At 39.4% G+C, this 71809-nt stretch overlaps 4 protein-coding genes across 5 annotated transcripts in view; 1 reads left to right on the forward strand and 3 right to left on the reverse strand.

Moving 5' to 3' along the window:
* Positions 1 to 10274: 10274 nt before the first annotated feature.
* Positions 10275 to 14753, reverse strand: KRT10 (keratin 10). Of its 2 annotated transcripts, none has more exons than XM_009190570.4 (8): positions 14130 to 14753; positions 13223 to 13305; positions 12702 to 12858; positions 12454 to 12615; positions 12240 to 12365; positions 11710 to 11927; positions 10954 to 11328; positions 10275 to 10642 (listed from the first exon to the last, which is right to left on the reverse strand). In XM_009190570.4, exons 1-8 carry the CDS (start codon positions 14724 to 14726, stop codon positions 10636 to 10638), a joined length of 1725 nt encoding a protein of 574 aa, XP_009188834.1. In that variant the 5' UTR covers positions 14727 to 14753; the 3' UTR covers positions 10275 to 10635. The 2 variants fall into 2 exon arrangements, with proteins under 2 accessions (XP_009188834.1, XP_009188833.1); XM_009190569.4 differs by having other exon boundaries at positions 10934 to 11328.
* Positions 14754 to 25139: 10386 nt separating this feature from the next.
* On the forward strand, positions 25140 to 27361 carry LOC103878843 (transmembrane protein 99 (putative)). The gene is given in 4 exon segments (XM_009190628.2): positions 25140 to 25209; positions 26515 to 26721; positions 26724 to 27117; positions 27119 to 27361. Coding segments are annotated over 4 exon segments (840 nt in total). The 3' UTR covers positions 27288 to 27361.
* A 25339-nt stretch (positions 27362 to 52700) lies between these two features.
* Positions 52701 to 58766, reverse strand: KRT12 (keratin 12). The gene is made up of 8 exons (XM_003912999.5): positions 58005 to 58766; positions 57543 to 57625; positions 56216 to 56372; positions 55089 to 55250; positions 54871 to 54996; positions 54509 to 54729; positions 53964 to 54034; positions 52701 to 53170 (listed from the first exon to the last, which is right to left on the reverse strand). Exons 1-8 carry the CDS (start codon positions 58572 to 58574, stop codon positions 53073 to 53075), a joined length of 1488 nt encoding a protein of 495 aa, XP_003913048.1. The 5' UTR covers positions 58575 to 58766; the 3' UTR covers positions 52701 to 53072.
* An 8554-nt stretch (positions 58767 to 67320) lies between these two features.
* KRT20 (keratin 20) overlaps positions 67321 to 71809 on the reverse strand; it is a 9524-nt gene continuing 5035 nt past the window's right edge. The window contains exons 4-8 of the mRNA XM_003913005.5: positions 71724 to 71809; positions 71430 to 71555; positions 69763 to 69983; positions 69012 to 69049; positions 67321 to 68091 (exon numbers count right to left, since the gene is read on the reverse strand). The exon at positions 71724 to 71809 is cut by the window's right edge and continues 76 nt beyond it. Of these exons, the coding sequence (XP_003913054.1) occupies positions 67994 to 68091; positions 69012 to 69049; positions 69763 to 69983; positions 71430 to 71555; positions 71724 to 71809 (569 nt within the window). The 3' untranslated portion in view covers positions 67321 to 67993. The remainder of the gene's footprint in view (positions 68092 to 69011; positions 69050 to 69762; positions 69984 to 71429; positions 71556 to 71723) is intronic.

Here is a 71809-nt window from a genome sequence, read left to right on the forward strand (position 1 = left end):
AAAGTGAAAAACCTGTTTATAATTACCTGAATCTGGAAACAAATTCTAATTTATGTAAAAACAAAAAGTTTTTTTTTTTTGCAAAGTTGTAACTGAATTTTTCAGGAACGTTATTGCTTTATAAATCAAGGAAGATTGTACTTGAGCTTATTTTGCCCAGAATTTGGTCAAGAGTTGTTTAAAAAATCCTGTCACCAACAACATTGCTACTCATTGTATTTAAGTCAGTGATGTGCCCATGTTTTATCAGTCTCTTCATTTGTACCTTTTTGCATTCACATTGATTTTGCATATAGATGCAATCATTTGACTACTTCATTACATCTTCTGGTACAATCATACTCGAACATTTCCATATTGAAATGCAAATAATTTTATTACAAGTAACTTTCCTTCCATTTTTCTTTTATATCTATCGTTAACCTTTCTACACATGATAGATTATAATCATAGATCATATAACCTTCCCATGCACAGTTTATTTTTCTTTTCTTTTCTTTTCTTCTTTTTGAGATGAGTCTTGCTCTTGTCGCCCAGGCTGGAGTGCAGTGGTGGGCTCTTGGCTCACTGAAACCTCCAACTCCCAGGTTCAAGCAATTCTCCTGCCTCAGCCTCCTGAGTAGCTGGGATTACAGACGTGTGCCACCACATCTGGCTAATTTTTGTATTTTTAGTGGCAACGGGGTTTCACCATGTTGGCCAGGCTGGTCTTGAACTCGTGACCTCGTGATCCACCCGCCTCAGCTTTCCAAAGTGCTAGGATTACAGGCATGAGCCACCATGCCAGGCCAGTTTCTATATTTTTTATATATATATATATGAAACACAGAAATGATAAGTATGTGTTTTATACATGTGATATTTATGTTTATATATGTTAATATATGTTTTATACATGTGATATAGTACCCACCCCTGCTCCTCCTCCATATACTAGGATAAACTGTGTGTTGGAAGGATATATTACTTATGAATTTCATTTCTCAATAGTAAAGGGGGTGAATTAAAATATTTGCTTTAAAAAAAGAATGTAAGTCAGAACTACTGGCAAAATATAGGAAGGAGCAGGGCTGAGCACTACAGAGCACTGGTCTCCAAGTATGTACTTTTAGGAGATGCAGGCAACCCATTGGGTGGGAGGAAGAGGTTGTCAGAACTTCTATTGAAGTTTTTATATTAGAAAGTAAGAATTAAACTAAACTCTTTCATATTTAATATAAGAATGACACTGGGATTCTGATTTTATCTTTACATCAATCTCTCTTCTCAATCAGCTCAAAAGATATTCTGAGAAAAGAATGGTCACTCCACAATGTAGAGAAGTGGATAGTGACATCTTCATTTGCTTGCAATGCACTGCGACCTTGCAGTTTATGTCCCTTGTATTTCAGGATTGTATTTGCTGCTTTTGATGGAGCGAATCTCCCCTCCCCACCAAAACAGATAAGTGCAAAGAAACGGCAACTGGAAGATAACAGAATCATGAAAGCATGATTGAAGAACAAAAAAGTGGGAGAGCTGATACTTCCACTTCTGTTAAGAGTTCTTTGTCAGCCACATTATTGGGTAATATACAATACAATCATCATCATAATGGTGGTATTATATTCCACAAGAAATCAGCTGATAAAATTTGGAGTTCTCAAAAAAATTATTTAAAGTAAGGATTTGGGTCTACAATCTTTGTGCTAAGTACATGTTGTGCATTGAGCTATCTGATAATATATATATATACACACACACACACATATTTTATATAATTTTAAAATAAATATGGACATCTTGGGGGTGCATACTCAAGTGTTTTTACTGTAATAAGAAATGTCTAGTAATCACTGCTATAGAGGAAGGAGCTGTAGGCTTGAAATCAGAAATCCCAGATATAAGACCTAGCTCTGCCACCTGCTATCCATGAGACCTTGGGGAAATCATTACATATTTCTGGACCCTGCATATGTCCCAGGGTTGTTCTGAAGATGATTTCTACATAGAGGTGTAAGTATATTGAGAATTGCAAAGATCTGTGCACATACACAGTGTCACACTGTTCTTCCGTATTACTTCTTGACATACTTTGGTATGTCCTTACCACATAACACAGTATCCCGCACATGGAGATAATTATAATTCTAAATAGTATTTATGAACAATAGAGTCTTAATACTGTTTAAATGGCTTTCCATAATTAGAACAGAGTGGAAATTACATTGTGCTTATTTCATTTTTCCCCTCTTAACACAGTTTCCACAAATAAGTACTGTAAAGCATGGTATTCCTGCCGAGATGTGATATCGTAGTCTTTGTCCCCATTTTTGCAGAAGGTAATCAGCCCTACTGACAGGGCAGATGAAAAAACAGTGAAATAATAGAAAGTTTAATTTGAAAGTGTATGTAGATTACCTGTAGACATTTTGGAAGGCATAGGTTGCTAGAGATCATCTGAATTGTACAGGGAGGACTATTGCATTGTCAAGCTCCCATGGCAACCTGGGCTTACTTCTGTGTAGTGCTTTCTACCATGTCTGTGTAGTGGTACATCTATTTCTACTTCTGAGTTCTTTGAAGGCAAGGATTGTGTTTCGTTCATTATTTTGAATCCCTGTTGCCTGGCACAGAGCTTGACACTGCTGAGTGAATGATCAACCAATACATATTTTAATGCATACTGTGAACCAAGGTCTATGATAGGTGTTGGGTTGATTTATATGAATTCCAGTTATTTTTTAAAGGCAGAAAATGATACGTGGGTTTGGGGAGATGTCGGTGAAAGGGAATGGGTGATGGGCAGTAGCGAGATTGTTACTCATTCTTTTTCCAAAGAGAAAGTGGCAGATGGACTTTTGACTGGAGAAAAATCTTGACAGGGAGATCACCATGGAGTATAGAAGGGTGAGGATACACCTAAATGAGAGGAGACATTGCTGTGAGTTTCTACATTTCTTTTGGCTTGGCATCAAGTAGTGATTACATACCAACTCCTTTTATCTCTCTCCACCATAAGCAATCCAGTTGTCCAAACATTACTCATTCACATTCCCAAACCAACTACCAAAACAACATTCCAGGAGAAGCAGGAGTTTTAAAGGTTGTGCGTTATGACACCTCTATCTTTTCTTTCTAATAACAGGCTGCACAAATATAAACATGTGTGATTACAGGCAGGCTATGGTTCAACTTTAATTAATCCCTTGGTTCTATAGATTAAGAATATGATTCATAAAATTTGTTCATTAAAAAATCCATTATAAGGAAATTATTTACCTGTGCTTTTTTTTTTTTTTTTGCCATAAAGAAATTTTCATGCTCTTTAGTACTCAGAGTACAAGCTTTATTTTCTTGGAGCTGAAAATACGGCAGAAACTGACCACACTAGAAAAATAAAAAGCTAAATGTTCAATTGCTGTTTTTAATTTTCATTTTTTTTTAAGTCAGGTTTTTTGAGGTTTAATGTGCATACAGTAAACTTTGCCCTTTTTTGGTGTATAGTTCTATTAATTTTGACAAACAAATTCAGTTGTACAATGGCCACCATAAACAAGATAGAGAATATGAGAATACTTCCACCATTCCAAAAAATTCTCTTATGCCTCTTTGTGGTAAACACACTCCCTTTGCCCTCTGACAATCTCTGATCTGTTTTTAGCCCTCCAGTTTGACTTTTTCTTGAATGTGGTATCAATGAGCTATAGCATGTAGCCTTCTGAGTCTAGCGTCTTTCACTTAGCATAGTGCTTTTGAATTTCAAGATGTAATGTGGTCTGTTTCTTTTGTAGCATTTCATATATGGGTGTACCATATATTTTTCCATTCACTAGTTTATGGGCATCTGGGCTATTTTCAGATCTCATGATTATGAATAAAGCTGCTCTAAATTTTCCTCGTAGGTCTTTATGTAGATATTTTTGTTTTTCTTGGATAAATGTCTATGAGTGAGATTGCTAGATTGTATATTAAGTCTATGTTTAACATGATGAGAAACTGCCAAACTATAATTTTGCATTCCCACTAGCAATCTATGAGGTTCCAGTTGCTCAGAATCCCTACTTGCACTTGGTATTGTCCATCAGAAAAATTTCTTTGAGTCATTCTAATAGTTGTATAGTGGTACGTTTAGAATGTGTATTTCCCTAATGACTAATGATGTCGAGCATCTTCTTTGTGTGCTTATTTGCCATTTGTATCTCTTGTTTGATAAAGTATCAGTTCAAATCTTTTGTCCATTTTTAAATTGGTTTGTGGTTTTTTTTTTCTTGTTATTGAGTTGTAGTTTTTTATGTTTATATTCTATATGGCAGTCCTTTATAAGATTCGTATTTTGTGAATTTTTCTCCCAGTTTCTGGCTTTTTAAAATTGTTTTGATGGTGACTTTCAATAGATGACACAAACAAATGGAAAAAACATCCTGTGCTCATGGATTGGGTGAATAATGAGATTGGGTCAATATTGTTAAACTGACCATACGCCCACAGTGATCTACAGGTTCAATGCTATTCCTATCAAATCACCAATGTAATTTTTCACAGAATTAGAAGAAACTATTCCAACATTCATATGGAACCAATGAAGATCATGAATAGCCAAAGTAATCCTAAGCAAAAAGAACACAGTGAGATACAAATGGGCTATATAATGGTCAAAATACATGAACAGATGTTTCACCAAAGAGAGATACAGATGGTAAATAGCCACATGAAAAGCTATTCAGGCCAGACGCAGTGGCTCACGCCTGTAATCCCAAGACTTTGGGAGGCTGAAGCGGGTGGATCACCTGAGGTCAGGAGTTCGAGACCAGCCTGGCCAACATGGTGAGATCCCATCTCTACTAAAAATACAAAAATTAGCTGGGCATGGTGGTGCGTGCCTGTAATCCCAGCTACTCAGGAGGCTGAGGCAGGAAAATCGCTTGAACTTGGGAGGCAGAGATTGCGGTGAGCCGAGATCGTGCCACTGCACTCCAGCCTGGGTGACAGAGCAAGACTCTGTCTCAAAAAAAGAAAAAATAAAAAAACGAAAAGCTATTCAACATCATTTTCCATTAGGGAAATGCAAATTAAAACTTTAGTGAGCTATAACTACATACCTATTAGAAAAATACTGATAATGCCAAATACTGGTGAGGATGCAGAAAAAATGGCTCTCTCATTTATTGCTGGTGGCAATATAAAGTGGTACAGCTTCTCTGGACAACAGTTTGGCAGTTTCTTACAAAACTGAACATGCACCTACCATATGACCTAGCAATTATGTGCTCGGACATATATCCCAGAGAAATGAAAACGTATGTTCACACAAAAACGTGTACATAGATGTTCAGTCTCAAAAGGTTACCTACTGTGTGATTACACTTACATAGCATTCTCTAAATGGTAAAACTATAGAGATGGAGATTAGTAGTTGCCAGGGGCCAGGAACTGGGAAGGGAGTGTTGAAATATACATGTGAATACAAAAAGGTAACATTAAGGAGTTCTTTTGTGCTTATGGAATGGTTCTGTATCTTGATTTGGGTGGTGGTTACAAAAATTGTAACCATACATGGGGTACAATTGCATAGACACACACGCACACATGCAGTCAGGAAAAACAAAAACTGAGCAAGCTCTGTAGTTAAACAGTGATGTACCAATGCCAATTTTTAAATTTTAGATATTATACCCTAGCCTATAGAAGATGTCTCTATTTGGGGAAGGTGAGTCAAGAGTACACTGGACTCTACTATTTTTGCAATTTCCAATGAGTCTATAATTATTTCAACATTTAAAAATGTGATTACACATTTTTTCTGCTTTTCTTTTACTACTTATATGGATGTTTAAAACATTCATTTGGATTATTTCTGGTATGTATGTTATGGGTTTAATAGTTTATCATTTAGTGAATAAACCTTACTTTCTTAGTGTTTTAGATTCTTCCTTTATCATATACTAATGTCCATTTATATATAATCATTTCCTACACTCTTAGTTCCAGTGATGAATTAAATTGTGCTTCAGTTTCTTCATCTGTAAAATTTACATAATAGTAGTATATATGTCATAGAGTTCATTCCTTCAAAAACTCTATTTTTGGTACCTAACCTGTGTTAGTCACTGTTCTAGTGCCTCAGGATACATGAATGGACAAAGTAGACGAAGATCAATCGTTGTCTTTCTGGAGTGTACTGTCAAGCAGGGGAAAAGGATGACTAATAATAAATACATTGTATAGTAAGTTGGAAACAGTGCTGTGAAAAAAAGAAAAAGTGGAAAACCTAGGCAATACCATTCAGGACACAGGCGTGGGCAAAGACTTCATGACTAAAACATCAAAAGCAATGGCAACAAAAGCCAAAATAGACAAACGGGTTCTAATTAAACTAAAGAGCTTCTGCACAGCAAAAGAAACTTTCTTCAGAGTGAACAGGCAACCTACAGAATGGGAGAAAATTTTTGCAATCGACCCATCTGACAAAGGGCTAATATCCAGAATCTACAAAGAACTTAAACAAATTTACAAGAAAAAAACAACCCCATCAAAAAGTGGGTAAAGGATATGAACAGACACTTCTCAAAAGAAGATGTTTATGCAACCAACAGACATGAAAAAATGCTCATCATCACTAGTCATCAGAGAAATGCAAATTGAAACCACAATGAGACACCATCTCACACCAGTTAGAATGGCGATCATTAAAAAGTCAGGAAACAACAAATGCTGGAGAGGACGTGGAGAAATAGGAACACTTTGACATTGTTGGTGGGAGTGTAAATTAGTTAAACCATTGTGGAAGACAGGGTGGCAATTCTTCAAGGATCTAGAACGAGAAATACCATTTGACCCAGCGATCCCATTACTGGGTATATACCCAAAGGATTATAAATCATGCTACTACAAAGACACATGCACACGTATGTTTATTGCAACACTATTCACAATAGCAAGTCTTGGAACCAACCCAAATGTCCATCAATGATAGACTGGATTAAGAAACTGTGGCACATGTACACCATGCAATACTATGCGCCATAAAAATGGATGAGTTCATTCCTTTTCAGGGACATGATGAAGCTGGAAAGCATCATTCTCAGCAAAGTATCACAAGGACAGAAAACCACAGACCACATGTTCTCACTCATAGGTGGGAGTTGAACACTGAGAACACATGGACACAGGGCGGGGAACATCACACACTGGGGCCTGTCATGGGGTGGGAGGCTGGGAGAGGGATATAATTAGGGGAAATACCTAATGTAAATGATGAGTTGATGGGTGCAGCAAACCAACATGGCACATGTATAACTACGTAACAAACCTGCATGTTCTGCACATGTACCCTAGAACTTAAAGTATAATAATAATAATAATAATAAAAAGTGGAGCAGATAGGGGAGTTGGGAGATTGGGAGGTAAAATTTTAAGCAGAAAATCCGGGTAGGTCTCAAAGAGAAGGTGACAACTGTGCAAAGGCTTGAAGGAGGAAGGAAGACCATCTTGTTGAAGAATATTAACCAAGGTAACATCAAAAGAGAAATGGAGAGACATCAAAGAACTTTGATCAAATATAATTAGACTTACAATTTGATTGAATATAATTAGACTTACATTTTAAAAGGATAACTATGGTTCTGTGTTGAAAATAAACTGTAGGGTAGTAGCTGAACTTAAATGAGCTCATATAAATATTACATGTACTGCGTCTACCTACCTATCTTTATCTATCTATCTATCTATCTATCTATCTATCTATCTATCTATCTATCCATCCATCCACCCACCCACTTACCCACCTACCTATCTATCCATCCATCATTAAATTACTCAGAACAATGCCTGGTGTGATTTAAAGGCTATTACTATCATCATTATTTTCACTGTCAAGCTTAGTGTAACCACAACTACCTTATATAAGGCAGCTATCTTTATTGTATAGATAAGTAAACAGACTCAGAAGGGTTGAAGTAACTTGTCCAAAAGTTACATAATTTGTAAATGCCAGTGCCAGGATAGGAAGTCCAGGGATCATTGTGTTTCAGATGCATGCTCATAACCATGAATAAGCTCTTTCCCTAATTCCCATTCTCAAGATGCAATATAGATGAGAAATATTAGATGCACTCTATTTCATTAACCTTAATCGAGCTACTTCCCTGATAAAGATGACCCTAACAAAGCTATTTCTTCCCTCCCAAGTAAAATATCAAGCCATCATGGGCACCAAGGTTAGGGTACAAAGCTTTTAGGCCTTTAGTATCATGAGAGAACATCTTTGGAGAAACAAGCTTTTATTGTGTAGTATTTTTCCACATAGGTGCCAAATTGGCTCTGCCAATCTAATTGGGCACTACTCTGCTTAAATAGCAGGATTCTGTAATGACTTTAGGATCTGTAAGAATGCATACAGAATTTTTTGATTAATGGGTACATGCAAATTTATTTGGTAAAAATAGTGCCCTGTGCTATTTAATAATTTAAAAAAAGAATTCTGTAATTTTTTTACTATAAATACCAATGTGCTTATTGTCAAGTTGCTTGTTTAGACAGATTATCTTTATTAAATCATAGTGTTGGGCACTGTAGCATGTGCCTATAACCCCAGCTACTCAGAGACTGAGGTGGTAGGATTGCTTGAGCCCAGTTCAAGACCAGCATGGGCAACACAGTGAGACTTTGTCTCAATTTAAAAAAAAAAAAAAGCAAACAAACAAAAAACAAACCATAGTTGTCCAAGTCCTGTCAAGAAAGCAGCTGTTTATCGGAGATAAAGTACTTACTTTATCAGAGAGAATATAAATAATTGTTTAAGGAGGTATTGCAAGATTGAAATGGTAAGAAGACAGGATCACGATGTATGCAGACTTTTCAGGAATGAAAGTTTGGGTCACCATCCAACCACATAGAGGACTCTGACTGCTAAGATTGTGGCTTGGGGGAGGAGGGCAGAATGGGTAGAAGAGACAAACTTAATAGCAAGCACAGCTATCTCATAGTACCATATGTGTACTTGCCTCGTATCAGTGGTATTGAATATAAAAAATCTATTTCTTCAGAATAAGAATGGTAATCTCACATTATAAATAAAATAGGTCCCAGGGATTTGGTTAACCTTATAATACATATTTTAAAAGATGGTGTTTTCTGAACAGCAGGCAGTACAGCACTATTTACACAGTAAGAGTTCAGAGTCCTTACACAGCAACGTAAGGACTTCAGTGTTTCAGGGCTTTACGCAACGTGGCTTGTTGGGACAATAGTGGACCTGAGAAGACAGGCCCCCAAGAAGGTTGGCTGGTACAAATATCCAGAGGCATGTGAGCATTTAGACATTTAGAGGCATGGGAACTAAAATGGAGAGCCTCTGGGCTGTGCTAATATTTGGTGCTAAGTAGGTTATGAAGCCTTGACTATAGGGAAATCCATCCCAGTGAAACAAGGCTCCTGCCATCAATTTGGGTCACAGATGGTAGTGTCTATACAGTGGAGTGCCAACAAATGGCAAGCGGATCAGGGCTCAGATCTGGAGGTCAAATCAAGGATACTGAGGAAAGCTGCTACTTGGTGGACATGAGTAATCCCAGAACTCACCAGAGGACACAACGTAGTCTAAGGGACATGCCAGCTCATTCACTTCATAGGATCCTCAGTAGAGTACTAAGTAATGTTGGTTGGGTTCTTGTTGGCTGAGGAATGTGATTGGACTGACTATGAAAGTACAAGGTCTTTAGTCCTGATCACTGGGCACAGTTGGGGAAGACAAAGACCTAGTGGTATCCTTTTGGTTACACTGGCATCACTACTTCCTGATAGTGTTTCTCATGTTCATCTGACATCAAATAATTCTGCTGGGGGTGATATGATTTTACTTGGCTGGTATCAGAAGGTATGTCAAGCTATATAACAATTGGGAAGAAGTAATATAGTAACTGGAAGAAAGAACAGGCAAATGTGAGAAGTCAGGTAGTTAGAAAATATAAAATTTCCAATTACTGTTATTTTGGGGGTTTTATTTGAGATATTCCAGAATTTCCAGGATTGAAATAATTTAAAGCCAGAGAGCTAGCAGTCTTCCCCATATTGTGTATCTTAAAGAGTAATATTGGGATTTACAGACTTTTTTACTTAGTGAATTTACTGACGGTGGTCTGAACACACATGATTAAAAAACTCAGAAAAGGCATGGCAATAGTTCTGTCTTCCGCATTTCTGGATACATCAACCTTCAACTGCTATGGTTTACTAATCTTTAATTTTAAAGAATATTATGTACTTAAGTAAAGATAAATTCTGACAAATTGGGATAGTTTGCATCAGTAAGAAAGTTTATTGAAACTCGTTAGTAAATGAGAACAGAAAGTTGTTTTTCTTTCCATTAACACTTTCTGGTAAAGTGAAAAGAAGAAAATACAGAAACCACAAAACACCTTGTAGACACCTTATTTTCAGGGAGTGAACCTGTTTCCATAGACCATTAGGACAGAAGTGTCTTCTTGGAGACTTTGTTTCCGGTGCATCTGAATATAATGGTCTGTGTGAAGGGAGGACTTTCCTCTTGATGCAGCTCAATAGTAGTGTTTCTTGGTTTCTGATTCAACCATAGATGAAAGGACTCTACCGTCGGGTGCCACCTCTTCAATAATTGTCTTGATTACCCTGGTTTTGTTAGTATCTGAGTGAATGATGAAAAAAAAAATTACACAGTCTGTAGGGATCCTTAGCAATTAACAAGCAAATACTGTAAAAAGAAGGAAATTTCAACTGTACATTGCTAAGTCCAAAAAAAAAAAAATGCTTAAGGTATAACATTTTGATCATGCCATTTTTCACAGTTGGTGTTAAGAGTAGTTGGTGAACAAATGCAAAGGGAACCGTCTCTAAGATTTTTAATTTTTTAAAACAACTCTATAGAGCTTAAAGCGCAAAAAAACCATTACAGGAAGTTAAAACTAATTCTGATTACCCCAGCTAGTTTCTGCTGACCTTGGTCCCTTAGATGAAGACTCGCCCACGGACCCAGAAGAGGAGGACTTGTGGCCTCCGCCGGAGCTGCCGCCGCCGAAGCCGCCGCCCGAGCTGCCGCCGCCACCGGAACTGCCTCCGTGGCCGCCGCCGGAACTTCCTCCGTGGCCGCCGCCGGAGCTTCCGCCCCCGTAGCCGCCGCTGGAGCTCCCACCCCCGTAGCCGCCGCCGGAGCTTCCGCCGCCGGAGCTTCCGCCTCCGTAGCCGCCGCCGGAACTACCACTGTGGCCGCCGCCGTAACCGCCGCCGGAGCTTCCTCCTCCGTAACCGCCGCCGGAGCTTCCTCCTCCGTAGCCGCCGCCGTAACTTCCGCCGCCGCGTCCACCGCCTCCGGAACTAAACGGGGTGAGGTCACATTCGGTTATCTCTAACGTTGGAAAACGGTGGGTAGCTTTCCAGTTGCCGTTAATTTAGAAAATAAGCAAAACATGTCTTGAGAAAATAAAACCCTGCCAGGTATATATTTTAAAACCCTGCCAGGTGTGTATTTTAAAACCCATCCTTTGAAAACACTTTTGTGTACACAGAACTCTTAAGAATCATCTTGGGCCATATTCGTGAGAAAGTGAGATTGCGGTTGCGTACTCCTTTTTCTGTACCCTACCCCCTCTCTTCCCTTCCTCTTACTCTCTGGCATCTTCTTGGGGTTTAGATAAGCCTTGCTATCTGGAATATTGAATAAAAGAAACTGCGATAACTTTTCATTTTAAAATGTACCTTCCCTCTCCTTCTAGCAGACTGCGGTAGGTTTGAATTTCATTCTCCAGTCGGATCTTAATATCCAGGAGTTGCTGGTATTCAGTATTCTGGCACTCGGTTTCAGCTCGAATCTGTTGCAGCTGTTCTTCCAGAGCGGAGATCTGGGCCTGAATCTGTGAGAGCTGCACACAGTAGCGACCTTCTGTTTCTGCCAAGGAGGCTTCCAGGGATTGTTTCTGAAACGAATATTTTTGTGGCTTAGCGACTTACTTGTTCAATTGAGTATAGTGACACTTACTTAATTGTTTAGTAAAGCCTTATATAGAAGAATAAGAAAATGAACAGAATTTGTTTTATGTTTAATGGCACCATTTCAGTTTCAGCACTTCTAGACCAATGCCAGTAGTACTTTTCCTCCTTTAACATAGAGCTTTACTTTTTCTCTTTCTTACCTCCAACTCTGCATTTTTCTGTTGCATTGCATATTCTTAGGTGAGCATGAAACTTTGTATGATAAAATTGAAGTCATTTCGTGAGAGTTAACATACCAGGGCCAGTTGGGACTGTAGTTCTATCTCCAGAGCTTGTACAGTACGTCTCAATTCAGTAATCTCGGATTTATGGCTGGACATCTGTTCAATGTTACTATCAATTTCTGTAGTCAGTTCCTTGCTCTAGAGTATTAAAAACAGGGAAAAAGATGAGGAAATTCTGAAATGATAAAACCACCATGAGTTTCACTATAAAGGAAGATTAATTTACCTTTTCGTTGAACCAGGCTTCAGCATCTTTGCGGTTTTGTTCAGCAAGTTGTTCGTATTGGCTTCTCATGTTATTCAGAAGTTGAGTCAGATCAACACCTGGGGCAGCATTCATTTCCACATTCACATCACCAGTGGACACATTTCGAAGGTCTTTCATTTCCTGTTTGAGGAACAGAAAGATTTAATGGCTACACGAGGACCATAATGAACTCTCTTTGGCTGGGAAAAGTGTAACTTTTGTGTCACCTCCTCGTGGTTCTTCTTCAAATAGGCCAGCTCTTCAGTCAGGCTCTCAATCTGCATCTCCAGGTCAGCCTTGGTCAGGGTCAGCTCATCCAGCACCCTACGCAGTCCATTGATGTCAGCCTCCACGCTCTGGCGCAGAGCTACCTCATTCTCATACCTGAAACAAACATGATATCAATACTGGATATAACTTATATAGGGGAGATGTATCTGGGCAGAGACTGTTAAAAAGCAAATACATAGTTGATCTCATGTCATGGCAGTATTTGTCATGTACAGTTCACTTAGGAGTAATAGTGGTTTAATGGAAAAAAGCTTAACAGTTACTTTAAAATGCATTTTCTTCCTTTAATATTGCCAAAAATGTAATACCGACATGGAAAATTTCTCAGATAACTCCAATACTTTTTTTTTTGGGTGAATTCAGGAAAATGTAAATGCTATTGTGGGCATCCCAAGTCAGGTTAAAAACGACTGATGTATTCGTTGTGATAGTATTATACAACAATCGCTTAACTTACTTCAGCCTGAAGTCGTCAGCTGCCAGCCTGGCATTGTCTATCTGAAGCAGGATATTGGCGTTATCAGTTGTTAGGTTGAGGATCTGGAGGGAGAGGCACGGTTACTTAAGAAAAGGTCAGATGCAGATACGGCTTTTGTAGTGGCGTAGATGAACTCTGCACATTTATGTTGTTCTCTTACAAAATCTTTTATTTTAAATATGAGATATTGCAGGCTTACCCATATACTTAGCTTTGAATTATTTGTTCTCTTGGAATTTCTCCAATCTTGTATTTCTGTACACAAATTATTCCTTTCTGAAAACTAACTGGAATTATATAGATGTATTCCTGCAAGTGTGCCCTCCTCTTTTAGACTATGTGATTTCCATGTATTTCAGCCATGCTTTGGCTGACTCACACCTGCATTTGTTTAACTCATGATAAATACTAATAAGTATGCTCTGAACTGGTACACAATGGGTACAATTCAGAAATTCCTTAGAGGCAAGCAGTATCCCACTTTCATACTAGAAAATTCATTTTTCTCACCATGTTGGTACTGAATATGACTTGTTATCAGTCTGAATAACATTTTGTTCTGATTCATTTCATGATTTCTTTTTCAGTTTCTACATTTGTAAATGACTTAGCATATTTTAACTGTGGACTCATTGTATGCTCATTAAAACCTCAAAAGTTCTTAGTAATCTGCCATCCTCTTAAGACAAGCAGCACACATGCTGGATGAAGAATGCCACGACTATACTTTCGCAGATGTTTATCTTTGATGAGACTGGGTTATTTTTGAAGCAAGAAAGTAACATAGGTAAACATAGTAAACAGCCACATTGTGCTTAATTTCAGATTCATCTGTCTGGATTTCATGGACAAGATACTTAAAGCTGGATTTAAAAATACCTCTTACCTGATTTTTAAGGTCATCAATGGTTTTGTAGTATTTGCTGTAGTCACGAGGCTGCCCCTGGTGTGAGTTGCCATGCTTTTCATACCACTCCTTGATTTTGCCTTCCAGCTCATAGTTTGATTCTTCCAGAGCCCGAACTTTGTCCAAGTAGGAAGCCAGGCGGTCATTCAGATTCTGCATGGTTACTTTTTCATTTCCAGAGAGAAGGCCACCATCTCCTCCAAATCCACCACCAAAGCCTCCTCCAAAGCCACCTCCACCAAAGCTGCCCCCACCGAAGCTGCCACCTCCAAAGCTACCCCCTCCAAAGCTGCCTCCATAACCCCCACCAAAGCTGCTACTTCCATAGCTTCCACCAAAGCTACCTCCACCAAAACCTCCTAATCCTCCATAGCCACCTGATGAGCCCCCAAAGCAGCCCCCACCAGAGCTCCCACGGCTAAAAGAGCCACCACTAAACCCCCCTGAGCTAAATCCTCCACCAAGGGAGCCTTTGCTGCTCGAAATTCTTAGGGATGATCCTCCTCCTCCTCCTCCTCCACCTCCTCCACTGCGGGAGGAAGAGTAGTGCTTGCTTGAGCTGTATCGAACAGACATGGTGATGCTGTTTAGCCCAGGGAGTGCCTGCTACCAAGGACAGTGACAAACCTTTATGTATATACTGATAGGGTGTGTCCACATGTGTTAGAGTTTGCTTACTTGCATGGTTTTCTTTTTGCCTACTTAGCATCTTTGGCTTATGATTGCATAAATTATCTTCAGTAATAACCAATCCCAATATGTACAATTTTGAATTTGCCCTAAGAATAAACAGGAGGTTTGCTATGTTGAAATTGAAAATGGGTGGAGTTCAGATGAGCATGTTTTATTATGCTTTTCACCTGTTGAAGGACATTGAGCAACTGTTAAGATCCATTTTTCTCAGCACTAATTCAGGTTGCATAGAATGTTTGCAAAGTTTGGGGAAAAAAAGAGTTTCAGCTACAAAATTATAGTTAAAATAAGATTTTTCAAATTCATGTTTTAAACAGTTTTAATTGGAACAACAAATAGCATAAAGTCTGGCAGAATCATGCTCTAATAAGGTTCTTGTAGACAACTGTAGGGAATCAAAAAGAAAAAAATTCTAAAAATTTAACTAGCATCAATAGTTGCCATATATAAAACATTAAAACCATAAAAACCACAATTTAGGAGATTGTGTTTGTAGGGGATCTTTTAATTTATTTGGCAAATGAGAGTATATTGATATTTTGCCTAGGAAAGTGGAAGTAATGATTTTAGAATTTTCTAATTAATGATGACATTATTTTTAACATTAAAAAATCTGAAATCATGAAGTTATGCTGGATTATTTTGCCTTTTAAATTCATCATAGTTAAGGTTTCTATGAAGACCATAATAATGCAGAAAATCTGCATTATTTTCTTAGCATGAAATATGAAGAACTAACTTGTAGTACTTTACACTAAGTTCTGATTGAATAAAAGGAAAATTTGGATATGTTATGATTGCAAGTAAAAATTTGCTTGCAGAAATGTAAATCCGTATTAGAGAATGGTACTTGCACCAAATATTATGAACTAGATTGTGCACATGTGTTCCCAAGCTAGGTTCAGTGTCTCCACAAAAACAACACACTTTCTTGGATATACTGTGTACAGAATTTGGTATAACAGTTTGGTGAAGTAAATTGGGATTTTGGTGCATTGTGTAAGATTATATCTCCTCATAGGCTATGACATTGCTGTTGTTTGGATGTATATATTCATACATATTTTACAATTACATAGTGCTGTTTGTGATACTATGATTTAAAAATTTCTAGAACAAGCTGTTGAGATAGGAATGGTGGTTATTATTATTTCTTTTCTTTCTTTCTTTCTTTCTTTTTTTTTTTTTGAGACAGAGTCTTGCTGTGTCGCCCAGGCTGGAGTGCAGTGGCACAATCACAGCTCACTGCAAGCTCTGCCTCCCAGGTTCATGCCATTCTCCTGCCTCAGCCCTCTCGAGTAGCTGGGGCTACAGGTGCCCTCCACCAGGCCTGGCTAATTTTTTGTATTTTTAGTAGAGACAGGGTTTCACCGTGTTAGCCAGGATGGTCTCGATCTCCTGACCTTGTGATCCGCCTGCCTTCGCCTCCCAAAGTGCTGGGATTGTAGGCATAGTTATTATTATTTCTAATTTATAGAAGAGGAAGTTGAAGTTGAGAGGTTGTGATTTTTCCACAAGACATGGAACATGTAGTTAAACTGCAGTTAGAAGCTTGGTCTTTTAACTTCTTGGTTCTTTCCTACTTTACCAATGTGTATGTATATTATCTGCTTCGGTGGATTTGGTCTAATGGAACTGAATGACTCTAATTCTCACCATAAACTTCTCCAAATGGGGAAAAAGAGCAAAACAAAAAGAACTTAGAATCATGAAAATATTGAAAGGGTAGTGAGTTGGCACACACTCTGCCTTTAGTAATTGTTTTTTCAAATTAAGTTTATAGCTGCACATTTTGGTTTATGAAAGCTACAGAAATAGTTTCTGCAGGGAAGGGGAACGTGGTTGGGAGCATTAATCAAATGTTATTGTTAAAGTGGAGGTTACTACCCAGCAAATCGCAACTCTTCCAACTTGTTAGCACATGCAAGTGGGGCAGTAGTTAAAAGAAAAACTGAAACCCAACCATGGGAATTGATTCTTGATGAAGATAACCTACAGTTAAAGAAGGCTATGATAAATCAGGATAGAAAAAGAAAAAAAGATTCCAATAACTTCAGAGAGGATGTTGAAACCTCGATATTAATGAAACCTTTTTGGAAAGAAGCATTTTAATTAAAGAGAGATTTTGATTGATTTTACCTATAATTAGCACAAGTTTTGGATCTTAGAATTACCAATTTTGTTTTAGTATTAGCCTATAATGTCTCCCTCCAGTGGAAAATATAAAAATTCCATCTCCTTTCAGTTAATTAACAAGTGGTATGAAGAGATCTCTATTACAATCATATTAAACCAAAGAATATGTGAAAGGGAGTCTTTGCATAAAAGTACATGAGAACAAATACAGGTATGGAGGGCCTTCTAATACTATAACATTTAATTTAAGCTACCTTTACTGTTATTACCAAAGATTACTTATTAACTTGTATACTGTAGACATTGATTTGTCTTTATTCACGCTGTCATTTGTTGAAATTAGCCGTTGGCATGAGTAAAATTAAGAGATGCCACATAATAATTTTACAGCTAAATTGGATGAACATTTATGATTCTAGTCTTGGCACCATTTACACTTGATTGCTATAATCCACTGTAACTGTGTTTTCATTGTGCTCAATTTTTATTGTGTCTCTATGTAAAGCACATTGGTAGGTATTTAGAAGAAAAGTGAATGAGATACAGCTCCCATCCTTAAGGATCTCGCCATAGTTATAGTCTAATTGAGAAGACATGACATATACCATCAGCTTCAGCACTGTATGCTATGTAAATGGAAAATGATGGTGGGGCTTGGATGTGTAGGGGGAAGGAGTTAACGTTTCCTGAACATCTGCTATGATCTAGATGGTTTACTTTTCTTTAATCCTCCCCTAGATCCTCTAAGATAGGTATTATTACCTCATCTAATAGCTAAAAATCTAAACCTTAAAACGTTTTAGAAATTTGCCAGATTATGTATTTGTTTATTTATATATCAGCAGTGTCTCTGTGATGACACACAGCCTGGTTTTGAATCAAGAGATACAGTTACAAAAGTGCTAGTTTTCATAACACCAGACTGGCACTCTTAAGACCAATGAGCAAGGGGTCATGTTGGAATGGGGCCATCTGACAGAGTTTCATGGTGCAGTTGAAATTTAAGCTGAATCTTGTAAGGATGAGTAGGACTTTTCATGTGTGCAACAGCAGAGAGAAGACTGTTCTGGGAAGTCGGGACTGTGAAAATGCCAAGCAGGTGAAGACAGTGAGTGACCAGTTTGGCTGGAGTAGATCATCCATATATATTAATTTATTCATTCCTTCAGCAGGTTTTATTGAGCACCTGCAATATGGCTTGGGGAATGCATAGGTGACCAAGATACAGTTCCTGCCCTTCAAGGAGTTTACAGTCTACTTGGAGAGGCAAACAAACATACCCATGAATCAGAGATTATAATATAGGGCAATCTGGGCTACATTTGAGCAATGTTCAGGGTTCGGAGGAATTGCAGAGAGAGATTCTAACAGTCTGGTGAATGTGGTTTTTTTGGTTGTGTGTGTGTGTGTGTGTGTATGTGTGGTGTGAGTGCACGATGAAAGAATAGTGAAGTAAAGTTTGGGATTGAAGATGAGTTTTGGTTTAAGACGTGAATTTGAGGTAATACCAGGGTATTCATGTAAACATGTCTTTAAGCAGTTATGGGACTGCAGTTAGGGAGAGTGTTCAGAATAGCAGACTTTGGGGTTGGTTAGGATCCCTAAGGGAAGGAGTTTAGAGAGAAATGTACAGAAGGTCTAATTCTGAACTTTTGGAATCACTTTAGGGGCTGGGAAGAAGAAGTAGAGCTAGAGAATAATCCTGAAAAGAAGGACATCTAGGACCAGGCAAAGGGGGAAAGAGGATCATTGAAGCCAAGGGAGAAGAGAACGTGGGTGAGGTGGTCACCTGAGAGGTCAGTGAAAAGGTGGATTGAGGAAAGCAGTTTGGAACCATTGGCATCCTTCCAGAGGACAGTTTTAATTGAGTAGTGGTGGGGCAATTCATGGTGCATACCCAATATTGGAATTGATGACTTTGCTTATGGTATTTTGTTTTCATGTTGTCCAGTTTATCAATTTCTTTAATTGCTTCTGAACTTATTGAGTCGTGGTTATGACGGGTATAGGTGCTATTCACATGGGGTTAATTTGGCTGGAGCTCTGAAAGCATATTTTGGATTCAAATTTGTTATCAGTTTGACTTGTCTCACTGTTAGGATTTGGATCCTTTTTATTTCTTCTTTATTTTGCTTCAAGTAAAATCCTGTTTTGAAGTTTCTAGCTGAAAATTCTATTTGCAAGTTTCCTTTTCTGATTGAGATATAATACATATAATTGAGATATAATACATAGTTTAGGTAGTTGCAGAAGGACAAATCTGGTAATGCAGGTTATATCTCAAGATGGTAAGGTTGATCTAAATATTTAGAGTTTTCTGTTGTTTATCACAAAGTTTAAGAGTCAGGCATTTTCTTTTTGACTGTTCTGTGACTGTGCAAATTGTTTAATATGCTTTTGTGATTACTACCCACAGAGTCGAAACAGTGGAAAATTGTATCATTATTTGATAGATTTGGTACCGTCTTCTCAGATAGCTAATTGTCGGACAACTAAGATATCAATTGATAAAGTTCATGTCTTCTCATTAGTAAACTTCTAAAATTCAGAGATCCTAAATCTACAGACATTCCTATGTCAATTTTTCTGAAACTTCTGGGACTCTACTGTGATGGAAGCCACAAAAATACGGAAACTGCTTGAAGGCTGTTGAGGGTAGTGTAGCAGACTGAGTGGGTGGGCTCTGGCGTCATACTGCTGGGGTTACAATCCAGGCTTCACCATTTATTGTGAGGTTTCATCTCAATGTCCTCTCTAAAGTAGAGATTATAATTTTTCTTACTTTATGGAGTTGTAGCAGGAGTCAAATGAGTTATTAAATATAAAGCATTTAGAACAATGATTTGCATGCATAGAATAAGCACTTAATGAATATATTTTTGTTGCTATTACTGTTTTGTGATCTCTGTTTCCCATAGGTTAACCCACTGTCCAACGCACAGGATGCCTTCAAAATAGGAATGAATGAAGGGATAGGGTGAGAGGTTGGAAAATGGCTTGTGAGGGAGGAGAAAATGGCTGGAGAGGAAAGTAGGGTGGGGAAAAGGTGTTCAGTTTGATAACTTTTGCGACAAACCATGCCATCTGTTTTTCTTTGAGTGACACTTCCTTTCACTTTAAACTTCATTTCTTTATCTCCTACATCCACCAAGGCACTAATTTTGTCACCTTCTCTTTGTCATGGCTGATGTACTCGTTTCTTTCTGTGTAGCCCCACTGTAACTGCCCTAATCTGGGCTTTCACCACTTCTCTCGAAGATTACTTCACCAGCTTCTGAAGTGGTTTTCTTGACTCAGCACTGTCAATTAAGATCTGTTCACTGCGGCAAGATTGATGTTCTCGAAACAGTATTGTCATCACTTCATCAACATACTCAGATCTCTTGTGGACGGATTAAGTCTTCTCCATAACCTTGCCCTACTCTGTCTGTCCAACCTCATGCTCCCTGCGGTGAGTCAGGGTGGGGAGTGGAAGGAGTGCTGCATTTTCTTCATAAAGTAATTATGTGGCCCTGGGCAAGACACTCAGCTTTCTGTGTCTCAGTTTACTACCCTATAAAATATGGATAGTAATATTAAATATTAAAATATGGATTATAGTCCATGATTCAGTGAAAAAATGTGTGTTAGCATCTCCTTTAAAAATCCTTTAATTACTTAATCCTTAAGCAGGCCTTTCTTACTCTTGGCTAATATACTATGCTTTGTTTCATTTTAAGGCCTGTGTTTGTTGCTCTTGGCGTAGAATGCCCATCTTCAACTTTGCTGTTTATTGAAGTTATTCTACCTCAACTCCAAACTCTGACTTAAATGCCATCTCCTTCACGAGACTTCTCACCGTTAGTCTCTGGTTCATGGCTGTCTCTTTCTTCTCATTTCCTATGTTGAACAACTTGGTGTTTTATAATTTGTTATACTATTCTGGCCTCTTTCTTAGTGTTCCCAATGCGATACAACGTTTAAGTTCCTTTAGAGAAGGGAGGGTGCCTCTGCTCTTGCTGCACCCAGTACTCATTGTTCTCTGAATGTTTTCGTATTGCTTCAGTGCCTTTCCCCACTTTCTTTGCCTTTATTTTTTTTCTCGAAACTCTTGGCCTGTATGTTTTGGCAATAGTGCAAGTTAAAAATTTAAATAAAGGCTGGTTGAAGACAACTAATTTAATTTTGCTTTAAAGGAAATTATGATACTTTTTGATGTAAGAATGTGTAAGAATGATAAGAAAACCAAGATTCTGCATAGGAATTTTAAAATACCTTAAAGTATATAAAGATGTATTCCTTAGAATGGAAATACACTGAATATATTAAGAAAACATTTTAGCCCTCACTCTTTCCTCTTCATTAAAGGTCACTATTTTTTTGTCTTGGATCTGTTGAGATTATCTTGTTACTAGTAACCTGCTAAAATATATCTGTAGTTTTATTCTAAAATTTGAATTTTTTTTCATACATCACATCAAATAAAAAGCTTCTGCACAGCAAAGGAAACAGTCAACAAAGTAAAGAGACAACCCACAGAATGAGAGAAAATATTTGCAAACTATCCATCTGACAGAGGATTAATAACCAGAATACATAAGGAGCTCAAATAACTCAATAGGAAAAAAAAAATCTAATAATCTGATTAAAAAATGGGCAGAAGAACTGAATAGACATTCAGATCTCAAAAGAAGACATACAGGCTAGGCATGGTGGCTCACACCTCTAATCCCAGCACTTAGGGAGACTAGGGCGGGAGGACTGCTTGAGCCTAGGAATTCAAGACAAGCCTTGGTAACATAGGGAGACCCCATCTCTACAAAAAATAAAAATAAATTAGCTGGGTATGGTGGCATGTGTCTGTAGTCCCAGCTACTTGGGAGACGGAGGTGAGCCATGTTCATGCCATTGCACTCTGGCCTGGGCAACAGAGTGACCTCAAAAAAAAAAAAAAAAAAAAAAATACAATGGCAAACAGGTATATAGAAAGGGGCTCAACATCATTGATCATCAGAGAAATGACTCAAAACTGTGCAATGAGAATGTAATTCTCATTGCAGTTGAATGTAATAATGTAAATTATTACAGTCACACTAATTTGTTGTATATCTCATCCCACTTAAAATGGCTTTTATCCAAAAGAAAGGCAATAATGAATGCTAGTGAGGATATGGAGAAAAGGGAACCCCCTAGTACACTTTTCTTGAGAATGTAAATTAGTACAGCCACTATGGAGAACAGTATGGAGGTTCCTCAAAAAGCTAAAAATAGAACTGTATGATCTAGCAGTCCCACTGCTAGATATATACCCAAAATCATGGAAATCAGTATATCAATGAGACATCTGTACTCTCATTTTTTTTTGCAATACTACTCACAATAGCCAAGATTTGGAAACAACCTAAGTGTCCATCAACAGACGGATTGATAAAGAAAATGTGGTACATATACTTAATGGAGTACTATTCAGCCATAAAAAAGAATGAGATCCTGTTATTGCAACAACTTGACTGGACCTGGAGGACAGTATGTTAAGTGAGATAAACCAGGCATAGAAAGATAAACTTCTCATTTGTGGGAGCTAAAAATGAGAACAATTGAACTCATAGAGGTAGAGAGTAGAATAATGGTTACTGGAGGCTGGGAAGTGGGGATGGTTAATGGGTACAAAAATATAATTAGATAGAACAAATATAATCTAGTATTTGATAGCACAATAGGGTGATTATAGTCACAATAATTTATTGTACATTTTAAATGAAAAGAATATTATTGGAATGTTTGTAACAAATAAATGATAAATGCTTGAGGTGATAGGTACCCCTTTTATCTGGGTGTGATTATGCATTGTTGCCTGTATTGAAATCTCTCTTGTTCCCCCTGAATAATACAGTTACCATGGATCTATACAAAGGTAAAAATTTTGAAATTTTTTATATTAGGAGAATTGACAATTCTAGTTGGGTTTCTGGCTAGCTAGCCTAAGAGTATGTTGTAATTTAAGGATTAACTATAACACAGCTTAGCTTTTAAATTTCATTAGTATGTCATAAATTTCTTTTCAGGTAAATTAATTTCATTTTGTAAAAGACAATTGCTCACTATGAGTTAGCTGCGTTAGGAGGAGAATTAATTAATATAGAACATAAAATAGAAACATAATATCCCTTTTAGTTTTCATAAAAAATAGTGAAGCCGAAAGTACCAAACAAGCAATTCTCTACAGACTCCAATTTTAAAATATTGAAACTGAACATTGTCCAAAATTCAGTGGCTGTTTTCTCCCCCTCATAAATCTAAGAAAATTCCTTTAGGTCCAGTTGTGGTTGCTTATCCAATTGGTCATTTCAAGGATGGCTGGATATGAGAGAAAATAACATTATAATTGGGTATAACTTCATAATTTTTACTTAGAGAGTCTGGACAGATCATAATTTTTACTTAGTCTGAACAGAGAAAGTTTTGGATTAGAAATGGTACATACAGAGGTTAACATTTACAGTGAAAGCAGTAATCCCCCATTCTAGTGGTTTTAAGTGAGTATATGTAATGTGCTTAAATTTGAAGGAAAAAGTCTTAGGGAGTCAAATTAATTTCCTAATTTTAAAGGTTTTTAAAAAGTACTTGACCTTATGGACTCAGACTACTAGTCTTTCATAATAAATGGACCTCTGTCTTTGAATCACTTTTTTTTTTTGGTAAGGGAGTTGTAAGAATGGTAGAGGAATAGATTTAAATAATTATTTAAATGTAACACACAATAGTAACAGAGAAAATGTACCGTAACCATTCTATGGCTTCTTTCACAAGGCTGACGATTGATAATGCCCAAAGAACTTTTGATGTCTTGTGTTAAACTTATTAAACAAATATGCAAATAGCATTTGCAAAGTCAGTCCTAAGATAGAGTTGATAGAGCTTGTTGAGACTTTTTTATGTTCCAAGGCCTGTCCTAAACTTTACTTGCATTTTTGTCTCATCAAATCCTATTGGCAACTTTATGAGGGAAATTTTATTTTATTTTATTTATTTTTTTTGAGACGGCGTTTCGTTTTGTTGCCCAGGCTGGAGTGCAGTGACGCAATCTCGGCTCACCACAACCTCAGCCACCCAGGTTCAAGGGATTCTCCTGCCTCAGCCTCCTGAGTAGCTAAGATTACAGGCATGCGCCACCATGCCCTGCTAATTTTGTATTTTTAGTAGAGACAAGGTTTCTTCATGTTGGTCAGGCTGGTCTCAAACTCCTGACCTGAGGTGATCCACCCGCCTCAGCCTCCCAAAGTGCTGGGATTATAGACGTGAGCCCCCATGCCTGGCCAGAAATTTTATTTTAACTAAAATTAGTTGGCCAGGCGCAGTGGCTCACGCCTGTAGTTCCGTCACTTGGGGAAGCCAAGGCAGGAGGATTCGCATGAGTCCAGGAGTTTGAGACCAGCCTGGGCAACATGGCGAAACCCCGTCTCTACAAAACGCACATACACACACACAAAGCCTGGTGTGATGGCACGTACCTGTGGGTCCAGCTACTCAAGAGGGTGAGGTGGAAGGATCGCCTGAGCCCGAAAGGTCAAAGTTGTAGTGAGCTGTGATTGCACCACTGCACTCCAGCCTGCGTGACACAGCGAGACCCTTTTCCCCACAAACCCCCTCGAAAAAGAAAAGAAATTAGTTAAAATTTAGCATGCCCAAAACTATTCAATAAAGGGACTTTGGTGGGGTTTGAACACAGACCTATCTTCAGAGCTTTTTAAAAACACAATGATTAACTGTTTTTTCTTTTTTTAAACACACTGTTGCTGGCTTAAACAATGAGTAACTTCTAAAACTCTTTTGAAATGAGCTAAAATTGTATTTTTCGGTCATGTGACTTGGAAAATTAACAAGAACATAAGGGATTTTAGTTTCTTTTTCAGACTAGACAAGCCTTCCTTATCATTCCTTTTGTGATGAAAAAATAGACTAATTTGAAAAGAAAAAGAACTAATGAGGCAAGATGTCCTGCCCTGGAAGAGATCAGACTTGTAGGCCTGCTCTGCACTAACTTCTTGAGGGTCCGTCTGGCATGGGTTTATGGAGATTCCTAACTCTTTGGCAGACCAGTCATTAAAAATAACAAATCACAGCAGTTAGCCACCATGCATAATTGAAACATTAATGCTTTTATAATGCTGGCTTTTTCAGATGGCGCTAACACCCATTATGGAGATTAACCACTTTTCATCAGGTTTTTTAAGTCTTGAGGAATACAACGGTGAACGCAAGGTGTGTATCTGAATTAATTTAGTAGTAAACTGTGACATGGAGGGGTTCTGTGCTTTGAAAGTTTCCAACTTATATACATTCAAAAACTATTAAACTTTTTGCTGTCTCTCCAAATATTTTCCATATTGTTAATTTTGATTGAAATGTGGAGCTAGTTAGAATTTTCTAGTCTAAAGCTTAGATATAAATGAGTGCATATTTGCAGAGCTATAAGATGTTGCATTTTTTTTTTTCTTCTTGGCATCTGGAATATAAATGCTAAATTTGGTCTAGTTAGAATTTCCTACTTCCCTCCCTCCCCTGCTTACTTCCTTCCGTCTCAAAACTCTTCAGGGATGAAGACTCCACAAGCTATATTGGGGTAACATATTGTAACAGTGGTTACTTTCAGTTTCTGTCAAACTAGATTAAAAAGAAGTATCACATGTTCTCACTCATATGTGGGAGCTAAAAAAGTTGATCTCATTGAGATAAAGAGTAGTATAATGGTTACCAGAGAGGCTAGGAGGACAGTAGGGAGGTGGGTGAGAGAGAGCAGGGGATAAAAAGGGGTTGGTTGATGGGGTACAAAATTACAATTAGATGGAATAAGATCTAGTGTTCAGTAGCACAATAGAGTGACTATAGTTAACAGAAATTCACTGTATATTCTGAATAAGTAGCGTGAAATTAGAATGTTCCTAACACAAAGAAATAAGTGTTTGAGGTAATGAATATCCCCATTATCCTGATTTGATCATTACACATTGTATGCTTATATCAAAATATCACATGTACCCGATATCCATAAAATTTAAAAAAAAATAAAAGAGGAAAGGAATGGAAAATAAAAGTAAAGACGACTCATCAAAAATTGCAATGTAGAAGAATAGTGCAGGATGCTGTAAACTAGTACCACATAGAACTTAATCTGTAATTTTAAAGAAACCATGTAAGTATATTTACTCCTGGTATTGTGTCTTTCTCTCTTATCCAAATTTACTGTTCTTCTATAGTTTAAAATTAAAGAATTGCTTTTAAATTTTACAGGGCAAACATTGTACTGTGGAGATACAAAATGTTTTGAGACATCTGTGACCAGACATGTCACGTGTGAATATACTGTTGAATTTCAAAGCAACACGTTGTAACTTTTTTTGTTTTTTCCTGTTACAACAGATTCATTTTATTTTCATCACCACGGGGCGTACCCTGTTGTTGAGTTCTCTGGGTCAGACCTCTACAGACTTCTCAGATGGATCCTAGGTCTCTGGGCTTGCCGTGAAATTACTCGCTGCTCAGGGAGAGAGTTGAGATGGTGGCATCCTCCCCCTCTGTTGCTCCGGCTGTGTCCCCTAACTCTGTTGCTCCGGCTGTGTCCCTCACTCTGTTGCTCTGGCTGCAGCTCATTCTGTTGGAGCTCCTCATTCAGCTGGTCACTGTGGTCAGAGGGTGTTGGCCTGCTGCCTTCCTCAAGTCTTTTTAAAGCCACGTATTTTTGTGGAGCATTTTTCTTCCTGGCTCTCCTCAAGTTGTTTTCCTTTCTTCGCCGTCTTGGGAGTCTTCTTCGTGCTTCCGGACATCGGTTGAGAGAAGGACTTCTTCTTCCTTGTCTTGTTGGTGTTGGCTGGTGGTTGCTCTTCAACAACTGTACCGGAGGCTCTCAGTTTTCTCTTCATCTTCAACAAGTCAATCTATCTCAAGGATCTCACGTTGCAGCATTCTTACCAGAGGCCACTGGGCCTGGAGTTCCAGTTCCAGTGTCTGGAGAGTCCACCTCAGCTCAGCAATCTCATGCTGGTTGGCAGTTGTCAGCAGAAGCCGAGGCCTGCCCATCAGTTCTTTACTCTGAGGTGTTAGAGTGGAATAAAAATATAAATACTTATACTAGTTTTCATGGTTTCTGCTTAATATTGGGTATTGTTTTGTTTTGTTTTGGTGGTGATAGGCTTACCTTACATTAAACCAGGCCTTAGCCTTTCTGTGGCTTTGTTGTGGCAAAGCCTCATATTACTCTCTTGTCTGGTTCAGCAGGACAGTCAGGTCCACACCTGGGGCCGTTTGTTTTCTATGTTTACCTCAACATAAGGTGCCTTATCATTGTCACCCTTCATCTCCTGATCCAAAATAAAATAAAATGCCACAGGTTACTTGATCTTGCATCTGGAATATGATTATTTAAAGAAATTAAAAATTTAAAACTGAAAATGTAGAGTTTAGAAATCTTTTTTAAGGTTTCAAAGAAATTTCTAGGAGACAACAAAATAGTGTTACTAGATTTAGCAAATAAAATACAGAATGCCAATTAAATTTGAATTTCAAATAAACATTGAATACTTTTTTTAGTATAACTATATTCCATGCAATATTTGGGACGTATCTGTTATATTATTCATTGTTTACCTGAAATTATAATTTAAACTGAGAGTTCTGTGTTTTTATCTGGCAACCCTATTATGAACATATTTGGGATCAATATAAAGGAATAATTTTTTAATTTTTACAAAATATTTTAATACAAGTAATTTATTTGATTTTCACTGTCATCGTGAGAGGTAAGTTTTGCCTTACAGTCTATGTTACTTTACCTGTGTTTTATGAAAAGAATGTCTCTTACAATGATAGCCGCCACCACCGTATCTTGGCAGGTATTGACATACTGAAACTTTAAATCCATTTTGTGTAGTTCCCTCCTCTTCATGATTGTTTCTGAGGTAATTCAGCTCCTCCATCTGGCTTTCCATGTGCAACTCTAGGTTAGTCTTGTTCAAAGTCAACTCATCCAAGACACTTTGCAGGCCGTTGCTATCAGCCTCAACACACTGATAAAGGACAGCTTTACTCTGGTATCTGAACAGAGCCCAATTAGAAGAATCAATACAGCTTAGATGGAGGTCTCCTCATCCAGTGGTAATAAGATGTCCCACATAGTGGAGCTTAAAGAGCACAGCACTGGGGTGTGAAGACATGGGTTCAAATTGCACCTCTGCCATGTTCAGCGATCACCTTGGGCAAATTAATTCTCTGAACCTGTGTCTTCTCATCATTAAAATGGGAATTTATTTTTATTTTTATTTATTTATTTATTTTTTTTGAGACCGAGTCTCGCTGTGTTACTCAGGCTGGAGTACAGTGGCGTGATCTTGGCTCACCATAATCTCCGCTTCCCAGGTTCAAGCGATCCTCCCGCCTCAGCCTCCCAAGTAGCTGGGATTACAAGTGTGCATCACCATGCCTGGCTAATTTTTGTATTTTTAGTAGAGACGGTGTTTTACCATGTTGGCCAGGCTGGTCTCGAACTCCTGACCTCAAGTGACCCACCTGCCTCAGCCTCCCAAAAAGTGCTGGGATTACAGGCATGAGCCACCGCGCCCGGCTAAAATGGGAATATTATGAGAATTGAGTTAATGTACAAAAGTGCTTAGCACAGCATCAGTGTTCAGTATATGGTAAGAATAACATTATTAAAGCTATGAAAGAGTGAAAATCTCCCCTCTGCTCTTTGACTAGGAAAGGAAGCAAGCTCCTTTTCATGTACAGGGGAATGCACCTTTGTTTTACAAGGACTGTGTCTCCCCAGTTAAAAAAAAAATTCAAGTACAGTAGGGGGGACCTCCTGCAGTTCTATAAAAACCAGTCTCTGACCTATGGATTGGAGAGTCATACACCATATGTGAGATATCAAATCTCTAGCCTGGGAGTTTTCGCATTGCTAGCCTATGACCACTATTGTAATTTAAACATAGATTGTTTTATGTTGAGATGTTTAATAATATGAAATAATGATACTGTAAGTTTTGTAGTAACTGTTTAAAGTGGTGAATCGGGGAGTTGGTTTTTTTTTTTTTTTAAATCAGTTCTTTACATGGTTTCTGAACTTACTTAAGCTTGAAGTCATCCACAGTGAGCCTAGCATTGTGGATCTAATGCGGAATGTTGGCATTTTCCAAAGTAACATTTGTTACCTTCAAGGGAGGAAAAGGAAACATATAATTCAACAAAATATGTTGGGTGCCTTTAGGTCCAGATTATATGCTTCACGGATTTCAACAATTATAAGTTTGTCAATCATAATTATATTTGTACTAGTCATGGCGGCTCATGCCTGTAGTCCCAGCACTTTGAGAAGCTGAGGCTGGAGGATCACTTGAGTCCAGGAGTTTGAGATCAGCTTAAACAATATAGTGAGACCCCATCTCTACAGAAAAGAAATTTAGCTGGGAATGGTGGCACATGTCTGTAGTCCCTCCTTGGAAGGCTGACATGGGAAGATTGTTCAAGCCTGGGAGGGTGAGGCTGCTATGATCGTGCCACTATGCTCCAGCCAGGGCAACAGAGCAAGACCCTGTCTCAAAAAATTATATTTGTATAAATATAAATTAGATAAACAGTAAATTTAAATTTTTCTGGGACTATTACAGAACTTTTCAGCTAAATACATTGTTTTAGAGCTTCTGAAATACAGAAGAATGTTTTTCAAATGAATGTTGAGCCATTTCATATTAATTTTTATGCACATTAGACATTTTTCTCGACATTAGATGCATCAGATACAATATATGTTGGCCAGGAGAAAGGGTTGTATTTTCTACATTTAAGACAACTGAGTTTTAAGGTACTTGATAGTGTTGTAATATTTGCTGTAGTCTCGAGGTTGACCATCAATTTTTTCCCCCAAATTCCCATGCCTTCTTTTTATTTTGAGTGCAAGGTCAGCACTGGCATTTTCCAGGCAATGTAACTTGTCAAGGTAGTAGGCCTGGCATTTGTTTACATTCTGTGTTGTTTTCCTCTCATTACTTGAAAGAAGGCCACCACCATCAGAGTCACCAGAATTTCACAGGGCCCTATTTGGTCCAGCACTCAGGCTACTCCACCCTGTGCCAGGACCCAGCCTACCCTCAACACCATAAAAGCCACCAGAAGGCCCACTACCGTGGCCCTCTGTGCTCTCTTGAGCCCCCTACAATAACACAGGTTCCCCCTGAGACTTAACAGACTCACAACCACTTTCAGTGCTGCCGTGCTGCCACAACCCAGAGGAACAAGCCACTGTGTGGAGGTGTAGCAGAGATCTAAGGTTAAAGTGTAGCCCCAAAGTTGGTGAATTATGGGGACCATTATGGAGCCTATATCCATCCACCTATCTATCTATCTATATCTATCTATCTATCTATCTATCTTATCTATCTATCTATCTATCTATCTATCTATCTATCTATCTATCTATCATCTATCTATCATCTATCATCTGTGTAAAGTTACATCATCTTTAATGAATTTTTTTAAAGTATAGGTTTTTTTTTTTTGGTTAACAATGTCTTCACCTCTTATTTTAGTGATCGATGAGCCATACACGCTCAAGTGCTATCTCAGGGTGTTGGGTGCATCCAGGAAAACTGTGTGTGAGCAGGAAAAAACAGAGAAGACCATCATTTCATGACTTCATCTTTTGAACAATGTTGAGTGATGATTTTTTAAAACACTGCAGGCATTCCTCTAACACACAGTCTTTCTTTCTGACCCTATAGTCTTAACATTCTCATGCTCTTGCTCAGTTTGTGTCTGTTTTCCCATGAAACCTTCCAGGCTTGCTACAGGGCCCTTTCCGAGGAGTCTAAGTTGAGTAGTGCATGCTGCTCTAGAGTTAAATAGGTCTTTGAGTTCTAGTCTACTGTTTCTCAGCTTGGATAAAGTTACTTATCTTCTCTGAATTTCAGTTTTTTCATCTGTACAAATTACAAAAGAATTTGGAGGATTAATGAGAAACAGTTAATAGCATTTGGCACATACCAGGCTCTCAATGAATGCTTGTTCTCTCCCTTCTCTTCTCTCCCTAGTCCCCACTCTAGCTCACAGCAGTATAATCCTAATTATACCACACATTCATTCAAGAAATATTTATTGAATGCCCAGTATGTACCAGGGAGTGTTATGGGACTTCCTGGTTTTATACAGTTGTGATACATGCGTCTTAATCAAAATCCCTCCTAAGCTCAGTGTCTGCGCATTGATTCTGGATATCCATGCATACCCTAAACTGGACAGAGTTGCCTTTACACAAAATTAAGAAGTTGGCAAAGTTTGCCATTTGTGTCTAGACCCACTTTCCTTTATCTTCTCTAGGTTGAAATCTCTCTCTGCACTTCATCTGAGGCCATTGGCTTTCTTGTGCTTTAACTCACTTTTTCTGTGTAGGGAAAAGACATGATATTATTCATTTACACTAGTAGAAACAGTATTATTTTCTCTATGTCATTCAGGAACCTAGGCATTTGAATTTTGAACTTTTCCTTTAATTATGAAATGAAAGATTGTTTCTTGTGATAGCAATTTCAGTTCTTGGTGAGGAGGAGAGAATTTATTTTGGGCAGAAATCTGCTGAAATTGCACTTTGCCCGCCTAAAAGACCGGCCTTAAGCAAAAGTGTGATTTTGTCTTTTTAGAATACATGTGGGGGAGTAGACTGAAGAGAAGGCACGCATTTCCTCCTCACTGTATACACAGATTATCTTCCGTCTCCTGTGCCCACATCTGAGTTCTGTTCCTGGAGTTCCTTCTGAATTTCAGGAAGTTACCTCTTCTTCGGACTTCCTTCTATGACTTACTCCTTTCGTATCTCCCAGTCTATCCTAAGGATCCAAAATGTCTGCAAGTGGAAGCTCTGTGCCACCCCACTCCCTTTGCCATGATCTCCATCTCTTCCACTGCACCCTGTCCCCACTGCAAGGAGATTGTTCTGTCTTTCCAGGTCAGCCTCCTATGGCCCTAAGGGCCCATGATTTTGTTACATTTAGGTGTACAGGATGGAGAGGACGACAGTTACACATGATTAAGGAATCCCTCAGAGGATGAGGGGAGAAGAGCATGGAAAGATAAAGATAGAGGAGTCTTAGTTTTCATCAGGGTTTCAAGAGGAGATACTAATTATTGGGAAGGTAGATTCAGGACAGTTTTCCTTTTAGCGTTAGTGCGTATGTTTCTATAGCAGAGAGGAAGATGAGAATTAAACTTGCAAGTATCAGGAAAATCTGCCAACAAGAACACTAATATAGTTACTTGAGAACTAAAATAAAATGAGGAAAGAGAAACTAGAAATTGTCCGCATACATGTAGTAGCAATAATCTAATTCTACATACATGTATTGAGTGCTGACCCTACAAAGCTGTTTGCCCTTCCATATCCTCTCTCCACCTTTCTCCATTCTGCTCTCTGCACCATGAATATAACCTTGCCCTCTGGCTTTCATTATGTTTGCCCAGTAGCGACTCCAGTGGAGGGCGGGAGGAGAATGAGTTGGGGGATTTATTCCTTTGGCCACCTCTACAGCTTGGTTGGATCCTTTCATTGAACACCACAGCTCCTGTTGACATGGCCCTTTCTGTGACTTTCCCTTCCTAAATTACCTTCCTTTGTTCTTTAGGCATGGGGGTGACACTAGCTACCCCTGATGGTTTCCCTACGCCATACCCACACCTTTGTAAATAGTCCCTTTTTTTTTTCTTTTTTTTTGAGTTAGAGTCTCACTCTGTCACCTCCGCCTCCCAAGTTAAGCGATTCTCCTGCCTCAGCCTCCTGAGTAGCTGGGACTACAGGCGCCCGCCACCGCACCAGGCTAATTGTTGTAATTTTAGTAGAGTTGGGGTTTTACCCTATTGGGAAGGCTGATCTGGAACTCCTGACCTTGTGATCCACCCACCTCGGCCTCCCAAAGTGCTGGGATTACAAGCGTGAGCCACCACGCCCAGCCTGTAAATAGTCCTTTTCTTAAATTTGCCTTGACTTATCCTAATTTGAGTGTGCCAGTTGTTTCCTGTGTAGACCCTACTGTGTGATAGGAATTGTATAGAGTCTTTACTCTCAAGGAGGTTGATAGGAAAAGGAATAATTGCAACACCATGCAATAAGGGTTAATACTTGCTTATCAAAGTGTAAGATCCTTGAGGGTAGACCACACATTATTCACATTTCTTTCTTGAGACTTAGCGTAGTGCCAGGTACAGAGCAGGTGCCTACCAATGTGGAAAGGTAGAGGTATGTATACGGGGTGGGGACAAATGGAGGATGGAGTTGAGAAGCTGTTCCAGGAAGGCTCAGGTGGCTTCACAGCTTAACTAATTATGTTGGTCAGAAACAGACTGGTTGCACTAAACAAGGAGAGAATTTACTAGAAGGATATCATTGGTTTCTAGAATCAATGGAAGGTAGGAATATAGGAATTGGAGGACAAGGAGAAGCTGGGGTGCTTTGGAGGGCTAGTTTACACAAACCACAGCAAAAGGCAAACAATTGATATGATCTTCAGTGTATGTTCCACACATTGGTCTCTTGTTCAAATTTCATTGTCCCGATTGGCTAAGTCTAAGTGGTGGGATGGGCTACTATCTCCTCGTACTGCACACACTAGTACTGCACGCCGCCTTTCAGGGGCCTCTTCTGAGGAGACAGCAGCTACATTCTACTTCATATGGTTTTTATTACTTTGAAATGCTAACATGTTCATGACCTTAGGGAAATGATTTAACACAGATATATGTGTATTTTAATAGTTTAGGTGAAAAGAATTGATTTCTGAGACAACTCTTGATAATCTTTTTTTTCTTTCAGGATCAAGTAATGTTAATTTCATGCCCTATATATTGCATCTTTTGCTGATACCAAACCTTTAATGGTTTAAAATGTGGATCTAGGCCAGGCACAGTTGCTCACGCCTGTAATCCCAGCACCTGGGGAGGCTGAGGCAGGTGTATCACTTGAGGTCAGGAGTTCGAGACCAGCTTGGCCAACATGGCGAAACCTCATCTCTACTAAAAATACAAAAAATTAGCTGGGCGTGATGGCAGGCGCCTGTAAACCCAGCTACTTGGGAGGCTGAGGCAAAAGAATTGCTTGAACCCGGGAGGTGGAGGTTGCAGTGAGCCAAGATTGTGCCATTGAACTTCAGCCTGGGCGACAGAGCAAGATTCTGTCTCAAAAAAACAAAACAAAACAAAACAAAAAAGGGCCTATAGAATCTTCACATTTTAGAGCTGGAAAGGATTGTGGAGATAATCTCCGATTTCCTCATTCTAAAGAAGAGTAAATGAAATTTTAAAATGGTGGGTGTGACTTGTCTAAGACCACATCTTAACCAAGGAGTGGTATTCTTTCTGTTTAATGTAGTCCTTCTGATTATGTTGGTGTTCAGGCTGTGTCAGAGGTAGAGTGAGGCCAGTAGAGTACGTGGACCCTCAAGTCAGCCTGGCAGTTGCCTTTTGGCCTAATGGAGGTCAGAAACATGTTGATGCTCTCAGAACAGATTTTCCCCTGAAGCTCCCTCCTTTCCTTATCCCTCCTAGGAAAGGATATGGAGATTTCTGTCATAGGAAGAGAAAAAGTGGCTGGAAAAGGACATCATCACCTTCTTTCTGTACCCATAATACTCTGTATGTGCCTTTATTATTCTACTTATCTCATTTGTCTTGGGGAAGTTTCGCAAATCACATGCAACGTAACACTCCCACCCAGAGATTAAGAATTCATTCCCTCCCCTGCCAAGCACCACTGCAAATAAATTGTTACTATTGGGAATATTTTGTGTCCTTGAGCTGCTTTAGAAAAAAAAAATTGAGAACCCTTGATAAGCAATTTGGAGCTTCAGATTGCTTTTGAGTGGGGCAGTCACTCAAGAAAAGCATTGCTTCGGGAAGATTAGCCTGTTGGAAGTATTCTAATTGGTTTGGGAGAGACGGAGCAAGGGAACCAGTTAGGAGAATGTTAGTGTCTAGATATCTCATCATGGACACAGAAAAAATAAGCCAATTGAAAGAGTAATAATTATTATTTGATTATTGATTGGATATTGAGGTGGTCAAGACCTAGAAAGTGGCAGAATAGGAAAGCCAGGAGAAAGAGTGGTTTAGAAGTGCAGATACTGAATCAGAAATGATGGTTGTACATTCTCATGGTCAGCCTTTTGCTTCAATTTCTTTAACATGTATTGGTGCAGGCTTCACAGAGCAGAAGACACTCCTGGATGCATATTGTTAGCTGTTCAGAAACTTTCTGGGCTTTCTTCCAATCCTTCTCTCTGTTCTCTGCTGCCTGTTCACTGCTGCAGGTAAGGTAGGAGGAAAGAGAATATCTCAGGTGGGATCCGGTGATAAAATAAGAGGAGATCTAATTATCTGTGACAGCCTTATCTATTGGAACTCCAGAAACCAGCTCACTTCTCTCCTGCTTGTCTCCTCATTAGATAAAAGGGAAGATTATGGGGGCAGTGGGTGGGAAGAGTAGTTAAGTTACAGGAGTTAACAGAGTTAAGTAACCATGATGATGAACTCTTTCCCTGAAGAGCCAGGCCTGTGTGCCAAGGTGGGGCCGCTTTTGCTCAGGGTGAGAGGGTGTTTCCCCCGTCTCTGGGGAGAAGTAGAGGAACCAGTACCTGCTGAGGTTTCCATCATTGCAGATGCATCTTTGTTTTGCTGCCCTCTTCCGCTCTGCCGCACCACTCTGCCACCCCGTGCCAGCTATCCTATGTTCTGAAGTTGCTGCCTGGTACCCCAAAGCCACATTCCAGTTTAGTTTGTCCTCCTTTGACTTGCTCCATTTGTCTGTTTTCTCCTCTTTCTCTACTGAGACTTCTCAGCCTCGCGTGGGAATAAGTATTAGGAGGATAACCATCTGGTGAGTCTAATTCAGTCTAAGGTGTGACTGACTGACTGACTGCCAAAGGTGGGTAGGGTTGGAGAGGCATTCACTGAAGCTATTTACATGTTTTTAAAAAAAACACCTTTGGGAGGCCAAGGTGGGCGGATCACGAGGTCAAGAGATGGAGACCATCCTGGCCAACATGGTGAAACCCCATCTCTACTAAAAACACAAAACTTAGCCGGGCGTGGTGGCGGGTGCCTGTAGTCCCAGCTACTCAGGAGGCTGAGGCAGGAGAATCACTTGAACCCAGGAGGCGGAGGTTGCAGTGAGTTGAGATCGTGCCATTGCACTCCAACCTGGCAACAGAGTAAGAATCTGTCTCAAACACACACACACACACACACACACACACACGCCCGCAAGAACAAAGCAAAAACAAAAAACACCTTTTATCTAAGTGGAATTTCAGGCACTGTGGTGGTAAAAATTTTGAAGAAAAGATTTTTCTGTATTCTTCCAATTAATACAACTTGACTGTAAAATTAAGTGTAGCAAGAAAGGCACTTTGTTGTTTCTAGTCCTCTTTTCCTCGCCTTCTAGAGGGAAGGGACAGTATCTTGGCTGCAATTGTCCCGCTTTTTATACAGTTCACTGAATGTATATTATATGCCATATATTTTACTGGGGTTCTAAGGATGCAAGGATAAGTAAGATGTGGTCTTTACCTTTAAGGAAGTCGTATCTTTTGGGTCAAAGGGTAGGAGACAAGGCACAAATAATTACAAAATAGGATGAAGAGTTTGAAAATACAGATTTATCTTTTTTTTTTTTTTTTGAGTCGGAGTCTCTCTCTGTCGCCCAGGCCGGAGTGCAGTGGCCGGATCTCAGCTCACTGCAAGCTCCGCCTCCTGGATCTACGCCATTCTCCTGCCTCAGCCTCCCGAGTAGCTGGGACTACAGGCACCCGCCACCTTGCCCGGCTAGTTTTTTGTATTTTTTTTGGTAGAGACGGGGTTTCACCGTGTTAGCCAGGCTGGTCTCGATCTCCTGACCTCATGATCCGCCTGTCTCGGCCTCCCAAAGTGCTGGGATTACAGGCTTGAGCCACCGCGCCCGGCTGAAAATACAGATTTATCTAAAGTATATGAAGCACTAGGAAAGAGAAACAGGTTTCTGAAGGACTTAATGAGATGTCTTTTGAATGATATCTTAAAGAATGACTTAGAATTCATTGTATGGGGAAAAAAAAAAAAATCTAGGCTGAGGGACCAGCACGTATAAAGGAGACATAAACACACACGACACAGGAGGCTGAGGCAGTCTTGCACTGCTGTAGCACACACAGTGAGTATAAAAGAAAAAAGAATGGTGTGGAACTAAGCAAGGGTGGAGTGAAGACAAGATGGTTGGGTGCAGAACATACTGGGAAACAGAAGCAAGTAGAATTTTGCAGCTCTTTAGAGGTATTTCAGAAATGTTTCTTCTGGGAAATAAAGAAAAAGAGGGCCAGGCACGGTGGCTCATGCCTGTAATCCCAGCACTTTGGGAGGCCTAGGTGGGCGGATCACTTGGGGTCGGGAGTTCAAGACCAGCTTAGCCAACATGGAGAAACCCTGTCTCTCGTAAAAATACAAAATTAGCCAGGTGTGGTGGCACATGCCTGTAATCCCAGCTACTTGGGAGGCTGAGGCAGGAGAATCGCTTGGACCCGGGAGGTGGAGGTTGCAGTGAGCCAAGATCGTGCCATTGCACTCCAGCCTGGGCGATAAGAACAAAACTCCATCTCAGGAAAAAAAAAAAAAAGAAAGAAAGAAAGAAAGAAAAAGAAAAAAAAAAGAAAGGAGAGAGAAAAGAGAACACTCAGGTTGCCAATAAGCCAGATAGCACAGCTAGGTACCTGGAAGGAGGCAGAAATCAGAAATAAGAGTGGTCCAAGACACAGTGCAAGAGCTCACATCAGTAATATAGGAAACCATCTGTTGGATGAGCCATTAAACTGTATAATCGGGAACTTATCATAAAGAATAGGCAGGTGGTATTATTCAAAATGACTGAAAAAATTCTACATTTTAGAAGCGTCATTGTGGCGAATGTGCAGGGAAGTGAGTGCTCAGGAAAATGGCCTTGGACAGCTGGAAAGATACGTGCTTCATTGCCAGCAAACTGGCATTCTAATGTACGCATCAGCATTGTGTGAATACAGTCGCCGTAAGTCTGTCATCAAGTGTCAGGTTACCTCTGGGCATGGCGAAGTCTAGTTTCTGGACCTGCAGGGCTATGAGGAACAGATTCTGGACTGTGGTAAGTTTTTTGAAGTAATTCAAAGTTATATCAAATTTACATTTAAAAAAAAAAACCCTTTTGATAATCTGTCTAGTCTTGTGGGCAGCTTTTCATTTGCTTCATGGTATATTCCTGTACCCTCCATGAGTGGTGTTAGGAAAAATGTCAGTAAGTATTACTTTTGACAGTTAGTTGGTAAAATAATTTACTCACTGTATTTGCTCAAGAGCTGATGATTACAAATAGAAAAATAGTTTTAGGAAATGTGGAGCTTAGAGAGAACAAACACAAGTCATTCTTGCTGCCACTCTCCTGTACTCATGTCAGACATTACTAATTGATAACACATCTTCCTGCTGAACCTAGACTGGCTGGAGAATTATTCTTAATAAAATTAATCCACGAAGCCCACAACCAATTGCCTGAATTGACCCATATGACAAAACTGTGCCTTCCTTCCTCCTCCCCTCCCCTCCCCTCCCCTCCCCTCCCCTCTCCTCTCCTCTCCTCTCCTTCTTGACAGAGTCTTGCTCTGTTGTCCAGGCTGGAGGGCAATGGTGTGATCTCTCGGCTCACTGCAACCTCCGCCTCCCGGGTTCAAGTGTTTCTCCTGCCTCAGCCTCCCGAGTAGCTGGGATTACAGGCATCTGCCACAATGCCCAGCTAATTTTTGTATTTTTAGTAGAGACGGGGTTTCACCATGTTGGCCAGGCTGGTCTCAGTCTCTTGACCTCATTATCTGCCTGCCTCGGCCTCCCAAAGTGCTGGAATTACAGGTGTGAGCCACCGTGCCTGGCCCCGAAACTCTGCCCTTTCTAGTGTAAATGAGTTGCTAGGAATTCTGGTCATCCAAATTACAGAATTCAGTTGGAAAGAACCTAAATTCTGGTCATCCAAATTACAGAATTCAGTTGGAAAGAACCTAAAGGATGATTTATCTTTTGAGTTTAATGTCATGGGGGAAGCTAAATATGCTCTTTGGCCAAAAGTCTCTGGATATTCTGACAGAAATAATACCAGACTGGATAAATAGACAAATTATCAGGATAGAATTATCTAGACCACTAATGCATTCACTGTTATGGCTTTAACCAGAACAGAATTTGCAAAGGACAGTAGAGGTCATTACCAGGCTTCACCTTCCAGCGTTGCCTATTACAGGGTGTATGGTAAATTGCTTAATCTCTTTTAATCTTCATGTGAGAAATAATATCCAATTCATAAATCTGAGACTACCAATTTAGATAACACAAAGTATTCTTCTACAAAGTGTTCTACACGGTGGGTACTCATAGACGTCTGTCCTTTCTGCTTCTCTTGTTAAATGTTCAACACTAAACAGAACCCCTTATCAGGTATCTCCAGTCTCTACTAAAATATTTCTAGTGATGAGAAACTCATTGTCTCATGAAGCACTCCACCTTCCTTTGAAGTGCTCTAATTATTAGAAAGTTTATCTTTCTATTTAACTGAAATCTGCCACACAGAATATAGCTTTGCTGATGGAGAATCTTTTGGGTATTTGACAAGATTACTCTGTCTTTCCAAGTCTTTTAAATTTTCCAGGTTATGGATCACCAGTTCATTCAACTGTTCCTTAGATGACGTGGTTTTCACTTCCATTATCATGTAGGTTGCCTTTAGTTGGATCACTTCTATATCCATAGGATTAATCTGACCCCTCTTTTTCTGTTTCTAGTATTAGCTTAGGGAATATTTTTTAAGGAATGCCTGCTAACTGTGTTTTATCCCATCGTACTTCATCATCAGCATAATGCTACTTCCAAAAATATAACACAGAATTTATTGTTTTCATATTTAAATTTATAGAAACTGTTTAAATTAAATAATTAATTTTTAGTAACATATAACCCCCCCCAACTCCTTGGTTTCAGGGTTTGGTTTCAGGGTGGCTCAGATGTCTTGAACACATTTGTAATGGAAACTTGATAAACTCCCATTTTGAGTTCACCCTCTTTTCTTGGGTGTGGGGCCAAAGTTTGTCACTTATATTAACTAGTTGGCTTGCAAGCTATAATTATCTTCCTTCTCCAATTAAAATCACATTTCTGTATTGCCACATCTAGTTATTACAAAATCTAGCAATACACCTTGGATTTTTATTTCCCTCTAAGCAGACTTTCCCTGACGGTTCATATTTTTTCTTCTGGGTTGTTCAACTCTTAGGTGTTGCTGTTGTCCCACTGCTGAATAGGACATTGTTCCCAATAAAGATTGATCAGCGGGTACTTTTCAGTGTTGTTGGGTTTGTTTTTCTGTGTCTCGTTTGCTGTATTAGAATGATTAAAACACATTGTTGTATTATGATTTCCAGATTTGATTAATAGAATTTTGGGTGACTCATGTACTCCAGCTCTACCTAATGTGACAGCATAATTGGATCCAAATGAAAAATTCAATCAACATAGGCTTTTACTTTAAATTGTGCCAAATGAAAGCCTTAATTAATAATTTTCCTTGGATTTTAGCTAATCCGTTTACCTGAATTTTTCAATCATGTGATATGAATGTACGAACCTAATGTGATATTTCTAAACATCATTTCAACCTACATATATTTGGCATGGCCACATTTTCTGCCAGATACTGCATTAAGTACTGGGGACTTATTTCTGGATGGCCAGTAATACCTGGCCCAGCCTTTGAGGAGGAATAAGATACAAAAATTCATCTTCTAAAAAGGAAGTGCAGACTACCCGGGTCAGGGAAGTTAAGGTTCTTAGCTGATGTGTTGATTGCTTAGTCTTATGGGAAAGCACCTCAGAGGGACACGCTCTTTGGTCCTATTCTTGCCAATCCACTCCCACTTAATACCATATATTGAAATTCTATGTACTCCTCAAGGCTCTGCTCAGATGCCTTTCTGCTGTGAAGAGTGGTCCTCATATCCTAGCCCTTTATATTACCTCCCTTTTCCAAACTTCTATGGCAGGTCACTTTATACCTGGCAAGGCAAGGTTATTTGCATACCTGACTAGTCTGCTCCCATTTGCTTCCATAGTGACCAGTAAATATTAGTTTGATTGAGAGAAAAGTGTATTTTACTTATTTATTTTTAATTTTTGTTCCTAACTGCTAGACCACCAAAGAGAGAGAACAGTGTTTTTTAGATAGAACACCTTGTTATTAAGGGAGAACAAGTTCTATTTTGATCTAGATTGGCAGGAGTATTACATTTTCAGACTGAATATTTTCATGCAAAGCCAGTGCTCCATCAATCGTTTTAAGAGAACTCAGTTTTGTATCTATAGTTAGGCAATTGTCTGCATACAAAGCACACTTTAATGACGAATTAGAAGATTCCAAGGTTGCCTTTACAGATACTTTTTTTTTCTTATAAATACTACATAGAAACCAAGTTACTCTATGTTTTGAAAGCAACTTCTAGTACTCTTTAGATGTATGGGAAAAAGTCCTCAGGTTAATTTCCTTAAGAAAAAGCGTCATGAATTAAAAGACTGTTTGTTGAAACTGAAGATCATTTTCTACTGAGTCACCAGATATTGAGCAATATGATTTATATCAATATGCCTTGTGAAATTGTCAAGTTAAAGATTGTACATATTAGATAAGAACATTTTATGTCCCCATAGAGTGACAGGTATATTGAGGGTTTTCTGGAAATATTAATTGAATTCAACAAATATCTCAGTAAAAGGCAAACAACTTCTTGATGGATTTTTTTAGTCTCACACAGCGAGCCTAATTCCTTTATTCAGACTTAAGGAGAAGGAAGTAAGTGGATTTCAATTTCATGTGACGCAAGCATATTTTAAATAGAGTAACCAAAACAAATAGATTCAAATGGAATCTATGCAAACCATCCTCTTTGCTTCCTTTGTGATGGACACTCCTTAGCTGCTGTGCGTTAATAAGGTAGGGTTTGTTCGTTCAGTCTTTCCAGAGATAAGTGTTGGAAAATTTAGAGTTAATAAATTAATGGATAAAAATTCAATGACTATTTCAAGAGAATAATAGGAGAAATATATTGCCACCATTCAATGTTTGTGCAACCAATGTTTATTGAGTACTTTTAATGGTACCTAGAGAGTAATACAGGTGGCCCAGCACAGTGGCTTATGCCTGTAATCCCAGAACTTTGGGAGGCCGAGGTGGACAGATCGCTTGATCCCAGCAGAGTAATACAGACATTATTCCAGCTTTTATTGAGTGAATATTCTAGCATTTGTATGTAATTCTGTGCACATATATTCAACAAGTATTGATTGTCTACTATGCAGTAGGCTATATGTGCTGTTTCATGCACTGTGCTAGATGCCAGGGCTACAGTGGAGGGCAAAACAGACACGGCCCCTGCCCTTAGAGAGAATGCAGTGGTAGAGCCGGACATTATTTCAATATTCATACAAAAAATTGTGCTAAGAGCTATGAAGCATAACTACAGTATAGAATGAGAGGGTAGAATAGGAGAACCTGACTTGGTTAATGAGGGGCATTTGAGTTAGGACCTAACTGGTGACTAGGATTGTTAACTAGGCCAAAATGGGGGAGGAGGCTCATTCTAGGTTAAAGAGGGAAAGTTTGTGAGAAGCTGCCAGAGTGGGAAGGAGCATGGCGTTAGAGTTTACTTGACTGTAGTATTGCTGTCACTCAGTATATGTATATCAAAACTTCATATACTGTACATCTTAGATATATACAAAAATAAAGTAAACAAGGCCAGTAGGTTTGGTGAAGATAGAGGGAGAGAAGGCACACAATTTGAAGGAGGGTAGAGGGGGCCAGGCCAGGCCATACCTTGCTGGGTTTTGGTCTTTATTCCAAGGGCGATAGGAAGCCTTTGAAGGGTTTTAAGCAGTGGAGTGACTGGATCAGCTTTTTTCAAAATGATCCCCCCAGCTCTGGTGGAGACAGTGGAAGAGAGGTGGGTGCAGGTGGAAGTTGTGTGGTCAGCTAGGTGAGAGACATGAATAGTGGCTTGGATGAGGAGGCAAAATACCAGATATGTCCAGGATATGCATAGGTATCTGTTGAATGAATGAATAAATCTAGGGATTCAGGAGACTTGGAGCTTGACCTAGTTAAAAAGCTACAACTGAAGGATTTTTAGACCAACATTGATAGAGGAATAATTTTTCTTGGATTGTTTAGTTAAAGTTCAATTTGACTGAAAGGTAAAAGTCAGTCAAAATAAAGCTTTCTTATTTGATGATCTTTTTCTGACAAAATGAAACATAAATGATCCATAGTGATCCTAAATAGATTTTTAGTTCAGAGATAAATTATCATAAAGATATAAGATGTTTGGATATATGTGTATGGCAAGTGTTTTATGATACATATTCTACATGTTGGGAATGTAGTTTTAGATGATTAAGTTTTCAGAGTGCCGATGCTTTGGAAAATGCAGCTAAAAAGTCTCCCTCTGGACAAATTGACAAATAATTGTGTAACCTGCTACTTCAGCTTTGTGTCTTTGGTGTTATAATATTATATTGTCCTTTAGCTCCTCAGAAATTATCTCCTCTGTCATGCAACTGTTCCCTGTGTACTCTGGAGGTGACAGATAATCATGATAATGATGACTAAAACCTTCATCAGGTTCTCCTCCCTACTGAGACCTTCCTTTCCCTTGAGCAGTTCTTGTCTTCCCACTGGCCAGCGTTCAGTTCTATCTCCTTCAGCTCTGCAAGCTGTAAAAACACCTTCCAGAGTTACACAGGGGAACTGAGTAAAATTCTCCTAACTTCACATCACCCGAAGGACTTTTTCTTACCCCCAGCCTCTGAGTAATAACACTGAGAAGGACTTCATTGTTGTGCTTTCCTATAACACCACTGCCGGATTCTGATTAGCCTGGATCTAATTCTGCAGTACTAATTTTTGTTCCAGGATTATCTGCATTGGATGCTGATTATATATACTTGTATTTTTTTTAAATGATAAACATTTTGTTATTATTTATCAGCCTACTCAGTCGTATATTAGATAGGCTAGGGAAGTTTAACGTTAAAATTATCATCCAGAATCAGCACATAAAGCTGTTTAAAATGGGTATCCAGTGAAAACACCATAAAGCACCTTGGGAGGTACTTTTTATCCAATGTAAAATGTAATATCCAATGTAAAAACGGTATGAAACTTTATTATGTATTTGCCTTTAGTTCATAAAAACTGAGGTTATTTTCAATAGACTATGTAGAGACTTACATATAGTTGGTGCTAAATAAAAGTTTGTTGAAGGGATAGAAGCCATCCTCACAGAATTAAGAATTCTGGATAGAAATGGAGTTATAATGAAGCTGTAATCAGGCTGCACTTTGACCCACTTCCTAGAAATCACATAACCTTAGATACTGACCATTTGCATCCCCATTGTTCCTGTAGATCGAAATTCTAATGTTAGAATCATGAGGCTTTTGTTTAAGAATTGCTTAAACGGATCCTGAATTGCTGTGGAACTGCTAACGCCAACCAATGTAAAGACTCCCACAGACAAACCAAATGAGCATGAGAGTACAGTTTCTTTCTCTCTCAGTCCCGTGACTTCATCCTGTACTCTTCAATTAATCAACAATCTCTATGCTTTGGCTCACTCCAAAACTCTTAAAAACCCTAGCCCCAGAGTCCTCGGGAAGACGGATTTGAGTTTTTCTCTTTTCTCCTCGTTTGGCGGCCTTACCATTAAACCTCTGTCTCTGTTGCAACCTGGTGCCTCTGGGTACTGACCTGCTGTGAACATCCAGGCAATGAACCTATTACAGCTACAGAATGAATACACAAATAGATGCATATGTGATGTCCCACTTGTATATACAAATATGCCAGCGGAGAAAACCAAACACCACGCGTTCTCTCTCATAAGTGGAAGCTGAACAATGAGAACACATGGACACAGGGAGGGGAGCATCACACACTGGGGCCTGTCAGGGGGTGGGGGGCTGGGGGAGGGATAGCATTAGGAGAAATACCTAATGTAGATGATGGGTGCAGGTTGATGGGTGCAGCAAACCACCATGGCACGTGTATACCTACGTTACAAATCTGCACGTTCTGCACATGTATCTCAGAATGTAAAGTGTAATAATAAAAAATAAAGGTAAAAATGACACTTCAACTTGTCAAAAAAATTATACTTGTTGCTCTGTTTATTTGAAATGTGAAATTGCAGCCTTACGCGATTTCTTTAAAATCCCATGTTACTTACAAATAAATGAAATATTTCAAAATGAGTAACTTAGCAGAAACTTAGTAGTGTATATATAACTTCAGGAGATCGAAAAGTGCAAGTCAGTAACTAAAATGACCATCTTCTGACCAACCAAGGTCATAGCGCCCTGTGTTTACGGTGTTTTAAAGATTTCAAAATGCCAGGCTAATGTGGTTATGTGTGATATTATTGTTGTCTTTTTGTACAAAGTGAGTCATCTCAAGTTGAGTAACTTGTTCTGAGTAAGATAATGACTCACTGAGAAAGCCTGAAATACCATCGAAATGGCTTCTGTTAGAGCCCGCTGCTGTCTGTGGGCTGTTTTATCAGTGTGGTTTATTTAGAGGTCTGCTTCTAAATTGCGTATTTGTTCCATCATTTTGAAGAAGAGTTGTATTTCATTAAGAATATGTACATAGTGAAACAACAATGACATCTTTTAGCAACTAGAATTCACAATGAATTTAATTCTAAAGAAGAGTAGTATGCAGAATTTTTTTCCTGAAAATCTTGATGCTCATGTTTTTATAGTCTATGAAGTTAAAATATCTATTCTGAGTTTTGCAATTTATTGCATGTGTGTAAAGCGTTGTATTTATTTATAATTCTGCTATATTATGCTAATTTAAGAAATAAACCCTAAAACTGTGCATGACAATTCCCAAGAATGCTAAGCTTGTTTTGAGATGGAGTCTCACTCTGCCGCCCAGGCTGGAGTGCAGTGGCACAATCTCAGCTCACTGCAAGCTCCGCCTCCTGGGTTCAGGCCATTCTCCTGCCTCAGCCTCCCGAGTAGCTGGGACTACAGGTGTCTGCCACTACGCCCAGATAATTTTTTGTATTTTTAGTAGAGACAGGGTTTCACCGTGTTAGCCAGGATGGTCTCGATCTTCTGATCTCGTGATCTGCCCGCTTCAGCCTCCAAGTGCTGGGATTACAGGCGTGAGCCACCGTGCCCAGTCCCGGTATTTCTTTCTTTTTTTTTTTTTCGAGACAGAATCTCGCTCTGTCGCCAGGCTGGAATGCAGTGGCGTGATCTCGGCTCACTGCAACCTCTGCCTCCCGGGTTCAAACAATTCTCTGCCTTAGCGTCCTGAGTAGCTGGGAAAGGCACCCGCCACCACGCCTGGCTACTTTTTGTATTTTTAGTAGAGACGGGGTTTCACCATCTTGGCCAGGCTGGCCTTGAACTCCTGACCTCGTGATTCACCCACCTCAGCCTCCCAAAGTGCTGGGATTACAGGAGTGAGCCACCGCTCCGGTTTTTCTTAATTTATTTTATATACCCCGTATTTAGTTGTAGAATCCTCCCTTTCAATTTGAGCAGCTACATTAATATTAGCATTTTAGACAGGCCCTGTGGTTTGCACCTCTCATCAGGCATCTCACATTTGACTAAAATGGCAGGAGTCTGAGGTGGGAGGATCTCTTGAGCCCAGAAGTTTGAGGCTGCAGTGAGCTATGATCGCATGACTGCACTACAGCCTGGGTGACAGAGAGTGACTCCGTCTCTAAAGAAAGCTTGTCTTATAGTTCCGAAGTGCTTTATGGCTTGTTAAGCTCCTTCACAGAAATTGGCTTATTTGATGCTCACAACTTGTGATAGAGGGAAGATAAATATTTTTCCCTCCTCCCCATATGTTGGCTGAGAAAAGTGCACATTTTCTTTACAAAACTGGAATAGTTTAGGATTGTGCATGAAGGGAAGAAAAAGAATAAATACGTCTGGGGGAAATATCTAAACCAGTTAATTTCTTTAGTTGTAGAGACTTTGTTTTTTTTTCTTTGCATAATAATAGCAGGTAATATTTAGTGCTTACTATACGCCAAGTGCGAATTGAGCCACAGAATTCTCATAATTAGGGTGTGAAGTGGGTATTTTTTTGCCTTGATTTTAGGGAGCAGAGAACTAAAGAACAGAGGGGTAAATAAAACCATTAGAAAGTGCCAGAGCTGGGACCTAAACTCAGACCTCTGCACTGTGCTTTTAACCTCTATGTTCACTGGTGTACTGCTGTAAAACAGTTTTCTGGGAAATACATTTTAAAAACCCAAGTTCCATTGTGTAAATACTGCCATCGTGGCCAATTTCAAGCTTCCCGTGGTTTAATAGCGAGCTTGGAAAACTCCTGAATATTTACTGATCGGCGGTTAAAACCCAGCTTGCTGTAGTACACCTCTGACCATCCTACATGGCCTCTCTGCGCCTGTGGACAGTATCATCTGAAGAAAGAATATTCAATTATTAGTTTAAAATTGACTTTACTGAGTTAAGATTTGTTTACAATGAAATATATTCGTTTTAAATGTGCAGTTTGAAGAGCCTTGCTAAATGGACCCATCACCACATTCAAGATACGGAAGGCTTCCATCAGTCCCAAAGGTTCTCAGGTGCCTCCAGCAGGTTAACCAGTTAATTCCCACTCCTCCACACCTTTCAGCTCAGGTGACCACTGAGTTTATTTCTGTCGCTATAGATGACATTTTATCTTTCTGAAAGTTTCACATAAATGGAATCACACAGTATGTATTCTTTTGTGTCTGGCTTCTTTAGCTCAGCACAATCTTGGATTCATTTCCAAGATTTAAGAAACATTTACTACCCCATAAAAAATCATTTACTCAGCTATATGAATAAGAATTTCATTTTCATTTCATATTTGAGTGTATTTTTAAAGCCTGAGTAGTTATTGATTGGCTGGTTTTCTTAACTCTAAATAATTGCTTTCTTTTTTATTTTATGCCTTATAGAACTGCCTCCTTACTGGTGAACGTTTTGGAAACTGATTATTAGTTAAATAAGATAATTTTAACTTACTAAGTCAATCATTTTAAAAGGTTTGCTTTTTTCTTCTTTCTTGTTTTACAAGGTAAACCTTCTAGTATCAACACATCTCAAGTGGCTTGAACACACATGGTTAGCTTATGTATTTTTATTTTATTTTATTTTATTTTATTTTTTGAGATGGAGTCTTGCTCTGTTGCCCAGGCTGGAGTGCAGTGGTGTGATCTCGGCTCACTGCAACCTCTGCCTCCTGGGTTCCAGCTATTCTCCTGCCTCAGCCTCCCGAGTAGCTGGGACACCAGGCATGGGTCACCACTCCCGGCTAATTTTTGTATTTTTAGTAGAGATAGGATTTCGCCATGTTAGCCAGTCTGCTCTCAAACTCCTGACCTCAAGGGATCCACGTGCCTTGGCCTCCCAAAGTGCTGGGATTACAAGTGTGAGCCACCGCGCCCAGCCAGGGTTAGTTTAAAGTTGGTTTCTTGAGACTCCAGAAGATGGCACTCTTACAAAGCCTAAGAAATAAAGCTTTGGCAACCTATGGTTGTTTTTCTAGGTGGTTCTTTCCTGCTGTGACCCATTTGCAAAGCCATTTGCTTGGGAGAATAACATTTTTTTTTTTCTAATTATCAGAGTCATATATGCTGTTTGTTAAACATTTTAATAAAGGTATTCTTCAAACCCCTTGCTAATCCCCAAGAGATAACTATTATAACAGTTCAGTATATATACAGTATTTTCCAGACCTTCCATTAGCTTATACACACAACATACGCATATCAAAGTAAAAAATGTAAATTTCTAAATTTTTCGATTTTAGGATAATCATAAACAATGCTCTTGTCTTTTGCTATAGGATTCTTTGTTCAGTTTTTTTCTTAGCAGTTCTTTTCTTTAAAGACAGACCTTCCACTTCTGCAATTCATGGCTTGCCGAGTCCAAAGGGACCTCTCACATCTGTGTTGAATGAGGGCTTGTGGCCTAGTGAATGAGGGCTAGACTGTCATGATAAGGATGCTGCTATGGTCTCAAAGTTTTGGTCCCCCCATATTTGGATGTTGAGACCTAATCACCAATGTGCCAGTATTAGGAGGCGGGGTCTTCGAGTGGATTAGGTCCTGATGGTGGAGCCCTGGCCAAGGGGGATTATTGTCCTTATCAATGAGGCCCCAGGGAATGGCTTTGTCCCTTCTGCCATGTGAGGATATATCGAGAAGCTGTGTATGATCCAGGAAGTGGGCCCTTATCAGACACTGAAGCTGCCTCCAGAACTGTGAGAAATAAGTTTCTCTCATTTTTAAGCCACCCAGTCCGAGGTATTTTGTTCTAGCTGCCCAAAGGGACTGATAGATGCTGTGCTAGTTGCATTTCTTGTCAGTGAGAACAGGGCAAAGTGAAGTTACATAATAAGAAATGTAATGCTTCCTTTGCCAACTGAAGACTTATAGGACATTTTGGCTGAGATAGTATCAGAAAAGAACTATTATTTGGGTCTTGCTGGCTGTGCCGTGAAATCCTAGCCATTGGAGCTTTAGTGGGAAATTTTGTGAAATCACAAATTTTTTTTCAGATAGTTTTTTTCCCCCATGATATAACCTTGCCGGTAGCTGACTTCCCCGAGAGTATATAGTCCAGGAGACCAAGGAAGAACTGAAAGGCTTTTGTGATCTATCTTTGGAGGTCATATACTGTCACTTCTTCAATAAATCTGCTCCTCATTCACTGTGGGAGGGAACTACACAAGGGAATGAAGACCAGGAGGCAGGGATCACTGGCGCCAACCTGGAGGCTGCCACAAGTCACCAATGTGTAGATGTTATTTAAAACCATGGGATTGGCCAGGTGCGGTGGCGCACGCCTGTAATCCCAGCACTTTGGGAGGCCGAGGCAGGCAGATCATGAGGTCAAGAGATGGAGACTATCCTGGCCAACATGGCAAAACCCCGTCTCTACCAAAAATACAAAAATTAGGTGGGTGTGGTGGTGCATGCCTGTAGCCCCGGCTACTCAGGAGGCTGAGGCAGAAGAATCGTTTGAACCTGGGAGGTGGAGGTTGCAGTGAGACAAGATCACGCCACTGCAATCCAGCCTGGGCAACACAGTGAGGCTCCCTCAAAAACAAACAAACAAAAAACAAACAAACAAACAAAACCCTTGGGATTAGAGCAGGGAGGAGAGGCTGTGGAGGGATTAGATGAGGTTACCTGGGGCGGGAGTATAGAGAGAAGATAAGAGGATTGAGACAACATTCAGTCACAGAGAGAAGTCTCAGAAAAAGCTGCTTATGGAGTAATGGCTCTGGGAGCTTTGTGGAAAACAATTTCCAAGAGAAGGGAATGCTGAGAAACTGTGGTACTAGCTAATAAATGACCCCTGCATCTATACTTGTGCAAAATCCTTTCCCCTTTGGGTCTCACAGCATTTCTATGTAGTTGTAAGGAAAACAGATGTTATTTAAAGCAGTAACTATTGCAGACACTTTTGAGCACCAGGGAAGTAGAATCCTTTATTTATTACTTGGGGGCTATGGACCTTGTTCAGAGGCCTTGATAATCCTTTTGAGTCTGAAAGGTAAAGGTTGCCCTAGGATGTATGCTGGAAGGTGAGGGCTAGACAAAGAGAGCTGAGCATATAATAAAGTGAGATGAGTGGACGATCTGAAACCATTAAAAAAATATTTTTTTCTTTTCTTTTTTTTGAGACAGAGTCTTACTCTGTTGCCCAGGCTGGAGTGCAGTGGCATGATAACAGCTCACTGCATTCTTGACCTCCCCAGGCTCAGGTAATCCTCCCACCTCAGCCCCCCAAGTAGCCGGGACTACAGGTGTGCACCCCCACACCCCATTAATTTTCTTTTTTTTTTTTGTAGAGACAGAATTTTACCATGTTGTTCAGGCTGGTCTTGAACTCCTGGGCCCAAGCAATCTGCCCATGTCGGCCGCCCAAAGTGTTGGGATTACAGACGTGAGCCATTGCATCTGGCCATATAAATAATATTAAAAGGAAAAACTGCATACTGAAGCAAATCAGCTTAAGTTGGCTGACTAGCCATTGGCTTTTGGACTCAGTTCTGGAATTCCTCTTGTCTAGCACAACTCCTCCCTCTCCCTTCTGCTTCTTTGACACTCCTTATTCACCATGTCTCCTTGTTTCCTCATCCCACTTTGGTTCTATATAGTAAATAATAATAAGACACAAATATTGAGTACTTTCTAGGTGCCAGTAGTTTCCAGGTTCCTAGTGCTTTAGGTACACAACCTCATTTCATCTTCACAAAACCCATGCCATGAACCAGGTGCAGTCATCACTGTCATTTCCACTTTAAGAAACTGAGGAACACAGAGGTTGAGTTACTTGCTATTAAGTAGCAGAGCCAGAAATTGAACCCAGTATGATGTTAGAGGCCAGGCTCTTAATCATTAAATTTTGCCCGTTTTCCTTTTAGGGTTTTGAATTTGGCAACGCATGTTGAAGCACGATCTACTCAGGCTGAGACTTTGGCTGCCTTTTTCCCTAATGTCAGAACATGATTTCTGTTATTGACTTGTGGGTCTGACCTATCCCAATGGAGACCCCACCCTGGGCCTCACTGCTGCCAGCTAGGAGAAGGGAGAGCAGAACAATGTTTGTTCACACCCTCTGTCTTTTCACACGTATTTGCCCTGTTTCCTTTCTCCCTTGTCTGCCTGGATGATTTCTTTATGTAGCATTTCATTGCCCCTCCTGGAAAATTGTTCACTTCTTCTTCCATGCATCCTTCGAAGGTCTTTTCCTTTTTGTTTGGAGACAGAGTCTCACTCTATCACCAGGCTGGAGTGCAGTGGTGCAATCTCGGCTCACTGCAACCTCCGCCTCCTGGGTTCAAGTGATTCTCCTGCCTCAGCCTCCTGAGTAGCTGGGATTGCAGCCACCTGCCACTACACCTGGCTAATTTTTGTATTTTTAGTTGAGATGGCGTTTCACCATGTTGGTGAGGATGGTCTTGATCTCTTGAGCACGTGATCCACCGCCTCAGCCTCCCAAAGTACTGGGGTTACAGGCGTGAGCCATGGTGCCCAGCCCTTTGAACTTCTATTCAACAGATCTCACTGTATCACCATTCCTGGTAGATGTTTATCTCTGCCCTCAACCATGAGCTCCTCAAGGCAAAGACCATGTCATATTCATCACTGAGTCTCCAGTCTGGCACACTGTAAGGGCTCAGCGTTTCTTGACTGCATGAAAGATGGTGCTAGAAAATGAACAGGACAATTCTCAACTGCTGTAGTAGACAGTATAATTTTGCTAAACCTTGATGGGTTTACATAAAAAGGCCAGCACTTCTAAAAGAATCTTCTTTTAACTTAATCCTCAAACCCTGACATCTTCATCCCAGTTTTTATCTACATTATCATTATTATTATTATTAATGTTTTGTAGAGATAGGGGTCTCTCTATGTTGTCCAGGCTGGTCTTGAACTCCTGGCCTCAAGCAATCATCCTGCCTCTCAGTCTCCCAAAATGCTGGGATTATAGGTGTGAGTCATTACTCCCAGCCTCTATTTTATTATTAGTATTTCAAAAACTTCTCTCTATGCTCTTAACATTATTGTTGGAATCAAGAAGGCATACATTTCACATTATTACCATTCATCTTTTATTACAATTAATTCTATTAAAACAATACTACTTGATTAAAGCTCTATGATTAAAAAATATTCCAGATTACCAGAAGAAAGTTCATTAAAAGACCACTCCAGGTCCAGAAAGATACAAGGTAATTTTGATTTGTTTTAAAGACCAACGTGACCAACATGACTTGTGATTGCATATTGTTTCAGAAGGGCAAAAAGGATTCAGTGTGAATAGGGAATCCAAAGAAAATGGAACAGACAAAAATAGAGATTGAACTAATACACCATGTTACTCTGAAAGGAATGATTTCTGTTTGTAAATTTCTTGTTCCTAAGGAACCAATCGTGGGGTAGATCTTGTGAAATTTTACATTAGTTCTTCAATTTCCTGAACTTGAGATGAGACCACCTCACCATTCACCATCTCCTGCACAACTGTCTTGATTTTTCGGGTTTTGGTCGGGTCTAAAGATAAAAATGGAATAAGGGGGCAAAAGTTAGTGTTTCAAATATTAATCCAGCATTACTTGTTTAATGCAGGTTTCTAAATTAAGCATTGGTTGATACAATCCATATAATTAAACTTTCAAAAGTAAATTTTACTTCTTAAAAATGTGTTTTATCCAATGAAAATGAAATGTATTCAGTGTTGCCTTGTACACATATGAAAACATTTTTTTAGGAAAACATTTCAAAGTTGGTTATGGTGATCATAATACCTTGTAGCAGAGTAGGTTTTTTTTCCTCCTGGGATTGCCAATTTTTAAATTTTTATTTTAATTTTCTTAGAGACAGGGTCTGGCTCTGTTGCCCAGGTTGGAATGCAGTGGCATGATCATAGCTCACTATAACCTCTAACTCCTGAGCTCAAGGGGTCCTCCTGCCTCAGCCTCCAAAGTAGCCGAGATCACAGTCATACACCACCATGCCCAGCTATTTTTTTCTTAAGTTTTTTGTAGAGATGGGGTCTCACTGTTGCCCAGGTGGGTCACGAACTCCTGGCCTCAAGTGATCCTCCCACCTTAGTTTCCCAAAGCTATGAGATTACAGGCATGAGTCACCGTGCCCCCAAAAGTTTTAATATAGTACAGACTACTCATTTTGTGCAGGAATGCATAAATGTTTTTCCTTGGTTCAGAATATAAATATGCTTTAAATTAAAATTAATAATAATGCAATATTCAATGAGATCTTACAGGTTTTGCATTAATAAATGTGATTCTGACTTATTCTAAGTGATTCTAGGGTTTCTGCATACCTTTAGAGGAATCAGTTGACTGTGCTTGTGATTTGGAGTCTGTCACAAATAAACTTTCCTCCAAACCATCACTGTAAGAAAACAAAGGAGATGACCTCAAAAAGTGAAGCAACCTGGCTTTTAATTGAAGAGCTGGTCTCAGAAATTCGATTTCCCAATTTGTAGGCCTGAGTTCTTCCAACTAGTGCAGCCTCTGATCACTTTCGGAAAGCTTGTTAGAGTAGGTGGTTCAGGAGGCTACTAGGTGTCCTTCTTATCATCAGGTCTTTGATATCAGAAATTGAGTGACTTTTGTAGTATAGGGAATACTGATTTACAAACTGTTTCTGACAGTAGTGCCTTTGTTCATTGCAGCATTTTATGAATTACCAAGATAATGGGTGAAAACACTTTGCAAAGTGTAGAGCATTTAGTAAATCCCAGGCATATCTTTACTAGACTTTGTTTGTTTGCTTTTCTGTCAACTAAAACCCCATTCCTTCTATTTCTGCTGTCCACTCTTGGTCAGCCCCTAAAGCTGTTTGCAGCCTTCGTTGTCTACTCACCCTTGGGCCTCCCCGTCCAGCAGGCGGCGGTAGGTCTCAATCTCCAGCTCCAGGCGGGCCTTGACATTCAGCAGCCGCTGGTGGTCCACGTTCTGGCGCTCTGCATCCGCGCGCACCTGCAGCAGCTGTGCCTCCAGGTTGCTGATGAGCTGCTGCACCTGGGACAGCTGCGCGCAGTAATCGCCCTCGGCTTCGGCCAACGAGTCTTCCAGAGATTTCTTCTGCACGCGGGAGGGAAATGGTATAGAAATAACGATGGAGGGGACAGAAAAGAGGAGGGCAGTTAACGGCTAATGTAATTTGGATGCAGCATTTTCTTTGGAAGTCCAAAGGATGCTGCGTCTGTTTGCGTACGAGCCTACCATGGCGAGCTGGGACTGCAGCTCGATCTCCAGGTTCTGAACGGCGCGACGCAGGTCGGTGACCTCGCTCTTGCTGGACTGAAGCTGCTCGGTGTTGGTGCTAATCTCCTTCCGGAGCTCCCCGCTCTGCAACAGCAAAGACAGCCAGGGGCCTCGAGCGCTGAGCTCGCTCGCAGGCCTTTCTGCGAATGTATCAAAGCCTTTGTTGTTTGTGTTACCTTTTCAATGAACCAGGCTTCAGCGTCCTTCCGATTCTGCTCAGCGATGGTTTCATACTGCGCCCGCATATCGTTGAGGAGCCTGGTGAGGTCCACTCCGGGGGCAGCGTCCATTTCTACGCTGACCTCGCCTGGGCCGCCCACCCGGAAGCTTTGGAGCTCCTGGGGACAGCACATGAGAGAGAGGGGCACAGGGGTCCATTGTGACTTTCGTGGGCCCTGGATACTTTTATCCTCCTGGGCCCCTTCCTACACACACACGCACGCACGCATGCACGCACACACACACACACACACACGCACTTAAAAATTCTATTTTATGACTGTTGGTATAAAGATAAATATTAATGTAATATTTTAAAACTTTTTTAACCTAAAAATTCTTATTTTTCTTCTGATTTTACAGGAACTTAAGACATATTAATGGGTCCCTGAAATTACCTCAGACGCTGGGAGCAGTGCCTGCTGTTCCTAATGGGTAAGTTGGCTCTGCTTCTTGAGGGGCCGTGGCCTTTACATGAAAGGAGGCCTGGTGTACACTCACTGGGGTTTTCACCTACAGCTGCCAAACAGAGGGCTGCAGGCAGTACCTGGGCTTGCACGCTGTTTGTGCCACAATCATTGAAAATGTAGTAGAAACTTCCTATTGCCAGCGTCCCTTCCTTGCCTAGCCTCCAATATGCACATCAGAGTTTTCTCTGTGTTATGCTAAGTATAACCAGTTTCTCTAAAACATATAATATTATATATTATTGGTAGACTTTTGTTCCTTTTAAAATACTCAGTTTTTTTTTTTTTTTTTTAAATCACTGAATTAGGGCAGTTAGCATTCCTATTGTCATTGCTTTATAATGGAAATGACAAAATCAGAAAGTACCTCTAATTTGTTAAGCCTTAACAGGATCCACCATCACCACGACCATCACACACACATCACGCACACCACATGCACATCACATACACCACACACACATCACACAGAAATCCAAAACAAATGGCCATTTTAACAGGGAGACAATGTATTCTCCATACTTGTTCCAACTCCAGATTTCTAAATTTGAAATTGTTATTTTTGGGTCTGGGAGAAAAAAAAAAGTAGCTGAGTGAGGCTGCCCTGTCTGACTCACTTCCTCGTGGTTCTTCTTCATGTAGGCCAGCTCCTCATTCAGGCTCTCGATCTGCATCTCCAGGTCGGTCCTGGTCAGGGTCAGCTCGTCCAGCACCCGGCGCAGGCCATTGATGTCAGCCTCGACGCCCTGGCGTAGGGCCAGTTCATTCTCATACCTGAAAACCAAGTGCAAAGCAGTTGAGGGAATCAACACAACCATTTGAACAAGGCCACTGATCTTCAGGGCTCGTTATTGCTTACATCTGTGCACCTACTTCATAATGGCAGCATTGCAATGTATGATGCAGATTTTGCTTTTGTGTTTTTCCTTTCCTTTTTCCCCACCATTGTTTACCGTTTGGTTGGAGAGAAGACAAGTGAAAAAATAATGAGGCAGTACTTTCCTACCAGCTATGAATCCCAATACCACAGCATCCCAGGGAATAATTTTCCCTTTGCTGGCTGCCGTGGCTATAAATAGCAGCAGCCCTCTCTAAGTGGAATTTCTAAAAGCAGTTGAAAATAAGTTACTCTTTTTGCTTAATGTTCTTCATGATTTAACTTAAAACACTGATACTTCTTTAGTGGCTGTTACCAAAATTTTACAGGTTCAGGACCATGGCCATTGCAACTTCCTGTGTGGAAATTTTGTGAAGCAAAAAGGAAATTAGTATTTCTTCCTTATATCTGGGAGAGTTGAGCATGGAAAAGGAGGAAGGAATATAAAAATTAGTACATGGTTAATCTTTCCATTGTATGTGTCATCAGGAAACAATGGTTGATACATTGAAAATTGAAGTTTAGAGGTGGGTGGATCATAAGGTCACGAGTTCGAAACCAGCCTGGCCATGATAGTGAAACCCTATCTCTACTAAAAATACAAGAATTAGCTGGGCTCGGTGGCAGGTGCCTGTAATCCCAGCTACTTGGGAGGCCGAGGCAGGAGAATCATTTGAACCCAGGAGGCAGAGGTTGCGGTGAGCTGAGATCGCACCATTGCACTCCAGCCTGGGTGACAGAGCGAGACTCTGTCTCAAAAAAAAAGAAAAAAGAAAATTGAGGTTTAGGACTTTGGTAGGATTACGGTGTCAGTCACATCATGAGTCAATAGCACACTACAAATATAGTGATCCATAGCCCTGGGTTTAGGCAACTTATAATTTAAGGACATTTAATGTGAATTGCATTAGATTCTAATTACTTTCTAGAACACCCTATGTGAATTTACCAAAACACTAAATATATGGAGCATGTGAACTTCAGAAGATTTTATATCAATGAAGGCAGGACAGTAGGGCAGAAGACATGGTGGGACATGGCCGTGATCTTCCGTTTCTTCCACTCACTTCATCCTGAAGTCCTCGGCAGCCAGTCTCGCGTTGTCGATCTGCAAGAGGAGCTGGGCATTTCCAATGTTGGCTGCAATGATCTGGCAAAACAGAGGTACACACATGAGATGAAGCCCTAAAAAACTAGTATTATACAAATATATTTTTGACACAAAGGTAAAAATGGTGATGTTAAATGCTGGTTTTTAGAGTTTAAGACAGTTTCATTTTTCTAAGACAATATCTGTATAAAATAATATTGAGAAGTAAAGAAATACAGATTTCCTACAGAAAGATAATGGAAATAAAATCATTTCTTGGTAAATGATGAAATGGAGTGAAACAACCTGGGATGAGAAAATTGCTGCAAGTACAGCCAAATTGGAAAATATCAAAGTTGTAGGTCATTATCACTGTAAAACATTGCAATGGTAAAAAGGAAAAAAATTCCCAAAGCCCCTCCAAAAGAAATCATCTTACCTTATTCCTGAGGTCTTCAATCAGTGGATAATATTTGCTGTAATCATTCTGTGAAGCATCTCCAGTCCCAGTTCCTCGTGTTTCATACCATTCTCGAATTTTGTTTTCTAGCTCAGTATTAGCCTCTTCTAGAGCTCGCACCTTATCCAGGTAGGAAGCTAATCTATCATTAAGATTTTGCATAGTTTCCTTTTCTGAGCCAGAAAGAAGGCCTCCATCATTGCCTGAGAGAATACCTAGAGAGCCACCTCCTGGGCTGCCCCCAAATCCCATCCCCAGTCCTCCAAAGCCACTTCCACCCAGGGCTCTCCCATAACCAGCACCCAGTCCTCCTGCCATGGAACTTCCAGAGCCACCCCCAAAGCCAGAACTAGAACCAAACATGGAAGCAGCAGAAAAGCCTCCCCCATAGCTGGGTCCAAAGCCAAAGGCACTTCCCCCATAGCCACTTCCAACACTGGAAGCAGACATGCCCCTGGGTCTGCCTGCTATCACACTCTGGGAGGAGAGCCGCCGGGACAGTCCGGGGGTGCGCACTGAGAGTGACATGGTGTTGTTGGAGAGATCCATAGCCTGGGGAATGGCCACAACTGGAGAGGAAGTTGTGCCAGCAAGCCAGAAAGCTAACCTTTTATAGGCTGTGAGATGGGTGTCGCAGTTGAAAAGTTCACTTTCTCCACTCAAAATTGGGTCCTCCCCCCAGGTTTTTGGCCAGCTCAACAAGTGAATGATTTATGTATAATGAAAATTCATTGATACAGAAGTAATTGAATAATCATTTCCATTAAATATTTGTTATATGAAAAAGAAAGCTGGGTGGAGTAGAGTCTACTTGTCATAAGGAATTTTTCTTCTCCAAATTAGTCTGTTGTCTGTATTCCCAGCACTGCCTAGCGTCTTGTACACAGCAGGAAGATAATGAACAATTGCTGAATGGATACGTTAAATACTTCTTCCTAAACCTTATGCTTTTTTAAATTCTTCTCTCATCTTTTCTGTTTGTTTCCTTTGGAGAATCCAGTGTAAACCATTTGTTTCCTTTGGAAAAACCAATCCGATGTAAAATCCGATCATGATCAAGCATACCTTTTAGTAGAATACAGCTTCAGAAGCAGCTGTGAAATGCACTGGCAAAAGGTGGAGAATAAATACATTTTCCAGATTGATACTAGAATTTCCATTTTTTTTGTTGTTGTTGTTTGAGATGGAGTCTCGCTCTGTCACCCAGGCTGGAGTGCAATGGCGCGATCTTGGCTCACTGCAAGCTCCGCCTCCCGGGTTCACGCCATTCTCCTGCCTCAGCCTCCCGAGTAGCTGGACTACAGGCGGCTGCCCCCACGCCCGGCTCATTTTTTGTATTTTTAGTAGAGACGGGGTTTCACCTTGTTAGCCAGGATGGTCTCGATCTCCTGACCTCGTGATCCGCCTGCCTCGGCCTCCTAAAGTGCTGGGATTACAGGCGTGAGCCACCGCACGCGGCCAGAATTTCCATTTTCAAGGATTTTAAAACCTTGGCATTAGGACGTTGCACGTTTCTTTTCCCTCTGATTCTTCAAATCCAAAAAGTACTATTTTTGAGTAGAGTTGTTTGTAGCAGAGTTTATAGTAGAGTTTATTATCGTTGTTTAAGCAGTTTTGCCTTGTCTGATTGCTCACTGCTCTACACTCAGCACTTATTATGTTTATTCCTTCAACAGGTATTGCCTGTAATGGTTGCTCAATAAATGTGTTGACTGGTTGAATGGATTGTGTGAACACTTTAGGTTTTATTGCCGTTATCAATAAGGAGAAAGTGGAAACACAGTTTAAATTAAGAAGTGATTAAAACCCCAAGTTTAAGAGGCTAGTGAACCATTTCAGTTGACTGCTATGATGAAAAAGGTTAAATTATATAATATAGAATACATTAAATGTTATATTTTAAACTTTGCTGTGAAAACTTTGCAAAGCGTACTTCAAGGAATTATATCCAGTATTTTAAATTTTTAAGACATAAAGTTCTTGTACTTTCTTGTTTGATGTATTATTTACCTTTGAAGTTGATATGGCTTGTATATTGAACATGAAAACTAATGTTCGTGTAGGAAATGCATTAACTGAAAGAAGCCTGCTTTCAGAGAGAGTTGTAGATACCTGGAAACCAAGCAGTACAATTCCAGGGTGGTGGAATTCCCTTAGGAATTTAAATTGTGAGCATTTTGATTGGATAAGAAGGAATAAGGATTTTTCTTTTACATGTTTTCTTTGAGATGATGGCCCAAGTCTCTACATATCTCATTGCAAAATAGTTCTATTTATATAGCCCTTTTTTAAAAAAAAATATAGCCCTCTATGTATTTATTGCAGGAAATTTAGAAGATGCAGAAAACATAAAGAAGATGTATGTATATATGAGTATTTTATATACATTTTTTAACATAATTGATTCAATATAATATTTTATAATCTGCTTTTCTCTTAAGATTATATAGTTATCTATCACTTGAATTTTAATAATTGGGTACAGAACATGGATTGTGGATTCTTGGAAATTCTTTATTGGATTCAAATTTCCAAAATCAGGTTGCTCTGTATTTGATGATAGGAAATAAAATTTCTGGGTGTAAATAAGTTTTTTTGCAAAGATGTTTATACTGATTTCATTAATAAGGTATGCACTAACTGTGTGTGCTATAGACATATATGTATTTTGACTAGAATGGATTTATTGAAATAAAATACATTAAAATCATTGTAAAGATACAGTTCCTGCCTTGTGAGAAACAGGGCCTTCATTTCTCCATCAGCGACCTCTATTTCCTTATATATGGCCACTAAAACTCCTTTTCAATTTGGTATATTTGGATTCTGTGTTTTATTTTATTCTAAGGAAAAGTTTTTAAAATATACAAGTATTCTAGATTTCTAAAATAAAATTGAATTCTTATTTGATTTAATAATACATAACTTTCATAAAAAGGAATGTTTTTATTTTTATTTACTTACCATTACTGGATTAAAAAAATAATTTCAACTCTTATTTTAGATTCAGGAGGTATATGTGCAGGTTTGTTATGTGTGTGTATTTCATGATGCTGCAGTTTGGGGTACAACTCATCTCATCACCCAGGCAGTAAGCATAGTACCCAACAGTTTTTTAACCTTTGCTCCCCACAGTAATTCCCAGTGTCTATTGTTGCCATTCTGTATGTCCATGAGTGCCCGATGTTTAACTCCCCAAAAGGAGGCTTTTAGAAGGCTTTCTATACATTTGTAAGTGGAGATTGAATCTATCTGGTAAAGATTAATTTCTCAGCAAAATTATTGGATACCTGTGAGACCATTGAGATGCTACTTACTTAATACAAACAATTAACCATAATAATTAGCAAATACTTGGCCATTGTTTAGGGTTTTTCCATAAGCGTATGCAGTACTTTTTGTTTCTCTTACTAAAATAATAACCTGATTTTTTTGGACATTTCAATAGCAGAGATAATATGTGAAGTAAGCCTGTAACTATTACACAACTTGAATTATGTCAAAATGATGTGGTCTTTTTGAAAATTAAATCAAGTATTTCAACCAAGCCAACATGAAAGTATTCAAGTACTGGGTCTGCTGTTATCTCCATCTTCAATTGGATTCACAATGTAGACACATTCAGATGTTACTCTCATTCTAATGTACATGTGCATGCACACACATATACCCAGAAACATGCACTCAGATGTCTTTGCTTGGTGCCAATGTGCAGGTGCTCCCTGCAGAGGGATCTTCTGCAGCCCCTGCTGCTCCACCTTCTCTGGGAACCCTTTCTCCTGAGAAAGCTTCTTTCTCTAGCCTTTATCTCATTGGAGTTTGTCTCATAATGGCTAGCACTTGTTTTGCCTTGTAGAGTACAGACTGACTCCTGAGGAATTCCAGACCTGTAGACTAGATTCCCTGTAGTTTACTGCTGCCTCCTGTCCATCTGCATATCCAGATATTATCTCCCAGATGACAGCCTCCCCAAAGCTGAGGTTCTTCCATTGTGAAGAGTCCTGAGGCAGAACTAGCAGTGCCCACTGGGGATTAGGGGACAGATGCCAGTTTACTGCTGCCTCCTGTCCACCTGCATATCCAGATATTATCTCCCTGATGACAGCCTCCCTGAAACTGAGGTTCTTCCTTTGTGAAGAGTCCTGAGCTAGAACTGGCAGTGCCCACTAGGGATTAGGGAACAGATGGGGCCACACCTGAAGCCCCTGGCAAACCTCCATAAGGAATACCCGGGATCAATTCTGGCAAATGGATGGAATATTTTGACTTTTTGTGGGGAAAAAAAAAAAAAAAAAGCCACTTTCCCAGGGACACAAATGACGAACCCGTGGTGAAATCCAATTACAACTTCCTTTTATATTATTACATAAGAGACAAATGTGAAGGGACATATTTCTCCCCAACCTAAACTTGTCACAAAGAGCAAGCAAGTGGGATTTCTAAATAAAGGGAGTTTAAGCAAGAGATTTGCAGAAATCACACATTTGCTGTAGATACGGAAAGAATGTTGCAACCTAAGGCAGTCTCAGCTTGAGAGAAGCCATGATCCATTTGTTTGATTTCTTGAGAGAATGAAAATCTGTTCAGTGGAAATGCCAGTGATTTTAGCCCCATATGGAGGTTTTTACCAAGGATTCCTTATATCTGTATTATAAGCATTTTGACTGAGCTTGTCTTTGTTTGAATTATCAGTTATTATGTACTTACTACTTTTTGGACACTGGGCCAGGTGAATTACAGACATTATTTTTTAACCTTCATGGTAACCTCTTAAGGTGGTACTGGTTTTATTTGTTTGTTTGTTTGAGACAAGGTCTTGCTTGGTTGCCCTCACTCAGGCTGGAGTGCAGTGGTGTGACCATAGCTCTGAAACCTTGAACTCCTGAGCTTAAGCGATCCTCCTGCCTCAGCCTCCCAAGTAGCTGGGACTACAGGCGCGCAGCACGACACTGGCTATTTTTTTAAAATTTATTTTGAATTTTTTGTAGAGATGGGGTCTTGTTATATTGCCCAAGCTGGTCTTGAACTTTAGGCCTCAAGTGATCCTTCTGCCTTGGCCTCCCAAAGCACTGGGATTACAGCTTGAGATGTAATCCCATTTTACAGATGAGCAGTCTGAGAGTCCAACTGTTAAGTGATTTATTTAAGCCCATGCAGCTGGGAGGTGGCAGAGATAGGATTCGGGCCTGCAGTGCCTTCTATAGATACCACAACCTTGCTGATGGCAGTGACAATCAAAAGGGCAGAGGATACTCTGATATCCCCTAGCTACGACACCTGACACCAGGCTTCTGCCCTGCACATCACCAGGAGGTGCTCTTTTTTTTTCTTTTCTTTTCTTTTAAGCTTTCTCCGTGAATTTTTTAGTGTATGGGCTGAGACCTAGAGAATGACTTTTCATGGCTTATAAGCAACAACATGACACATGAAATTCTGTAAACACACAGGCAAATGTGGTTTTCGTTTTAGCTTTGAGCTGTAGCCACATCTTCAGAGATCTTTTAAAGCACAAGTTAAACTTGCACTCCCCACACAAGAACTTGACGTTATGGTTGTTAACTATTATTCAGTCCCAAGTGTCCCCCAAGACAGAGAGACTCCATTTTACTGCCATCGAAATGAAAACAGAAGCAAAGGAAATGTGCCAAATTCAAAGTTGTACCTCAGTGATTTGATCACATAATATGAGAATAAGATTCAGTTGTATTTTTGAACTTGGAATTGATTTTGTGCTGAAAGGTATATACTTTCCAACTCTAATGCCTACAGTAAAATTTAAATTATATTGCTCAATCTGTAAAAATTATGTTTATATATTATTTGTTTACATTTCTATACATATTACATATTATCCTAGATTAAGCTTCTTAGGTAGGTACTACGTCTATTTTTTAGCCTGAGTCCTGGCGTGGTGTTTGGCTGAACTTTATCATTGCACTCCTAAAATGATTTCATTTGAAAGAAGTTAAGACTTAATGTGTTTGAATGTGTCATTTACAATTCATTTCATTTGAAAATGACTGTGCCCTAATTAACTGGTATTCTTTGACCAAGATTTATTTTGAATTCGGTTATGAATGGGGAGGAACTTCAGAAGCTGAAAAGAGAAATATTTCTTCTTCAGTGACTTTTTTTTTTTTGAAGTGGGAGGCTAAATTAAATCATCAAGACTCTGCTTTAGAGGTTTTAGAAGTGAAAATAATGTTCTTTGACAGCACATTAATGTATAGGCCAGTGGGGATGTTAAAAAAAAAAAAAAACAATCTTGGGCTTGTTGGCAGAGTGATTACATAAGTTGAGGCAGAGAGGAAAATGATTATAGCCAGGGCAAACTGTTCAAAAGAATTATGTCTTCCATTTTTGTAGAGTTTAGGAAATGTTCAAAATAGAGAATATTAGGTATACGGTTTTTACACATCTTTAGATTTTTATTGAGTAAATCATACACTCATCTTTTCATGTCAGGTTGGTTCGTGTCCTGGTCTTTGCAGGATTTTCTACCTGAGTTTTTTCCCGTAAGATAGAACTGTCATTTTCTGCAACTCGTTGATCCCTCGGTCTGTAGTATCTTTCGCTTTGGATAACATTATAAAATCCTGTGAGTGACTGAGAGAATTTTGGGTTGCTTACATTTTATGTGTTGTACTTTTGAGATGAGGGTTAAACAAGGATCCTAAGGGGCATGAGTGAGATTGACTTCTGGGCTCCAGAGATCAATGGTTCTTGAAAGCAGGGGAGAATTTTGAAAGTGGTAGGAGACAGGAAGATGATAAAATAATACCGTGATGAGAGGAATCTTGGAAATGAGCTTAGGGGAGAGAAAACAGAGATGTTTGAAGGAGAATTCAAAAATAGAAATCACTACTAATGCTTGAAGTTGGAGTTGTTACTTGGGGGTCTAATCAGGTACCTGAGGCTGATCCTGATGCATATGGGTGAGAACAGAGTGTCTGAGGGGGTCACTGGCCGTGTTTTGATTTTGTATCACTCCATGTTATTCTCCCTTTTAGATTATTCAGAACTCTGGGTAGAAATAATCTCCAGAGCTCAGATAAAATAGTGATTTCCATCCTTACCTCATCTCTAGGGGATCTCTTTGAGTTTGATAGCTTCACTTCTGCACTGACAATTTCATATAAAATGAAAAAATACATTGATGATAATTCTAATGTGTTTTGATAAAGACTTCTCTGGATTTGTACACCTGTCAGAAATAGGATTATGTCATTCTGGTTCTCAGCTCATATAAGAAATATAGATAGATACAAAGATTAATGCTTCAATTTCACACAGTAACTGCTGGCAGAACTGGAGGTAGAACTCCACCATCTGGTCCACATGTATGTAGCACTCACCCACTTCTTTGAAAGATTGCTTGGAAGAAACTAGAGATAGACCAAAGAAGCAAGAGGAAAAAAAAAAAATCCTCATCTTTCTGATCTAAAAATAACAATTCTACTTCTTTTAACAGGTAGTTAAAAGAGGACCATCCTAAATTAAGAATAACAACCCTACCTCTTTTAACACTGTGCCATCATTGCCATATGACAGTGGTCAGGCCTAATCAGTTACAAACCCATCTGCATAGGTTTCTTATTAATCAGATTCAGTCTGGTATTTGCAAGTCGAAGTTTCAGACTATTCTGGAATGTGACTGAGTAGGTGAAAAAGAATTCACTTTTAAATATTCTTAACATTTTTAAATGCAATTTACTAGCTGGCGTGACTTGGAAGAAAATTAAGAAAAAAATGAGTGAAACCTCTTTGGAAAAGAAGGCAGTGAAAATAGGTGGAAACACCTTTTCTGACAAAAGTTGTACTGAATGAAGTCATGTGTGATGTTAGCCAGCAAAGCTGGACATTTGCCACAATTGGCTGTTGTGTCTGCCTGATGAAAATGACAATTAGAAAACAACAAAATAACTGTGGATAGGCAAGTGCCTATTTCAACTGTGAATCATGTATTGCTTTGTTATGTAATTGGTTGCTTAAGAGGGTGTCATGGTTTTAGAGAAACAGCCCTGAGGTTCAGTCTCATTCTACTACTTGCTAACTGCATGACTTTGGGAAAGTCTTTATCTCATGTCTTCATATGAGTCCTCATTTATCCTCATATGTAAAACGGGGATAATATAATAAGGTTGAACCTTATTATATATGCTATATAATAGCATATAAAATTGCAATTTCTGAAAGTCAGAAATTAGCATATATTGGAAAGCTTCTAAAAAACTTTATTCTTTCAATTCAAAATAATGAATCAACTGCCTGATGCATGTTAGATATTATATTAAATCTTAGGAATTCAAAGTGGTACCATCCACATCCTCAAAAATTCCCAACTCTTAGAAATTATCATATATTGGCAGGTTCATATGATTCAACCTAATAGCGTCTACCTCACAGGATTATTGTGAAAATTAAATGAGAAATGCATGAAATGTTTGGCACACAGGCTCATTGTAAGTGCTTAATAAATGGTGAATATTATTATTCTTAAATGAATCATGTAAGTATTTTCTATATAATAATCAAACTCACTCCCACTTATTTACAACTTCTGTATCAAGTTTTAAGTCCAATCTATTTACTAGAATACAATGATTTAGCGCACATTGATTTTTTCCCATACACATTCATATGCAATGATTGCTCACTAAAATGCAGAAAGGGTGAGGTTACAATGTGTGTTTTTCTTTTTTTTGGATTTGGCTTCTTTCACTTAGCATATTTTCAAAGTTCATCTCTGTTATAGCATGTGTTAGTACTTCATTCCTTTTTATTGATGAATGAGATTCTATTGTGTGGATATATTACATTTTGTTTATCCATTCATCAGTTGATGGACATTTGAGGTGTTTTGCTTTGAGACTCTTATGAGTAATGCTGCTATGAACATTTGTGTATAAAAGGGCACATCGTATGATCCCATTTATATGAAATGTCCAGAGTAGGCAAATCCGTAGAGAGGGGAAGTAGATTAGTGGTTGTCAGGGGCTGGGAGGAAGGGAAATGGGGGGTGACTACTAAGAGGTACAAGATTTCCTTTTGGGATGATGAGATGTTCTAAAATTAGGTAGTGGTGACGGTTGCAAAATATTTTAAGCATACCGAAGACCACTGAATTGTACACGTTGTGAGGGTGAATTTCATGGTGTGTGAATTATGTCTCAATAAAGCTGTTATTAAAAAAAATTTCATTAAAAATATATGTTCACCATATATAAAAAAAGAGAGCACCTGATACTATATGCAGCTTATTATCAAAAGGAGACACATTTTGCCTTGAGAAGGGTTTCGGTAATGTTTTTAATCTATTTCCATTTTAAGTATAGTGTACTTCACTCTTATTCTGCTCCGCATTTGTGATTGAATTTGACTCTCAAATTATTCAAAGAGCTGTGTAGACTTTTAAAAGGCAGTAGAAACAATGGGAAAAAGCAGAGATAGCTCAAAGGTTGTAGAGTTGTACTGATGCTGAAAAATCAATGAGATTAACCAAGAAATTGGCTCAATAAGAAACCAGGGACTCCCAAAGGGGGTTTTACAATTCAGAAACAGGAAAAAATTAGAAACCAGTTTATTTGCAATTTGCATAGATTCCTGTACTTTGTGAGGTTTAGTATAATTGAAATGTATTGCAATTTTCAGGAACATTACCTACAAATTGATATTAGGTGGTCTATAGCTTGTAATTGATGTGCTTCATGATAAAGATGGCAGTAATGATGTTTTAAATATTCTAGTGCTCATTGGATTTCATTTTTGCAGGCAATTTGCAGCTCCTCTGAGTAAAATATTTATATTCAATTACAGAGTCTGATAAATAGGATTTCCCCCACCCCACCCCTTCTAATCACTGCAAAGTATTAATAGTGCTTTCTTATGGCCGATTTCTTGCAGGGAGCAGATAAGATTATAGCCTCATTTCTTTCAAAACCTCAGCAGCATCTCCTTCTGGTAGCCATTTAGATACTTTCTTCCACCTCTTTGACTTCAGATGACACGACCTTGCCATCCACTACTTCTTGCACGACTGTCTTAATCTTCCTGGTTTTCTTTATATCTGAATTCATATTAAACATTAAATGTTAATTCAGGCACATGACTCTACTGATTTATAATATTCAACTTTAAATTATTATTCTTTTTACTTATTTCCTTCTTTTAGAAAAATATGTTAAACCCATCCTCTTTCTCAAAAAATCTTAAGTCCATTTTATAAATAGATACAGAAAATGTGCTTCTCCCCAAATTTACAAATATCCTACTCTTATAAATTCAAGAAATAAATGATCTTGAATTTAAGTGGAATTCAGATTTTGTCTTGTTTTTCCTTTTCAGGATCTCAGATGTCTCAAGATAGCAATAGCACAGGCCAAAAAAATCACCCCGTTCTGAGGAGTGTGCCCAAGTTCCCACATAGAGGGTTTCTTTATGCCATGTACAAGATTTTTAGAATCCCTGGTGTCATATCTGCTCTTTTGAGAATTGGCCTTTGCTATGGTTTGAATGTGTTCCCTAGAGTTCATGTGTGGAAAACTTAATCCCCAATGTAACAGTGTTGGGAGGTGGGGCCTAGTAAGCGGTGATTAGATGATGAGGGCTCTGCCCTCATGGATGGATTAATGTGGTTACCATGGGAATGGGTTAGTTATTGTGAGAGTGGGCTAGTTATAAAAGCAAGATCAGCCTTCTTTTTCTCTCTGGCTCTCATGCACACTCTTTCGTGCTTCTACTTTCTGCCATGGGATGATGCAGCAAGAAGGCCCTCACCAGATGTTGGCACCTTGATATTGGACTTTCTGGCCTCCAGAACTGTGAGCCAAGTAAACTTCTATTGTTTGTAAATTATTCAGTCTCAGGTATTCCATTACAGGAGCAGAAAACAGACTGAAACAGCCTCACTTTACTTTTTATCCATGGGAGATAGTTATTGGAAAGCAGCTGAGTGTCATAGAAAATGTGCAAAAATTTAGAACTTACCTCTCTCTTCCAGGGTGCTTAACTGATACTCTGTAGTTCTGTTTTGTTTTTTTTTTTTTAATGAAAAGAAGAAAAAAGAAACAGAAAAAAGGATTATTGCTGTTTTGAAAATGGAATGCACTCTTGTTTTTTATATTTCAAAGTCCAAGTGAATGTGTTTTAATGCTTTCATGTATCTTTCCCTTTTACATTGCTTGTTATTGCAAACTTGAGCGTTTTACTTTTTAACTTGAAAAATACATAGCTTTAAAACTGACCAGTTTAATATAAGCTAAGAAGTTCCTCTAATTAAAGTAACAAAATTACAATGGAAGTTTAAATCTTGTGTTGTCTTGTTGATGTTCTTAGGTATGGTATCTGAAGACAGTTGCTGCTGCCACACTGATGATTCTGGCTCCCTTGGACCTCAGCAACTTATTTTCTAATTCATGAGCTCTCAATTAGAATTTCCAAAAGGCTGTTATGCCTTCAATTATATATTTATGATGAAAATTAATATCAGCATAATCTATCATTTGGAGAATTATCTTCTAACTCAGTCCTATCACATGATCTCAAGGCTGTACTTGATATTTTGGGCGTGTGTCTACTTTTTGGTATATTTTCGTTTTGGTGGTGGTGGTGAGGCGCGTGTGAGTATAATTACTTCTGTCCTAGGGATTGCATTGGTGCTGGGTAATGAGTGACAGGGACATTAAAATAGAAGTGCATACAGACATTGACACCTATTCCTTGATTCTAAGAGCCTTACCTTACGTCTTCTCCTTCCAGAAGGCGGCGGTAAGTAGCAATTTCCTGCTCAAGCCGAGTCTTTATGTCAAGAAGGATATGGTATTCATTGTTCTGGCGTTCCATGTCACTCCGAATCTGCATCAGTTGGGCCTCCAGAGAGCTCAACAGCGACTGGAGGTTGGCTAACTGGCTGCTGTAACGGGCTTTGGTCTCCTCTAGGGTGTGCTCCAAAGACTCTTTCTATGAGCACAAGAAAAATAGGGCATTTCTTGTCTAAGGACTTGATTCAAGAGATGGGTCAATTTTAATTTATTTTGAGAAGGGTCTCTGCAGTTCATCACTGTGGGCATGGTGTGTATTTCTAGCTCCATCTCCCACTCTTCCCAACTAGGCAACCTCAGCCAGCCAGCTAGGATCATTAGCTCTTGGGGTTTTTCTTTGCTTGTAGCTTTGCACCCACTGTTCTCTCAGTGCAGCACATTGTAGAATTGTTCTCAATATTTGCTTCCCCACCATGTGAAGATGTTATACCTCTCACTCCTTCATCAGACCTGGCCATGTGATCTGTGGCATTTCTCAGTTGCAGGATTAGATTCCTTTAATCCATTGACACCTGGCTGGGTCATGTGACTCTCTTTGGTTAATGAAATGCCGGTCAAACTGACAAATGCCTTTTCTTTTTCTTTTTTTTTTTTTGAGATGGAGTCTTGCTCTGTTCCCCAGGCTGGAGTGCAGTAGTGCGATCTCGGCTCACTGCAACCTCTGCCTCCTGGGATCAAGCGATTCTCCTGCCTCAGCCTCCAGTAGCTGTGATTATAGGCACACACCATCATGCCCAGCTTATTTTTGTATCTTTAGTAGAGATGGAGTTTCACCATATTGGCCAGGCTGGTCTCGAACTCCTGACCTCAAGTGAGCCTCCTGCCTTGGCCTCCCAAAGGACAAATGCTTTTTCTAAGGAGAAGCTTTAAGAGCTATCAAGTGGCCCAACCATTGCTCTTTTCTTTCTGCCAGAACACTGGCTTGTCCTAGGTAGGGCCTACCCCTTTAGCCTTGCCCTTGGAAAGGAAATGTCATGATGGATGTAGTATTGTGGCTGCAGGCCACTGTGGTTTGAGGGATTCTGGTTACCACAGCATAATTTGTCGTGGGCTGGCTGGTTTGCTTGGCCTGGAATGTCTCTAGTTCATTCTCCAGCTTAAAATTGTATCTTAAATTTTAAGATCTGGTATAATGAACACATACAGGGGAATAACAGACACGGGGGCCTAACAGAGGCTGGAGGGTAGGAGGAGGGAGAGGATCAGGAAAAATAACAAATGGGTATTAGGCTTAATACCTGAGTGATGAAATAACCTGTACAACAAACCCCCATGACACAAGTTTAACTATATCATAAATCTGCCTATTACCCCTGAACTTAAAAGTTATAAAAATATCTGGTTTAAATGCCACTTTCCCTGTGAAATCTTCCAGATTTACTCTTTCCTCTGCATACATGCAGTACATTGCCCTTTCCTCGATTTCTCTCTGTCCTTTGATTATAATCAGTTGTTCGGCCTCTTTCCCTGCCAGCTCTGCAAGGGGAAGGGTTATTTCTTGTAGGTCTTTGCATTTCTAAGTTCCTAACAGAGGACCTTGGTAAACACATACTGGATTGAGAAAGAGAAGTTAGATGTGCTTTACCATGCTGAGATGGGACTGGAGGTCTATCTCGAGGCTCTGGGAGGTGCGTCTCAGCTCTGTTAGTTCAACCTCAGTTCCTTTTAATTCTTCAGTGTTCACTGTGACCTGTTGCTGCAGAACTTCAGTCTACAAAGTGCCGAGAGTGAAAAAAAAAAAAAACAGTTGAGAGATGGAAATAAGAAAGACAAGACAGAAAGAGAAAGAAAGAATGAACAAATGAAGAAGAAACTGAGTTATCTCTTTCTGGAGGAAAGCTTCTACACATTTGCTCACACTTTACAATTGTGCAGTTACCTGTCTCTCAAACTGTTCTTTGGCCTCTTGAAGGTTCTTCTGGGCCATGACTTCATACTTCTGCCTCATTTCATTCATGATGGCAC

Source organism: Papio anubis, chromosome 17, assembly GCF_008728515.1.
Source record: "Papio anubis isolate 15944 chromosome 17, Panubis1.0, whole genome shotgun sequence".
In the NCBI taxonomy this organism is placed as follows: domain Eukaryota; kingdom Metazoa; phylum Chordata; class Mammalia; order Primates; family Cercopithecidae; genus Papio; species Papio anubis.

Excerpts from the sequence above, each read along its gene's own strand:
- KRT10 (XM_009190569.4), bottom strand. The coding sequence starts at position 14,726 with ATGTCTGTTCGATACAGCTCAAGCAAGCACTACTCTTCCTCCCGCAGT. Across the intron at positions 12,366-12,453 it reads AAGCCTGGTTCAACGAAAAG|AGCAAGGAACTGACTACAGA; the intron begins GTAAATTAATCT and ends TTAATACTCTAG. Across the intron at positions 11,928-12,239 it reads TACAGTCCCAACTGGCCCTG|AAACAATCCCTGGAAGCCTC; the intron begins GTATGTTAACTC and ends TATTCGTTTCAG.
- KRT12 (XM_003912999.5), bottom strand. The coding sequence starts at position 58,574 with ATGGATCTCTCCAACAACACCATGTCACTCTCAGTGCGCACCCCCGGA. Across the intron at positions 57,626-58,004 it reads TTGAAGACCTCAGGAATAAG|ATCATTGCAGCCAACATTGG; the intron begins GTAAGATGATTT and ends CTGTTTTGCCAG. Across the intron at positions 54,730-54,870 it reads TGCAGTCCCAGCTCGCCATG|AAGAAATCTCTGGAAGACTC; the intron begins GTAGGCTCGTAC and ends TCCCGCGTGCAG.